The sequence below is a fragment of the Propithecus coquereli genome, unplaced genomic scaffold (assembly GCF_000956105.1).
Source record: "Propithecus coquereli isolate 6110/MARCELLA unplaced genomic scaffold, Pcoq_1.0 Scaffold43, whole genome shotgun sequence".
In the NCBI taxonomy this organism is placed as follows: Eukaryota; Metazoa; Chordata; class Mammalia; order Primates; family Indriidae; genus Propithecus; species Propithecus coquereli.
Genome location: NW_012150063.1, coordinates 6,883,713 through 6,947,552, shown reverse-complemented (window position 1 = coordinate 6,947,552; position 63,840 = coordinate 6,883,713). Strand labels below are relative to the sequence as shown.

General features: G+C 37.6%; 1 protein-coding gene across 1 annotated transcript; it reads right to left on the bottom strand.

Moving 5' to 3' along the window:
- Positions 1 to 7,167: 7,167 nt before the first annotated feature.
- On the bottom strand, positions 7,168 to 49,939 carry THUMPD2 (THUMP domain containing 2). Its single transcript, XM_012653814.1, has 10 exons — positions 49,777 to 49,939; positions 42,442 to 42,577; positions 40,467 to 40,876; positions 39,762 to 39,839; positions 37,324 to 37,376; positions 31,701 to 31,788; positions 25,235 to 25,306; positions 24,628 to 24,742; positions 14,380 to 14,488; positions 7,168 to 7,934 (listed from the first exon to the last, which is right to left on the bottom strand). The coding sequence occupies exons 1-10, from the start codon at positions 49,900 to 49,902 to the stop codon at positions 7,610 to 7,612; spliced, it is 1,512 nt and encodes a 503-aa protein (XP_012509268.1). The 5' UTR covers positions 49,903 to 49,939; the 3' UTR covers positions 7,168 to 7,609.
- Positions 49,940 to 63,840: the final 13,901 nt, after the last annotated feature.

Sequence of the window (63,840 nt, the reverse complement as noted above, 5' to 3'; positions counted from 1 at the left end):
CTACACAATCAGGAACAGCATCCAAACCATCCGACAGCCACCCACTCCCCAGCTTCGCCGTTGATGCTGAGCCCTGAATGCTGAACCTCTCTGCCTCCCCATTGCCCCTGAGGACAGATGCTTCTGCTGCCATTCTCCCAGAAAGTGGTTCCACGGTGCCTGATGCTCATGTCTGAATCGAATTGTCCTATGTCAGTGTCTGGCCTACATTCTACCTATAATAGAGATTGGGAAAGCTGGTGTTCTGGTTTCTTCCTTGGAGAGGTGGGACTTGAAAGGTAGAAAATTTCCCAAACATTGGAAAAGTGTTTTGGGATAACCCCAAATATGCTAATTTACCATTTTGATACACTCTTTGGATGCCCAACATCAATATCAGTTCTTATTTCGTATTTAAACTTCCTCCAAACAATAATATTCCCATGTAACATAATGCAATTATACTCATACAAACAAAAACTTGCTCGTCCTTCTCTTTTGGACAAGGGTAGCACATGTACTTCAAGAACACGGTTGCTGGGTGGTTTCTACTCCTCCTCGAGTTCTGTTTGACATTCTATAAATTATGAATTAAATTGTGGGGGTGAAATTCTAAAAGTGGGAAGAAATTGAAAGTCATCCTACTCTTGACCAATGGGGGACTTGAGCTGGTGGATACTCTTTTCTTTTGCCCCTTGGGTGGATAACGGTGGGTTGTATTTTACACAGCTCTTTAGAGGAGTCCTATAGAATCAGACCCCAGCTTCTCACAGTGGTGATCAGCTCCACAGTGCATCCTTGGATTACCTTTCCCTCTTTCCATGCTTCACACCTTCTAGTCCCCCCCTCCCAATATAAATTATCTGCAAGGAAACCTTTGTCTCAGCTCTGGCATTGGTGGGAACCTCTGGATGACAGAGTTCTAGACATACCTCTCCCTGAGTACTTGGACAAAACACTCCACCCCACACAGTTAGCCTCTTTGTGCCTTTCTGTCCAGTGGAATCAAGAATGCAAAATAATCAGGTGGCAGTCGTACCTCCTAATTCAGTGGCTTCATTGTTGTGTTTGTGGACAGAAGAAATCCTCTCTTGGGAACTATTTTGTAAGGAGAAGGGCTGTCCATGAATGACTCTGGGTGCTCACAGTGACTGGGAATTTGGGGGCACCTCTTCTTCCAGAAAGAGGAGCTGGCTACATTCAAGCTCAGATTCGCACAGAACTGCAGCCTTTCTCCCTTCCTCTATCCTCCCTCTGGCAGGGGGGACTGTGACGTGGGACCCAAGGTCCCTAGGTCTCCCAAGTATCCCATGTGCAGAGCAGCTGGCTTTGCAGACAATTCCGTAAAGAGCTGGTAGACCAAACTCAGGCTGCCTGGCACCAAGAAGCTTATGCATTTCCTCATTGAAAAGGCTCTTTTTTCATGGTTGCCCTATAAGCAAGGAGTCCCATGGGTGGGGGTGGTAGTGGTGACGGTTATAGTGGTGGTGGTGTGGTTATTTCTTGCAAAGTAACTGATCTTTCCGAGAGTTGATGAGGAGACTAAGGGATGGTGTGGAATATATCCTGACCCTTCATGCAATAGGTGACAGTACTAAAGTTTCTCACCTGGAACTAGAGGCATTGAGAACTGTAAACCAGGGAGCCCAGATGCTCCAGCGATAAGATGCAAACGTTTTAATAGGGTTATTAGGAGTGATACAGTAACCGGTACCACTCTCACTTCCAGCTCTCAATTTCATTATTCTGACTACGGGAGAAACAGCACCATCTATTGGCCACTGATTCACAGCACACACAGTGTCCTGTAGGAAGGCATCTCACTCTCTCAAGGAGTTATCGCCCTGCTGGCACAATAACTAGGCCATTCCATTGTGCCATAAGACCTTCTGTTTCAAGAAATGGGATACATGGTAAGACAAGAAATCCTATGAACCTCAGCCTCTTGTCTCAGATACCTGTACAATGAGCTCTTTGGTGAGAAGCATTGTTACATGGAAATAAATGATAGCGAATGAGGCAATTTGTTGAGTTCATGGAAGATGTTGTTGGCATAGAGAATCCAAATCTAGAATAGTTATTCTAATGAGGAAAAATTATTGCCATCTCCACAAGGAGAGGGTTTTCAATATACTTCTCCTGTTTGCAGTTGTCTTAGTCTATTTTGTGTTGCTCTAACAGAATACTTGAGACTGGGTAGCTTACAAAGAAAAGACATTGAGTGAGGTCATGATTCTGCAGGCTGGGAAGTTCAAGAGCACAGTGCTGCATCTGGCCAGCTTCTGGTGAGGGCCACATGCTGGGTCCAAATATGATGGAGAAGCAGAAAAGCGAGCAGGCATGTGCAAAGAGATCACATGGAGAGAGAGAGAGGAAGCAAGAGAGTCTGGGAAGCAGAATTCACTTTTATAACAACCCACTCTCTGGTAACTAATCCATTCGTACAACAGTGAGAACAAATTCACTCCCTCAGGAGGGCATTAATCCATTCATGAAGTATCTATCCCCATGACACAAACACCCTCCACTAGGCCCCACCTCCCAACACTGCCACATTGGGGATCAAATTTCAACATGAGTTTCAGAGGGGACAAAGTCAAACCATAGCAGTAGTGTTATAACAAGTCTCAGGATTGGTCACTGCTGCTGAAAATTCATCAGCAGTGGCAATAACTACATTAGGCTTGGTGAGAAGTCCTTGTTGGACCAGTGTATTGTGTCCACCCCTGCAACCATGGCCACTTTGTCCACAAGGCCATTGAGCAAGTGCAGAGTGCTGTGGAAGGGCAGGCTGACATCCGCAGGGCACAGGGCGGGGAAGCTTCCACCTACATACTTAGAACCTCTCCACAATGCGGTCTCTTGTGACCATTCCAATCAGACACAAATATTCTCCCATTTGGGGGCCTGTTATGAGATGTCCATACACATTCCTCTCCCCCAGACCTTCTTTCATGTCCCTTACCATCAACTAAATTGTTAGCCACTGCCCATGACACAGTGTGGATCTGTCTCTTGGGCCATCTCTCCTCCCAGGCAAAGTGTGCAATGTGGACCACTCAAAGTTCTGCTCCCTGGGAGGGTTTCCTTTCCCCACTGTCCCTCCCCCTGAGTGGGGCTATAGTTTAATTTCTCTGGGGCCAGCAAAACTTGCAGAGTCATCTGTAAGCCAGATTTGACTTTTTTCCTCCTTGGTGACCTGCTCCTTGGGAATTCCCCATGAGACCATGGCTGTGAGGGAGGGGTAGAGGCATGGCAGGGGGCACACTGAGGGGATAAGGCACCGATTGCCCCTGCAGCTTGTGAATTCAGTCAACCGAATTCTGGGTGGAGCACAGTGCAGATACCTACCACTTCCACCTGCTGAGGGTGTGCTGCTGGGCTGGGCTTGGTGGATCAAATCACTTCCAGTTTAAGATGGGCGGTTTAGGTCACATGGTCACCTATTGTCCCATGGTCAAGCTCTCAGTAGCAAGCCCCAGTGGCAAACCGAGAGTTATTTCTAAAAGGAAAATAATTACTTGCACAGGCAAGCTTGGCTTTGCTCCAAAAGCTAAGAGGCTGCAGCTGTGCTTCCCCTCCTGGGATTTGCCGCAGGCTCCACGCAGCATCCAGGTCTGCCACAGATGCTCTGAGCACCATTAGCTCTCCTGGGCCACACGGGCATTAATGTGGAGCTGCTGACAGTGGGGCCAGAGCAGCTGGAGGGCCTTCCCTTGCCCAGGCCTCTATTAAAAGTAAATGAGTCCGAGTAGCAAACCCAAAGGTGACGTAGGCTGCTTTCAGATGCCAACGAGTTCCATCAGCATCTGTGCCTTTCTTATTGATGGCACTAGTATCTGCAGGCCCTACAAAGATTATGGTATTGCTTTTGTCTATTTTGGGAGGCAGGGAGGGACTAAGGAGTTGATACTGGCTCTTCCAATAATGGACAGCCTTACTCCATGAGTCAAAAAGCCATTATGGGAATTCCGCAATTGCTAGGGGTAGCTATTCCAACTATAGACTCAGGAACTGGATAAATTATCACGTAGTTTTTCACTGAGAAAACTGAAGTAGTCAGAAGAGAACTTCCACAGTCTACCACCACCACATCCGCCCACTTTCCAGCATCTGCTCCCACTTCTAGTCTGTTTTCCTACAACGCATGTTTCTGTAACAATGGGCATTAAATCAAATATTGCCAAGTAGGGACATGATGTCACCACAATGTGGAAATTGGGTTGGTTCACAAGTGATTTGTTTCCCTTTAGCACATTGTTTTGTATCACCGGCTGAGCACAGCTGGATGCGAAGGACACCAGTGGAATGGGCTGAATGCGCAAGCTGCAGAATATGGCACTTAACATGACGCCACCGCCACATGCTCTTCTTGGTTCTGCTGGGCACAGATCGTGCCTTGGCCGGGCAGACAGTGCTGATTGTGCAACCCGGCAGCTTCTACCCTTCCTATGCCCCATTCTGTCAAGGTGCTTTGCCCTTTTCTTGAATAGGTGAAGTCCTTTATTTACTGATGTATTTATTTAGTAGGAATGTCTTTTTAACTGTGCTGATATTTTTATTAAGATTGGAGTTTTTGTTAGTGCTCGGGTTGCAAAGTTGGATAGGTTCGGAATGGTCTGCCCCAACCCCACTTTTTTTCCCTATAAATTCTGTTATTTTTAGTGCATAAATTTGAGAATGAAAAAATCTTCAGGAGCGTACTTATCATACTATAGCAGAAATGTCTGCATGCTGCCTTTTCAACCGTGGATACATTATTCATGCTCCTATCTACAGCTAATTCCTCCACTTGTGGGCTGCATTCCATCCTCTTACTCAAGGACATCAAGCCAGCACTTATCCCCTTTTTCCTACTGCATCAACTTTTTGTCTTTCCTGGAACTTTTCTTTCAATATAAAAAAAAAACATGCTGCTACTTCTCCCAACTTAAAAAAAAAAAAAAAATCATTCTCTTGATTCCACATGCCTTACAAACTTAATACCCCCATTTCTTTGCTCCCCTTTTCTGAAAAACTAGTTGAAAGAGCTACCTCTGCTCACTACCTCCAGCTCTGCTCCCATTTTCTTAAGCCCACTGCAGTCTGGTTTTGTTCCCCCCTCCACTCCAAAACCCCCACTGTCAAGGTCACTAATGACATCCTCATTGCTAAATCCAGTGGTCAACTTACAGTCCTACTCTTATCTGGTTGGTTAGCAGCATCTGTAGAGTTGAACACTCCTCTTCCATACCCTTTGCTCATATCCCTTTGAGCCAACCACACTCGGTTTTCCTTCTACCTCACTTGTTTGCTCCATCTCAGTCTTCTTGGAGATTCCTTCTCTTCTCCCAACTTCTTAGGATTGGAAAAATTCAGGGCTCAGCCCTGGTCCTCTTCTTTTTTCCCCTACAGTTGATCCTTTGGTGATCCCATCCAGTTTTATGCCACCTAAATACTGACAATTCCCTGACATACATCTCCAGAGTAGACCTTTTTCTTAAACTGCAGATTCACATATTCAATTGCCTACTCAACATCTCCACTTAATGTTTAATGCACATTTCAAAATTAGCAAGTCCAAAACTGTCTAGCAGCAAGTGTAAACAAGACTTGCTAGTTTAGACTGTCTAGACAAGTCTAAATTAGACTGTCTAGACTAGCGAGTCCAAAACTGAACTTCTGGTATCTCCCACCAACCCCCACAGCCTTTCCCTTCTCAGTTGACAACTCCACGTTCCAGGTTCTTAGCAGAAATCCTGTGGTCATTCTTGTCTCCTCTCCGTCTATCACCCTACACATCTAACACATCAGCAGATTCTGCTCGTTCTACTTTCAAAATATGTCCAGAATCCATCTGCCTTTTACCACCTTTCTATTGCTACAATCCTGAGGCAAGTTACCATTTTCTCTGGCTTGAATTATCGCAAAAAACTCCCAATGATTTACTTTCACCCTTTCCTCCTTACAATTTGAAATATGGCAGTGACGATGATCCTTTAATATATGTTAGATGTCACCTGTTAAAAACTCTTTCGGTGCTTTTCAGTAAAGGCCAAAGTCTTCAAGGCCCTATCTGATCTGACCCACCACCTCCATCTGTCACTCACTACCTCTTTAACCTAATCTCTCTATCCAGTTTATCCACTAGCTGCCAGTAGTATCTCTCTTCCCCACTAAATTGTAGCAACCAAAAACGTCTGCAGACATTGCCAAATGTCCTCTGGGGGACAAAATCATCCCTGGCTGAGACCACTGCTTCAACCCAAGGAGCAAGGACTATAGGAATCTTGCTCTTTTTCTTTGCGCTGTCAAATTCTAGCAAAAACAGACAGCTCACACATACTGCTCATATTCCTCAGGTCTTTGATGTTTCCTAAAGCATCAGGTAAGCACAGTAATGATAAACTCTTTCAGCATCACATGTCATAAACTTTCTATAATACCAGTTGTATCCTCACTGCCTTTAACCCGACCAGGCCGGATAAGATAACCAATACAAATTCACATTTCTGGGGGCTTGTTACTTGAAACCCCTCCGAGTATCAACCCCCATACCAGAGTCCTACCTGCTAACAACTGAATCTGGAGTTTTATCTAAAATGAAATGTATTAAAATTAGTAGGTAGCTTTCAGAATTTTCTTGGAAGGCCAGAGAGATAACCTTCGAGGCTACATAGCCAGAAGCACCGCAGAAACCTCAGGATAGAGATGTTCTGATGAAGACCACTTTGTTGCTGCCATTGGGAACAAATGCCACACTTTGCACAAGGTGAGTGTACCTTGATACCAGGGGCCTAGGTTATGTACAACACCCTGGCTAGCAAGCAAATTTTCTGGCTTCTGCTTTGGAGAGGTGAGATTGACAGGTACGAAATTTCCCAAGCATAGGAAGGTTGTTCAAATGGCAATAAAGTAGCCAACAAGTTGAACCACTGTATCAGGCTATCGAAAAAATTAGAGCATATATTTTCCTCAACTTACTGTTTCTTTTTCCCAGGTAATGAACACAAGAAACATACTGAATTTCTAGAAATAAGGGTGAGGTGACAATTTATTAATCCTTTTAAAAAAAAAAGCAAATGTCATTTTCCATTATGTTGAAAGATACTGGCTTAATTCATATTATTCTCATTGACGTTTTACATAATATGAGACATATAAAACATATTGGAAATACAAATTATTTTCTTTCCAATGGAGAAGAATAGACTCAAAAATTAAGTTAAATATCAAAAGAAGTTACATTATAAAAGTTTCTGTATTTCTAAAAATCTGATAATTAAAATATCAACATCTTTGTATTGATTGTGATACACTTACGTAACCCTTGAAAACTCATTTTGAAGATGAAACTTTTGCTCAGAAACAATGTACGACAGAGGAGATCTTTTCACATTCTGAAAGAATATAAAACTTAAGAGTCTTTTAAAAATATTCACTAACTGTTCTTTGTTAAAAACATTAAGCACTTTAGAGTATAAAGCAGCAACTCTTACTAAGAAGGTGGTTAATCAGCCACACCTCCTGCCTTAGGGGGAATTTGCTTACTTGGAACTCTGGGCACTATAACGAATCCTAGACCAGCAAACTTCTCCTGCTGTACAGATAACGTGTAAGGACTTGAACCTGGCTGATGGCAGCCAGCCTGCTACAGTGCAGAAGAGTGTGACTTCTTGTACTTATATATGAATGCGTCTGTCTTTCCAAGGCTAACTTTGTAGCATTCTACTGGTACCAAAGAGCCAAATGGTGACATTTTTTCTAGGCACTCCTGGTTACTGGCTTCAAATGAAGACAATTCTGTCTCTGATAAGCCAGTTGTTTCTTCCAGATTCAAGCACTTTTTAATTCCAGGTTCATCTGTGTAACTGTTCTTGGAATTTAAAGGGATGCTGCTTTCTTCGCAATCTTTAAGGCGCCTGTGGTGATCTTCGCTAAGCAACAATACAATGGTTCCACCAACACGAAGCACTCTGGGACAAAAAACGATAATTGGTATGAGTATTTCTTTCTTTTCACACAACAAACAATCCCACTTCATTTAAAATGTTTGGTGTTTTTAATTTGAAATTTAATTTTATCTATTTAAATACAAGAATTTTTGATAAATTAGGTACTATCTTCCATAATGCATATTCATTATAGTAATTATGAATTCCCTAGTACAAATCTGCTTTAATTATCTATTTTTACTCTACTTAAAAGGCAAGCCTCAAAGTAATTTGTAGTCACATTCTAATAAGTGATTGTACAAAGGAAAAGGCAGTGACAGAATCCTAAAGAATCAGCATATTTTAAAGGCAGTAAGTAGGCCGATGGCAGAGGAAAGTTATCAGGAAAGAGGAGGACATGAACAAAGAAATGAATGGCAAAGGAAAGATCAGGAAAAGGGCAGACCTTGAAATGTCAGCTTTTTGAGTAGAATTCACTTACTCAATCATTCAACCAAAGTCTGTATAGCACTTATGTAGAAAAAGTGATGAAGACACTTTTTCCGGGGTCCTGTGAGTTGTTAAGGAGGTGACTGGCCAGTAGGAGAGGGGCAAGCGAGGAGTGCGTTAACTTACAATCAAGGCAGGCGTGAAGTGCCTGGGAACGCAAACCCAGGCATGGGAGAGGGGAAAGTCTCCCAGAAGGTGAGATACCCGTGTTGGACAAGCAGGAGTGAGCCAGGCAAAGTGACAGCGAGGGGCTGGAGCAAGGGAGGGTGTTGGAGGCAGAAAAAGCAGCACACACAGGAGGAAGTGGAGAGGAGGCAGCACTAACAGTGGTTCAGTAGGTGGGTGAGTCAGAGGCAGGGTGCCGGGGTACAGTGAAGAGTTCCTCCTGGAACATGCTGATGTACCTAAGGAGCGCTTAAGTGTGGACTCCACCTGATAGCTGGATACCCAGCCTGCAGGTGATTAGAAAGACCGGGGCTTGAGGTGGAGATAAAAGAGTTTCAACAGGTGGATGGCATCGCCTGGGTGGCGGTACAGAGCAATAAGAGAAAAAGGGCCATGAAGCAGAGACTTCACATTTAAGGACAGATAGAGGAGGTAGCCCATGAAAAAGATATCATAAGAGAAAATCTGGACAGCAGTGACAATCACGGAAGCCAAAGGAATACAGTTTTGAGAAGAGAATGGTCTCAACAGTGTCAAATGCTGCAGGACTAACAAGTGGCGAGAATTATAGGAAGTCATTAGTGAGCCTAGGGACAGCAGTCCTAGTTGAGGTCAGGAGCAGATGCTGGTCTGCCAGAGTTGAGCATGGACTGGAAGGTAAGGAAGCAGAGATGTCAAGTGTAGACTATTCTTTCAAGAAGTTCAGCTGTATAGACAAGAAACAGGGTGATAGGCTGGGTACGGTGGCTCACGCCTGTAATCCTAGCACTCTGGGAGGCTGAGGTGGGAGGATGGCTTGAGCTCAGGAGTTCGAGACCAACCTAAGCAAGACTAAGACCCTGTCTCTACAAAAAACAGAAAAATTAGCTGGGCGTGGAAGCACACGCCTGTAGTCCCAACTACTTAGGAGGCTGAGGCAGGAGGATTGCTTGAGCCCAGGAGTGTGAAGTTGCAGTGAGCTATGATGACGCCACTGCACTCTACCCAGGGTGAAAGAGTGAGACTCTGTCTCAGAAAAGGGAAAAAGAAACAGGGTGACAGCTAGAGATATCAAGAGATAAAGGGAATCTGCCTCATACCTAGCAAAGACGTAAGCAGCTTAGGTAGCTTTCCCTCATCTAAGCCATCAACAAACCCAGACAATCCCATCTCCATCTACTTCATTCATGGTTTGCCTGGACCACAACAACAGTCTCCTAGCAGACAGCTCTTGTTTCCATTCTTGTCACCCCTCCCACTCTCCCTTCCTAGTTCCCACACAGAAGACAAATGCAAATCCCGGCTAACTCTCATTGCTTTCATCATACTTCAAATAAATTCTAACCTCCTTGCTATGGCACACAAGGTTCCTACACGACCTCACCCTCACCTGCCTTTCCAACTTCACGGCCTGCTTGCTTCCTTTGCACACTGATCTTCCTTCAGCTGCTCAAACTCAAGGTGCTTCTTGTCTTAGGACATCTGGCCTTGCTGTTCATGCTGCACTTACTACTCATTCCGTTGTGCGCCTTCTCATCATTCAGTCCCCAGAGTTCAAATATCACCCCCTTGGAGAGGCTGTTCCTGACTACCTATATCAAGTAACCCCTGCTTTCCTCTCATGCTCCAGCAAAATATCCTCTTTAATTTCCTTCATCGTACCAATCATGCTCTGAAATCATCCTGTTTGTTTACTTATTAACAACCTGTCTTCCCACACTGGATAGTCGGAGTCCTTGTCTGTCCCACTCACTTCTTTATCTCTAGGGCCTAATACAACACAAGGAGATGCAAAGACCTCCAAAAGTATCTGGGGAAGGGATGACGATATTCTTCAAAGAACAAGGAGATGAAGAGGCTGAAGATAACCATGAAAAGTAGGCAGACTACGATTGTTGAAGAGGAAGGAATTGAGAGGATAAATTTTGGCAGGAAGAAAGAAACCTCTTCTCTGAGAGAAGAGGAGGTGGGATGAGGACAGATGTGCTCATATACCATAAGGCAGAAACAAGAAAACATGTAAATATCTCTAAACACAAAAAGGCAAATACACTTAAAATAATAAATGAGATACTATATTTTAACCTGGCATATTAACAAAGATAAAAGCATTGCCATACTGAGAATGACAGGATTATGAGAAAATGAGTACTCCTGAAGACAGAAATTAGTATAATTTTTTGGGACAGTAGTGTAGCAATAACGCATCACAAATATGAAATGTGCATAACCTTTGACCAAGCAATCTCACTTCTAGGAAATTATATAACATACAATAGAAGTAGTAGAATAGTAGTGATAATAACGGTGATGATAGCTAATATTTATCGAGTACTTATTATGTGCCAGGCACTGTTTTAAATGCTTTGTATTATATATCATTTAATCCTCAGAATTATCTTTTCGAGTATGTTCTATTAGCATCGTCATTTTGCAGATGAAGAAACTGAGGCAGTATGGTTTTAAATAACTTCATCAGACAGTAAGTTTGAAAAACTGTGCAAGGATGTTCAGAGCACTGTTCTTTGTTAAATAAAAAATTGGGAATCACCTAAATGTTCATCCATAGTACAGCTGCATAATGGTACATATGTATAATGTAATACTGTGGCAACTATTGAAAATTATAATGTACATTATAACAACTGATCAGAAAGGAGATTCATGACACAGTGTTGAATGGAAAAGAAAAACCTGTTACAGTACAAATTAAGGATGATTCTATTTATGCACAATAAAAAACATGTATCTACTTGTGCATATATACATGGCAAGATATCTAGCAAGACATTTGCCAATTTATTTACTGTGAATTTTTTCAAATAATGGAGAAAATAATAAAGTAAAAATTGCCTGAAACCCTGCAACTAAGAGATTAACAGTTTTGATAAAAATCCTTCTAGGCATCTTTCCATGAATACACACATACAATTTCTTACTGAGAAAGCTATTCAGAAATTATAAAGCAACATTTACCAAATTGTGCTCCTCCAAACTAGTGTTGCAGTGTTTGATGGTGATAATATTAATAACACATTATTTCTTGAAAAAAAAAACTTGGTAGTAAGTTGGGGAAATTCTGTAGCAAACAACATAAGAGATTTCTCTTTTGCATGTGAACTTGCAAAATTAGAGGTAGATGACACAAATAATCCTAAAGTATTTGCCCATGGAACACATTAAGTCTAAACCACCTACTACAAAATCCTCTGCTCCAGGCAGTCTAGTGTACTCATTGTTTCTGGGACATGCTTGTTACTGCATATTCACTCAAGAAATACTGAACATCTGTATGTATAAAACACGATGCACTCTCCTTTTTAATTTTGTCTAAACTTCAGATTATACTGAAATCTTGCCTCTTTCCTGAAAGCATCTCAAGCCTCTTTGGCACACAGTGCCTTCTTTCGAGCTGAGCAAGCTGAATTTCGAATTTTCCTCATATGTTCTGCTTGGTTATATTTGAGAGGAAAATTCGAACATTATACTTTTCTGAATTCCTCACAATGCTCTCTGCACCCATAAAATGGTTACTCCTTAAATAAATTAAAGGAGGAAATAACTGAGCTGAGAGTGCAGAGCTCACGGCACCAGAGCAATCATTTTCTGACAATCTTCTATTCTGATTCCATGGAAGAATCCAGCTCTTATTACATACAGTGCCAACTATTTCCACCACCTATTATGAACAGGTTTACTGACTTCTTGCGTTTTTCTTACTTTCACTAACACAATTCTCCATGCCTTCCATTTTCTAGCTAGGGCCTTAAACTATCAGTAAAGCATCAAGAGAAAAGTGCACTTAGAGATATTTTTATATATCCCCATCTACTTCCCAAAAGGATCTGAAGTGGTTTCCGTGAAAAAATCAGGTGAGAAATAACAGATACTGAGCACTTTCTAGGAGCCTGACACTTCTAAGAGTTGTAAATCCACTGAATCCAAGAACAATGCTATGAGGCATTACCTAAAGATACACAAAACAGTTAAACGACATGCCTATGACTGAAGAACTATATAAATAATGGGGCCAAGAGTGGACCCAGGTAGTCTGGCTCCAAAGCCTGCACTCTTAACCACTGTACTACGCTACACTGCCTGCACAAAACCTCAAACCATAAAAAATCAAAAGTCAGACGTAAAGGTTGGGGGCAGGTCACAGGAGAAGGAAAAGTCCCTTATATATCCAAATACATACACTTTGGTCCTACTGAAGTATTCTAATTACATAGGAAGTCTTGAATATTCACCTTCCTGATTCTCAGGTAAATATCTGAACTGACTGCTACAATGTGAGGGCAGTTATATCCATTACTGTCTCATTTTCACTTACCTGGAATAAAAACCAAACCCAGCCTAGAGAAAGTTAGACTAGTAAAATTTACTAGTGCCAAAAAGGATTGTCTACTCAAAATACTGCCCTCTACTGAATCGTGGAGATATCCACAATATGCAGCATTGGATTTTTAGTTAGGGTACGCCATTATCTCTCTGGAAACTTCCAAGTTAAACGCAAGTCACTAGTCACACATATTACTAGTAGGTTAGTGTTACAGAGGGAGAATAATCTATTAATAGTTAGGGTCAAAGGCTGTAGTTATCAAGCCTGGCTGCACAACAGACTCACCTTGGGAACTTTTAAGAAATATCGATGCCGAGATCCTACCCCAGATCAATTAAATCAGAGCCTCAGTGGGGAGGAGTGGAGAATGAGCATCAGTATTTTTTAAAAGCTCCTAAAATGATTTTACCATTAGGTTGCAAAATCTGCTCGAGGGGGGCATGATACTGGGCAGAAGAAAGTATAGGTGCTCAGAAAATGTCTGAATTATAGGTGCTACTCAGAGGGTAATATATCAAGAATTAGGTAACTGGGTTGCAGGGAAAGTTCCTTAGAAATAAGATAATCAAAAAAAAAAAAAAAGGAAAAATAAAAAAAGAAAAAGTTAGGTGCACCCAGCTCACAAAATATGTGAGATGGCTCTTAGCTGCGCTTAGACATCATGTCAAGCTTTAATTTTCCTTACAGAATGTTAACTTTGACACTGAATTTTCTCCATCCAAAACACATGCTCATTTTTCAAGTGGGGACACACCAGTTACATAGCAGGCTCTTGAACATTTATGTTGTCCACCTCCATCAAATGCCCAGCTAGACAATTTAATATCAATTGACCTCTTATATTCACGTCCATTCATTCCTGTATGCATTCTAAGTTCTCTCCTTTACCAACTTAAATGGATCAAAAAACTATATATCCATGCCTCACTGTTTGAACCTCTCAAAGAAACACTTCCATTGAATTATATTCCCTTAGGTCAACATTAGGAACCATAAGACGAATATTTCTGCATTTTCATTTCACAGCCAATAATGAAGGTGTTGTGATTCCGTGTTACCGAGTGTTTCTTATATAACAATTCTGTTCTGTTGTTTAGTTGCTGTGTGATTATGAGAAAGTTAATGTTTCCAGACTCCAGTTTCTCATCTGTTAAATATGGGAGGTTAACACATAGGAGGCGGGGTTTTTGTGAAGGTTAGAAGCAAATTAAATTTTTGCTTTAGCCCCATGACTGAAATATAGGTCACTATTTCATATATTCAAATTTCAGGCAATAAAAAATTAATATTTTTCAGAATAAAATTTATAGTGTAAGATGATATGGAATAACATTTCAATTATAAACTTTTGACTTGAAACCTTAGAAAATTAAGCTACAAAAACCATGGGAAATTACTACAATGCAATCAGACCTTAACTGAAGAGCTATGATATATTTTGGTTAAATGCCCAGCAGCTAAAAAATTATGGAAATAACTTCTACAACTTACCTTTCCATTTCTTGTAGAATGCTTTTGATGTCCTTTCCTAACTTAAACTTTTTCCCAAATGGAATGTCAGAAATAATAATATCAACACTTTCTGAAGGCAATGGCAATCCTGAAATACAGAAATCAGAGAATCCTATTACAGTAAGGTCAAATATTTACAACTTCAATAATGAGAAAATTGAAGTACACAGGATTAAATAAAAATTCGGTCTGCTACTATTTCTAAGTAATTACAAGATACCCAAATGCTTTCAGAATCACTAATGATAAATGGTAGTTATTGTATTCTGTTCTTTGAAAACTGTTGTTTAAAGTATGATAAAACATGATGTAAGTTAAGCAGAATTTTAAATTAACCAGAAAAACCAGAAAACTCAATTCTCTAAACGTATTGCATTTGTAGAAAGTTGCCAGATCCAGGAAAAAATATATTAAGTTGTCTAGAAAAACCTTTGACAAAATCATATTCTACAACTTTCATTTCCCTTTTTAAAGTTGTATGTATGTATGTACTTATTAACTATTTAGAGACAGCATTTCACTCAGTCACCCAGGCTAGAGTGCAGTGGCTGATGATAGCTCACTGCAATCTCGAAATCTTGGGCTCAAGTCATCCTCCCACCTCAGCTTCCTGAGCAGCTGGAACTAATTTTTTGGTAGAGAACAGGGTCTCACTATGTTGCCCAGCCTGGGATCAAACTCCTGGCCTCAAGCAAGCCTCTTGCCTCAGCCTCCCAAAGTGCTAGGATTATAGGTGTGAGCCACTGCATCTGACCCAAAAGTTATTAATATATGTTTAGATCTATTTATTTTTGAAGGACAGGATTCATAGCTATCATTGCATTTTTAAAGGGAACTCAAAAGGTTAAGAACACCTACTTAAGTCCTAAGACTAGAGAAAAGGCTACACAATCAATAATCAACACAATGAATATTATCATTAAAAATTATAGTATCTGATTATTGAATCTAAACTGCTTTATCATCTTAATATTTTCTTCTTAGAAGTTAAATTATCATAAGGCAATACAGTATACCCTATCTTAACATCTGTATCTTCTAAGTATACTTTCTACTTATTTATTTCCCACTCATCATCTAAATTAAGTTAGATATTCATGAGGAAGGAGATGCCTTAATTTTCATTTTCAATAGCATTAAATTCTATAGAAATGTAATGAAATTTAAATAATCTTTATGAAATAGCACATAATTTTTTGTTGGCAAGAAATTAAAAAACAAAACATCCTTTGTAATCTGGCAAAGTCTAATGACTACTTCTAGATCTCTCCTAGTTCTAACTCTAATGTGAGCTTAGTAGAAGAGTAGATTGTTAGAAAAAAGTAACAGGATAATATTATTTTAAACCTAGAAGTTTTTTTCCGAAGTTATGTTTTAACTTCATGCACTTAGTTTTAAGGTGCTGATACAGGACACATCCATTTGAATACTATTTCTAAACACTTTTTGCTAAATGATTAAAAACAATAAATAGGCATAGTTCTTAAATGTTTTATGTTCGAGGAACCATGCAGTAATTTACTCTTGAATTTAATCCTAAATCTTTCTTTCACCTTATTACTGTCCCGCCCATGCACTCTCTCACACAACCCACACATGAATTAGCTGTTTAATTTTTCCAAATTTGGTAACATTTTTTTTCTTTGGGTTGTTCTTCATTTTTATCTATAACTTTCCTATTCTATACGATTTGCTAAACTGCTTGAAATAATTTTAGAAGTAATAAACTGCACTTAGGGAGAATAGAATAGTTTTTTAAAAATTTCCAGAACTAAGCAGTGTCACCTAAGCTTTTGCTGATGTGGTTGTGCAGGCTCTGGCGTCGGCCAGCTTGTATTTGGCTCTGGTACTTACTAGCTATGGGACAAATTTATTCCTTCAGTTTCCTCATCTACGAAATGGAGTACCTGCCTCAGAACAAATGAATGAGGTACTGTATGGAAAACATTTAGGACAGTGCCTCAGTAACTTGGTTATTGAGCACTCAGTAACTATTAGCTCTACTGTGGTTACTATTTACAATATCCTCTCTGACGTCTACAGGTGACAGCCAGGTGGAAACCGGGGGCCAGCATCCTCCAAAACAGCTCTGCAGAACACAGCATTCCCTTCTCGCTCCTTCTAGTGTATCAAAGGCCTAGGCAGGGCAACCACTTCTAGGTGAGTCTCTTTCCTACTCTCCTTTCTTCCAGCAGTGGTTCTCAAATATGAAAAAGTTCAGGAAACATTTCACTAATGAGCCCTTTTGGGGGAAAAAGCATTTAATACAATCCAGACATTGAAGAGATGAATCAGCTGAGAAATGGAGAAAGCCATGGTAAAATGACGGGTGATAAGGATTGATTTAAATATAGAACCAATTTAAACAACTATGAGAATTACTGTTAGGGGACAGAATATGAATGTTGTAAACCTGGATAATAGAAAAAATAGCAGAAAGCACAAGGAAAGAAAATAGGAAAAAGGATGTGCCTAATTTTATAAAAGTCCTCAATCAACCTAGTCTTTTGTTTAAATATATACATAACACATATGATGGTCACCACATCACAAGCATCAGTATCACCTGGAAACTACAATTTGGTGTGTATGAGAATTAACTGAAGGGCTTTCATAAAACACAGATTCTTGGCCCTACCTCCAGAGATTTTGATACAGAAACTCATAAACCATGAGTAGCTGACCCACAAGATTCAATGCACAGTAAAATCTTTTAAATTATTAAATGCTTTGAACTGCCTGTGAACTAGAAGTTAGCTTGTAATGAGCTAAGATTCTGAAATGGAAACATAATTCAAAACAAACAAGTAAAAAAATCATCTTTTTTACATCTCTGCAGGAAGATTCAAGAACACGAAAAAAATTTTTAGTTTTAAAAATTGGTTGTTTTGCACAAAACAACTGCCCTATTTTTCCTCCTTCCAGGAGAAAAATGGGTAAAAATTGCTTAAACTTGGGATTATGGCCCCAAGATATTGTCTTCCAATGGTTTTTAGTGGCCTTCAAGGTATCTTTTTATGCATATATTTAAACAAAAGACTCAATTTCTCAGCTGATTCATCTCTTAAATGTCTGGATTTTATTAAATGTTTTTTCTCCAAAAGGGCTTATTAGTAAAATGTTTCCTGAATTTTTTCACATTTGAAAACATTTGTACTGCTTTGGTTTGTACTAAGATAATATTTTGGGGGCGCATTTTGCTTCAGTAATTTTGTAGACAAGATCTCAGAACCTTGTAAATAACCACTATTCTACTGTCAATCGCTCTATTTTACTTTCTGCTTATTTCCATTGTGGCCAAAACAAATTTTGAAGTCTACTGCATTTGATTATCATCTTCCCTTGCTTGGCTGCTGTTGGATATTTTTTTCTTGTATGTTATTATTCTTTTTCTCATTTCGATATATACAAGGGGATATAAATCCTTCAATCAAATTTCAACCTGCCATCTTAATCCAGAAGTCTCTAATAATTAGTCTTAAACATGCAAAATGTAGTTTGACATCTGGATTGGATCATATAATTTACAGTCCAAACAAACACTTCTGAGAATGAGAATGCTAGAAATAACTAAACCTATGTACTTTTGAAATATTATCCAATAAATTGGTTTCTTATGGTGGACCTAAAAACATATTTGTGCACACTGAAGCTTTTTAAAAAACCAAACTTTTAAAATAGTATTTTAACACTAAAACAAGTAAAATAATTATTTGTGGTATATATTCTGGTATATATACTGATCAGTTTCTTACATGTATCTAATCCCATGTTATCATTGGTATTTCTCTGAAGAATATAGTATTTTAATATGGACTTTTAATTTTTTCATAAAATTGCCCGCATTCTTCTTTAAAGTTTCATTTTCATGTTTAATAAACATCCCTTAAACTATATTTTTATTTGAGAAACACTCTGTCCACAAGTGCTTAATATCTATAGAGCTCAGAACAAATTCTGGTAAATGGAGGATACACTCAATTCTATTTCTTTCATATGGAAAGTGTAAATATTTCAGCCTTCCAGTTCGCAGTCCCTCCACTCAGAATGTCTTTGACAAATAGGCTCACAGCCTAAAACTCAGGTAAGTTGTTTCTACTATTCTGTTTTACCAAATTTAGATGCTGCAAAATTAAGGCTTTCTCAATTTCATTTTATTCCATTCTAGACTACACATTTACCTAATTAAAATTAAGAAAGTCATCAGAAGATTTTTTTCCATAAGGATATCCAAAGTATATTTACAGAATTTCAGAATTAAATCTTGCATATTATCGAGCTTTCAATAATTTGTTCATTTTCCTTCACGTTTTTAGGGAAAGATGATAATGTCTTCCTGTTACCGGCTTTTTTTACTAACTGCAATTCACCAACAAATTCAAAGGCTAAAGTTTTTTGGCACACCGTTTGTTGAATTCTTTGATTACAGATTTCAAGCATATTTTGAATAAAATGCAAGCAAAATTAGGCAACTTGTTTTTTCTTAAAAAAAATTTATAGCACCCTTGTATTAAAAAGACACTTTGGCTGATTTATAAAGTAGTTCTTTGAAGGCTTAAACTCTTAAACCAAACTAATGATGGGCAGAGAGAAAGTGTACTGCCATGCCGGAGTATTTTTTTTGCAGTCAACCATTTATCACAATAGTTTGCCGTTCAGTTACTCTGCGTATATTTAAAAAATAAAAGTGTTGATTATTTTAACAACTTAAGTTTCTATTTCAATTGACAGAACACTGCAGCCTGTTTGGAGGTAATTATGACTTATATGGGTACCACATTAAATTCTAAGTACTCTTCTGTGCTTTTAGCAAGAATATTAACTTTTATTGTGATGTTGTGGTCTACCAAATTAATGCATAAGCAGACAGAAATGTAATGCTCAAATGAATTTACAGTAGCATTCACAAAGAAGTTTCACCTTTGACAGAAAAAAAAAACCTCCTAAATTTCCAAGAACTGGGGATAATCCCCCCCCCCAAATCTGAACCACTATTGGAATTGACTTAACTGATTTTCTTTCTGAATCATCTGATCATATTGATACAAAACTGTCAACATTTAACTATTTGCAAAAGTTTTCTGCTAATGGAACTAGCATATTAAAGGCAACAGCTTTGTTTTACTTATGTGCATAACAAAACTTGAAACTGAATATAAGCAATATAAATTTAGAAGAACAGCCATTTGATCTAAAAGGAAAGTCATGCTTCAGAGAGTGTTATTTAAAAAGCACTTTCTTCAGCTGCATGTAATAAATAGTTGGCTTTGTATTCTTAAAATATCTACTAAGTGTTGAAGTAAATGCTAGATGCTTCTACAGGCAGATTTGTTTCATTTGGTCTGTGGTATCACCATGGCCCTCACAGTAGATAGTAAATATCAACAAATATTTCACTCAAGTTATGTGTTCATCATCAGCTATTTTGAGAAATGGAAACTCCGTACTTTGTTAAAAATGCATTTTTAAAAACTTATTGGTGCTGAGTTTATTACAAAATAGAAGTGCTGCAAAACAATAAAAAAGGCCACACAATAAAGTCTTTGTAGTAAGAGCATGCAAACAACTCAATGGTGAGCTTCTTATCTCCAATTTCCCACACATATTTCATGTATACCTAATCCATCATTTTCCACATTTCCCTTGATGCCCCAAATGGGCAGCCTGGCATCTTCATGAATCACGCAGAATATGGCATGGGCCATAAGACACCTGCCTGGAACACCAGGGGTCCAGCCAGCAAGTGTAGGACAGCTATGAGAGGAGAACACACTAATGTACTGAGCACACTAGTGTATGAAAGAAAACACAACCACCACATCATGGAATTTTTATGGGTGTCTTGAAAAAAGTATGTCATACTAGAAAGGTGGAAACACCTGAGAATGAAGCATAGGTGTTGCCCATAATCTTGTTACACACTATCACTTAAGTGACTATGAGAAGCTGTAGAATGTTTAATGGAAAGAGTGAAAACGTTCCCTTTATCTAGCTCTGATTTTGGCATTTTAAATCATAAATGTGTTTCTTTTACTCAAATCTGTATATGTTACAGCTTCTGTCTTATACTGAGAATGTAAATATATCTGTAGATTTTTTAAAAGCCTCATCACAGTTGCGATTTTCTAAGATAATCTGTAACATAATTATTTGTTTCATTCCAAATTTTCATAATTAAAATTTAGTGATAAATGATTTCTCCATGTTAAATGATCATCTCTTTTTATACTAGTAAAGGGTTATAAAACAATGTGAATGTTGCTAAAAAGGTAGAAGAAAATAGTCATTAGAGCACACAAAGAATGAAAACTGTGATTCTGCAGAAACATAAATCATGATTGGACTATTACTAACGTCCTAGAAATATCGATGCTTATAGATGCCTTTAATTCATGCTGTGTGTTAGGTAATGTTCTCTATGTGTTTATGTAATAAATCCTCACCATAGCCTTATAAAGTAGGTATTATTATTTTCATATTATAGGTAAGAAAATACAGAAAGGTCCAGTTTTTTTGCTGAAGTCCATACAGTCAAAAAAACCATGGTGGAGCCAGGATTTATACTCAGTCTGACTCTGAAGTCCATGCATGCTCTTAATTACTATAGTATAAAGGAGTGAGATCCTCAAATCTGTCAATGTTAAACAAGGGATTCATGGGTCTCAACATTCTAAATTGTATTTATAATTGGAGCACTTAAAGGTAAAACTAAATTAATAAAGAAAATAAATGCTTTTATCTAGCTAGAATGTCCACCTCTAAAGTAGGTGCAACAAGGGCTAATTGTTAAATAGTTAATATTTGCCCTTATGTTAGCAAGACATAGTTCCCTTAGACTGAAATTTAAAATTAAAAGGTTGTGATGATGAAACAGCCTAAAACTTTCCTCCAGAAAGTTATCCTAAAAACAAATAATTTACAAAAAAATAATCTACAAATGACATGAAAAACATTTTATCTCAGTAGTAAGCAAAGAAGGTAAATTTAAACAAACCTATCAGATTTGTAAGGTTTTAGATACTGTAATAAAAATGACAATACCAGTATCAATAGAGCCTTAGAGGAATGTGCACTCATGTCCGCTGCTGGTTTGACGTGAACTGTTACAACTTCTATTCTCCCTCTGCCTTCCCCTGTTCCTAGGAGTGTGTGCCTACGCTTGGGCACAGTCCCATCCTTTGCCAGGGGCCTTGAAGATAGCAGATCGCGATTCTCTTCACTCTCCTGCATCATGTCAAGTGCCTCCTTTTTATTTGATCATTCCCTTTAGCATGCAACCGTACTGTACTTAGAATTCCAATTTCTATTTTCAAAAAATTCCTGCCTGATTTTCAATACCCTTCCTTTCAGTTACTGCCCCATTTCTCTGCTTCCCTTACTAGCCAAATTGCCCAAGACAATGCTCTAAACTAGCCGTCTTTAAGTTACTTCCTCCCGTTCTCCCCAGAGCCCACTCCAAGGAAACAGCTTTTGACTTCTGCAATCACCAGGCTCATTTTACTTCACCAATGGGCAGCAGTTGACACAGTTGATCATTCTCTTTCTTGGATTCTCTTAGTTATTCTCTTGCATCGCTGGCTGTTCCTTTACCAGATGATCACCTTCCAGAACTCTAGGCATCTGAGTGCTCCAGGGCTCAATCCTCTTCTCTACTTATACTCATTCCCTGGGTGATCTCAGGAATTTAAATGTTATCTATACTGGTGATGCCCAACCTCTCCCCTAAACTCCAGACTTGTATACTGAGCTACTACCTTGACATCTCTTGGTGTGTAACGATCATGTGAAATTTATTAATAACAGGTCCAAAACTCTAACTTGTTCCCCCTTCACAGACTTCCCCATCTTAGCACATCTTAGTAAATAACAACTCCATCCTCTAGCTGCTCAAGCCAGAAAGCCTCTTCTTTTTCTTTCTCTCATACTCTGCATCCAGTCCAACAATAAATCCTGTTGGCTCTACCTTTAAAGATCTACATCTGGTCTCCTCTTAACACCTTCATGAATACTACTGTGGGTCCCGCCACCATCATTTCTCACCTAGATTATTATAACTATATTTGCAATAGTCTTCTAACTAGTCTGTTTCCATCCTTCCCCCACTGTAGTCTAAGAGTGATCCTTTCAAAAACTAGGATTTATTTGGCTACCTAGTGCCACAGAGAAACTCCTCTACCGACCTTTTTTTTTCTTAAAAAAAAAAAAGTGGAGGCTGGGTGTGGTGGCTCATACCTGTAATCCTAGCACTCTGGGAGGTGGAGGCAGAGGTGCGAGGATTGTTGGAGGTCAGCGTTCGAGACCAACCTGAGCAAAGGAAAGACCTCATCTCTACCAAAAATAGAAAAAAATTATCTGGGCAACTAAAATAGAAAAAATTAGCTGAGCATGGTGGCGCGTGCCTGTAGTCCTAGCTACTCCTCGGGAGGCTGAGGCAGCAGGATCGCTTGAGCCCAGGAGTTTGAGGTTGCTGTGAGCTAGGATGACGCCACGGCACTCTAGCCTGGGCAACAGAGTCAGACCCTGTCTTAAAAAAAAAAAAAAAAAAAAAAAGAAAGAAAAGAAAAGAAAAGAAAGAGTAGAGCACTTTTGCTTGTTTTTTAAAGTGAAACCTTATGGAAAATTTCCCCAAAGTGAAAACAGATAAAAGTGCAGCTGGGAGAACAGCAGAGGGCCGATGGCCAACTCAGTACTCTCTCCCCCAGTACTCTCACCTCCAAGTGCTTTGAAAAATGTAAAGGGATTGAAAACCTACTACTCCAGAATCACTTGTGAAATGATTTCAGTATTCCTAAAAGTTCAAAGAAATAGCATTCTTAAAGAAATCTGGGTTCATGAAAGCTTGATTTCAGTCTAGTTACACCTCACTTTGCTCTAGAAACTTGTGTTTTATGCACAGAGTCCTATTAAAAACTGTAGCAGAAAGGCTAAAAATCCAGGCATTGGCAGCAAACAACTATTAGGTCTCAATCAACAACAATTCTTTTTTTTTTTTTTTTTTTTTTTTTGAGACAGAGTCTCACTCTGTTGCCTTGGCTAGAGTGAATGCCGTGGCGTTAGCCTAGCTCACAGCAACCTCAAACTCCTGGGCTCAAGCGATCCTTCTGCCTCAGCCTCCCGAGTAGCCGGGACTACAGGCACATGCCACCATGCCCAGCTAATTTTTTCTATATAGTTTTAGTTGTCCGATTAATTTCTTTCTATTTTTAGTAGAGACGGGGTCTCACTCTTGCTCAGGCTGGTCTCGAACTCCTGAGCTCAAACAATCTGCCTGCCTCGGCCTCCCAGAGTGCTAGGATTACAGGCGTGAGCAACAACAATTCTTTGGGGCTGCTTTGTTACGGTTTTACACAAAAGTTATCCTAGCATTTTCCTCTGTTGATACTCATCTTTACTACTTTTCCATTATAATACAAAAATTTTAAACAATATTTTGTCCCTCCTGATTACAGCTTTGATACTGGGGCCTATCTACTACCTATTCTATTCACTGCCAAGAGAATACAGTTTTCTTACCTGGGGATTAAATGTGCTAATTTTTAAAGGAGAGCAGTGTAATCTGGGAACAGGAATAAAACAAGGAATGCGAGGCTTCTCTACAATAGTCTACGTATCATGGATCTTAGGGAAATATTACTGTGATTGGACTCAGACTTGATTCCTAGTCATGTCTGTCACTGCTGACTCCCTTGCAATTAAACAGGGGGTAATATTTTCCTTCTGCCTCCCAGGGGACCAGCTGTCCCATTTGCTGCAGACTTTCCTGGTTTTAGCACTGAAAGTAGTGGCTTAGCACACTGAGACGGGCTGTCACCTTACTCCTGTACATCTCAGGTAGAAAGAACGTAAGATAATTCAGGACATTTCACATGGTTTATCTGAAATTCAAAGAGTTTTTTTTTATAATACTGCTGTCTTTATTTTATTCCTATATTAACTGAGCACTGGTTATGATATGAGAAATGAATCAGATGCAACAAACACATCTTAAAAAGGCATGCTTTTGTTTACGTGCTTATGGAAACTATGTAGTTGTTATTTCCCAATCATGAAACTTTTGAAAATAAAGAAGTTACAATATTGGAAGTAAATTGAGTATTAGCCTCACAGATACATTACAGGGTAAAACAAATCTTTTCAATATGGAAAATGAGTCCTGTTTTATACTATGATTTTAAATATATTTACGTACATTCATTTTCTCCAATTTTTGCATTTTTAGTATCTTACCTATGACAGAGACTTTAAGTAACTCAATTTTATCCTTAAGGCCTGCAGCTTGCAGATTATCACATGCACCTAATAACTGTGAGTCGCTGACATCAGCACCCACATAATACACATCCTATGGGGAAAGAAATTCATATTTTAAGTATAAATAAAACTACTACATACTTTTTATGTAGTTAATAAAATCTATTTGCATTTTCTCAAATGATGAAAATGAAATCAATAGACTTTAAAATTCAGGTTAAAACAAATTTATTCTTTTAAAATGATATTTAATAGCAAAAAATGGAAAGTTTTTTGTTAAAATTTAAAAATCTGTTAATATTTTACAATTACAAATGCCTAAAGAATTTAGACATTAGCATAATCTGGGCCATGGCTAATTACTGGAATTCTGTCCTATTTTCCTGAAGTTATTACAGTATTTTAAAAAAATAACACAGCGATTTAATCCCTCATAATCTATTTTGACTATAGTGGATAACTCATAATTATTAATTAAAAATAATAATCCCCACATAGACAATCTACTTGTAAATAACTGGTGACTACATGTATACTGATTAAAGGAAATATATTGCTTGGTTTACCAAACTTGAGAACTTACTGGCCATTCCTTAGCAGCTTCCAAAAGTATTGTTCCAAGTCCACACATTGGATCTAAAACAAATGCACCAGCCTATAGACAGAAATATTAATTTGGTATTAATATTAATAAATTATCATTATAAAATAAATTAATAAATATTAATTTTACCACAGTAGCTGTTATCAAAGAAACTTGAAACTTGAGGAATCAATCTTTTAAGAGTAAAGATTCCTTTTTATACTTTATTAGGAATCTCAGGTACTTTAAGCCTTACAGCAAGAGTGTGCTCAGCATGTTTAAAGATTAGGAAGGAGGCCATTGTGGCAGAAGCACAGTGAGCTTTGGGAAAAGGTGGTGACAGCACCAGAGACATAGCCAGGGGATTCCAACAAGATCGGCTGGAGTGTGCTGCATCTCGTAATGACCCCCAGACCTTAGAGGTTTAAAACAACATGTAGCTTATGCTACATGCCCACAGGAGGGCACTTGGGGCCTCTGCTCCTTGCTCTGGAACCCAAACTGATGAAGCAATCACCATTTGGGGTGCTGCCCTCACCATGGCAGAGGGGAAGAAAGCACGACAAATTGTGCACTGACTCAGAAAAGGGCCACCTGGAAGTAACACACATCTCTTCCACCAACATTTAACTGGCTAAAGCACGCTCGTCACATGGCACACAGTCTCAAGGGTCAAGGAAAGGATAATCCTACCTGTACCTGGGTGGAAAATAGGAAATTTGGAAGAAAAACTACTTAGTCCCACTCTGGGAATCACATCATGTCAGATCTTGCAGGTACTGTGAAGATCCTGGTTCTATTCTGACTGATGGGATATTATTGGAGGGTTTGAGTAGAGGAGTCACGTGACATTACATTTCAAAGGGATCATTCTGGCTGCTCTGTGGACAGCAGAACACAGAAGGGTAAGAGTGTTAGGGAGGCAAGAGCTGATGGTGGTTTGAATTAAGACTGGTATTGGTGGAAGTGGTGAGAAATAGTAGGATTCTTGATATATTTTAAAAAGAAGAGCCAAAAGGATGGATTGGACATGGAATGTTAAAGACAACAGTCTGGAATGACTGAAGTTTTTGACCTGAGAAACTGGAAGACCGGAGTTGCCTGTTTCTGAGATGGGAAGGGTTTGGGAGAAGCTTTAAGGGAGACAAGACCTGACATGTTAATCTCAAGATACCTCTTACAGCTCCAAGTTCAGATGTCAAGTGAGTTATTGGACATATGAGTCTAGAAGTCAAGGGAGAGGTCCAGGATACAGATATGAATTAGGGAACAGTGAGCATCAGCCAGTTTATGAATGGTACTTAAAGCATCAGAAGTGGAAGTGATCATCTAGGAAACAACATAAGTTAAAAAAGAGAAGTCTATGGATTGGGCCCTGCTGATCCCCTACACATAGACACTTGGAAGATGAAGATCCAGCCGTGCATGCTGAGAAGCAGCACACACTGACGCAGGAGCAGGACCTAGAGTGGTGAGGAAGCTGTTTCAACAAGGAGAGCGACCACAGTGTCAAAGTGCTAAGAGGGTGTCAGAATGCTAAGATGAGCAGTTCCGGTGGAGTATTGATGATAAAGCCTTGTGGCAGTAGGTACAAGAGAGAATGGGAAGAAAGGAGGTAGAGACAGCAAATACAGACAATTATTTTTAAGAGTTTTTCTGTGAAGTAAAACAGAGAAAGGGGTGGCGGCTGAAGGAACATGTGGGTTCAGGAGAGGTTTTTATTTAAGTTGAAAGATTTTATCAGGTGTCCAAGCTAATGGGAGTGACCCAGTAGAGAGAAAAGTCCCTAAGTACGCAAGAAAAATGGAATCCAGTAGACAAGTATTGGGGTGGAATAGGGACAGTTCACTTACTGTAATGACAATAAGGCAGAACATGTGGACACAGATTCTTATATATTCATAGAGTTGGTGAGAAAAACACGTTGAGGCTCTCTTCTGATTCTAATATTTAAGTCAAGTAAGAAGCAAGAGAGTTAAAAGTATGGGCAAGAAAATGACTATAATGCTAGAACATAAAAGCCAAGCTGTCAAGGAGGGATGAGGACAGGTGCTAGGTAAAGGACAGTGGTCAGGTCAAATGACTGGAGGTCCCTGTGGGGCTGAGGGTTTTGTGACAGGGGACTAGAGGAAGCCAGCAGGAAAGAGAAAGAGGTTAAGAACAGGATTCCCAAAACTGCGATTTTTGGAATGAATACCTTTCTGGGTATGACAAGGTCTAGGATGTGACTGAGGCAGATCATTATAGGTAGCGAAGCCAAGAAACTAAAGGCAGGTTATTGGGTGGTTATGGAGATCATAAGGAATTAAGACAGGAATAATGGCCCACACTCTTACAGGAATGATGGAGAGAGATCTGTATATGACTAGGACAATCTGATGGAATGTGCTTCAAAGGCACTGAGAGGTTCTGGACGGAAGGAAAGAAACAATCATCTATTATACAACGGGCAATGGTGGCAAGCAGGACACCTACCCACCTTCAGGCCCAGTGTACTCAGGCTGTGGGAGAAAAGCCATCTACCACTTGGTATGTCTACAGAGGAGGCGGAGTCCTCAGTGGACAGCCAGGTTTCAGTCAGAGCCCATAGGGTACCTAAGAGAAAGAAAAAAATGTTCTTCAGAAGAGAGAAACTTTCCCCTGGCACTAAATTCTGAAGAGAATATCTTATGGATCCCCCATGAAGGGGCAGTGAGTAACAAAAGGAATAATAATTTAAATGGCAGTCCTGTTTAAAATTAATAATGGTATGGGAACTAACTTTTATTAAGACCTCAAAATGTACCAGAGACTGTGCTCTTTCCCATACCCCCACCCCATGGTCTGTGTTCAATGATATAATAATATGACCTGAGCTATCTTTAAATGTCTTTATTTTACCTTAGGACCTTTTCTAGCCATGACATTTGTGGATATAGGCTGAAGCAGAAAAGTATTTCTTTATTCTTATAAAAATAACTAAGATTTATTGAACCTGACTTTCCTTACTTGTTATGATATGTAGGAAGGAAAATAATTTATAGTGAACATGAAAAACATCTAACATCCCCATTTTCAAATTCCATTTTTAGAGGCGCTGGCCTACCCAAGGTTGAGCTGTCTGTGCATGCTCTGGAAACTGAGCTCTGAAGAGGGCACTGGATGAGGCTGGATACTGGGATAGCTTCCTCTGTGGGTCATCACTACCTTCCCTCCAAAGGAACTCTGCTGTGCTGTTGCTACGTGCTTTAACAGACCTCCTTTGCCAGTGGTCACGTTTAGAGACATTTCTTACTCTTGGTATTAGCAGGGCAAATACACAGTAAGGAAAAATTTTATAGAGTATTATTTTTGGATATTTTTATGTTTATATCAAGACAACGGTAACATTTCAAATTTGTAGGTGGTCGTGTCAATTTATATTTGAATATAAACTGTGGTGAAACCACTGGCACTTTGGAAAAAAATTAACCGTACCTCTCTCCTTTTACTAAAAGAAATTTGGACCGAAGATTTAAACCAAACAAAAAAGCAAATCATAGTTACATGGTAATCTCAAAGTAGCTCTCTCCTCTATTCCCAACTCAAAGCTATTTCCTTTCACTGAGCGAGATCTAGAGGCAACTGGTGCTAAGAGAAACCCTGGGCTCTGCTGGGGTCCCAGGAAAAGGAACTAGTATGGGTCCTCCTTGCCGTGGGGTGGGTGAGTGATTAGAGAACAGCACTGGAGCCCGGGAGGGAGAAACCGTGGAACCAGACGAGAGCCTGGTCTTCAGAAATCTATGGACCCCAAGGGACACTAGTGAATTTAGATGTTTCCTCCAGGTGTCTCAGCAGGGCTGACAGATTCTCCATATACTGCTGAGCCCAGGGGTGCTACAGATCCATTTGCCTTTTACCACTTACAGGATTCTGTCCATTTAAAATACTTAAACAACCACATTTTAGCTCCAGTGAGCCAACAAAGAAAAAATAATGGCACATTTAAGGGGCGAGGGTTCCTCGGTAGCTAGAGAGTAAACAGGCAGAATAATCAGAACACATACCTAGTAAACTACTAACTACTGAAACAGAACTACTAACTATTGGAGGAGACAATTAAATAACTGAATAAAAAGTAAAAGATTTAGAAATACTCAAATTTAACACACACACCTTCCGGAGGCTAAAAAAATCCATGGTTTTTAAACTAGAAATATAAACTAGTTAAAACAGACCATATCTCTGTGACTCTTGTTAAAAACTGGATTACAATGTTCAAGAATAACTCAAAATGCAAAGCCAACATATAAAGAGATGGAAACCATGTGAGAAAGAATAAGAAATTTGAAAGACAGAGCCAGGAAGCTTAACATGTTTACAACAGGAATTTCAGAAGTAGAAAAAAGAAAACAGTTTAAAGTTAAATTTACTAAAAAGTTGAGGCAATAATAATTAAATAAATAATGGAAGAAAGAGTGCCTGGGCTGGAGACATAGTAATTTTTATAATTACTATAAATTCCAAATAATAAATATTATAATTTTAATTATTATTACCATAATTGAAGCTAATACTTAGACACTATCTAGATGCAAGGCACTGTTACAATCACTTTATTAATGCTACTTCATTTAATCCTGTCATGATCCTATGATATATTATTTTCATTTTACAAACAAGGAACTGAGGCACAGAGATGCTAAGTATCTTGCTTAAAGCTTCCCAGCCAGTAAGTGGTGGAGCCAGAATTAGAATCCAGGCAGTCACACTCACCAAGGCTGGGCTGAAAAGAAAAGACACATACACAAGCATATTGTGCTAATATTCCTGAACTCTAAGATTAAAGAGAAAAATCTTACAAGCTTCGAAGCAGAAAGAATAAAGTAGCTATAAAGGAAAAGAAGAAGCCCACCGTCATGGCCTGCTCATTTATAACACTGGAAGCTCACAGACAATGGGAGAAAAAAACTGCCAACTCAGGAATCACATACCCAGTTAAGATGGGTATACCCAGGATGAAAAGAAATTTGATGATATAAGGGAATTCAGATAATATATTGTTCAAATATTAATCTGAGGAAAATATCTAAGCAAAGGCTTTTAACCAAACAACAAGTAAACCAGAACAGAGGACTCAAATGGGGAAAGATGAAGAGAACAAAACATGGTCATGAGCCATACACCCTGCAATGTATCTTTGTGTGTGTATAAAGTAATGCACGTTACACACAGTTCTACCTTAATGATTAAGGATAAGCTGTGTAATATCAGTGGTAACTAAGAATTTTTAAAACAGAAGGGGCACACTTTAAAGGAAGTTCCAACACATAATAAATAATTTGATTCAATCTAATAGTTGGGGGTTCGGAGAGGAAAGGGTAAAAATATTTCAAAAGTCTCATTGTAGGGAGGAATAAAGGTGAGAAGAGGAAAAAAAAATAAAGGTCTCATCTTATGACAGGGAAGAGGGGGGAAGTTGAGGGAAATCAGAGTGCCTGGGTGCTAAGAACAGTGTATCCTGGCAGAGGAGACAGTTGATGTTCTGTTTTGAAGTTAGAGCAGAGTCGTATGTGTTTAATTAAGACACCTAGGAAAAGGAACTTAATGGAATAGAACAATAAAGTAGAATCTCCAACCTCAGGGAGAACAATGGAATGATTAACAAGTAACTTGATCAAACTAGCAAAAATAACAGAAGTAAACAATGTAAGAAGTTATGGATAGAGTAAAAATAGGAGGAATACAATCAAGTGTATCTGTCATAACACTTCCTGAATTCTCTCACTGAAAGGCAGATCATCCGAGTGGGGATAAGAATAGCTGTGGGTTTTTAAGAAAATACTTAAAACTGGGGGGGGGGGAAAAAAAAAGCAGTGGCAATGAAATACTAGGCTAATGCAAACAAAATGGAGTGAAAATATTAGTAAGATGGTGCAATTTAAGTTTAGACTCGTTAATCAAGATAAAAAGGACTTTATGAAACACTACGTAGTTAACAGTCATAAACGTGTATATACTAAACTACACAGCAGCTGAATAATTCAACAATAAAAATGCAAAACTTTAAAAAAATATAGTAAGATTTCAAAATACCTTTAAGAATGGAGCAGATAGTAACATAGTAAGTAAAAATAATAGAGAACATGTCTTTACTAGAAAATAAAATTTCTTATGTTCATAGAACAGTAAAAAAATCGATCAAGATCTTGGTTACAGAGAAAAACTTTAATTTTAAGAAGTAGAGGTTTTAAGGCCACATTTTCTCATTGTGACACAACAAATTAGAAATAATAAAATGTAGCTAACTTTTTGACTCAGTTTTTTTCATAGCCAAAATACTCTGACAAGTTCAATATATAAAAACATTGCTGCAGCAGTTAATGCCAACAAGAACAGCAAAAGAAAGATAAGAAAAAGCAAGTAAACAAAATGTCCATCAATGAGAGACTGTATAAGTTAACTATGGAAAGACTTGCTATGAACATGAATGAAACACGGTTCTTACCTTAATTTCAGCGAGAGATGCCATTGCCCATGCTATGGTAGATCTCAGCCCAGCCGTCTTGATGTAAGCTCTGCTGGCTAAAGGAACTCTACAAAGAAAAGAACCTGATTACATATCAGATATTACTATATGTTAAAGAACAGGATATAAATAAAAATGATTAACCTGTCCATATCTGACAATCATTTTAACATATTCATCCAACATACACTAAGGTATTCCCTAAGTTAGAGACTATTTCAACCTTATTACAAAAATACTTTATCTAATGGGCACTTTGTCTAACCAGCCAGTGTGGTATTTTAGAAAAGTAAATTTTTTAGACAAATGAAATTTAATGTGTTTAATTTATAAAATTTAATCACACATGAAGAAAATCTTTTATACTTTCCTGTCTTCCTATATGGAATAGACCTTTTCTTGCCATCTGGAGCCATGAAGAGGAACATACTGTTCTGTGATACAGATGTAGGATGGGAAGCAGGGCTGAATGGATGCTAACCCTTAAAATCTGTTTTCTATAAAAAGTCCCTTTTGTAAGTTTGCTTTCCGCTCATTTGCATCTTTCTTATAAGATGAAATGAAGCATGACATTGCATTGTCTAAAATAATTTGCTGAACGAAGGGCTGAAGCAGACATCTCCCAAATGAGTTCACTGGTCTCCATCATGTGCAATTTCATACTTAATCCTCCATCTCAACACTGCTACTACGAGTGCTTCCAGATTTGACAGAAACTTTTAAAATATCATGCATTACTTCTACCTTTCTCATGCAATGAACAAACAGCATCTCCTTGGAAATTTCAGTGTGCTTTTTTAGTTCACTTCTAACAATTTGTTGGTAAGATATGAAAATATGATTTCAAGAATTTGTGGTTTGATTTAGGGTAGGCATGCTCCAAAACCACTAAGAGGGCTCTTCTATGAACGTTACACAAAGCCACAATGTTCTTCAAACCCTTTTTAAAGACTTACGACAGAACATTTGTTTCTTTCATCATTTTGTTTCCCATCTTTCTTTGACTTTAAGTTATCCCATTTTTATATTTATTGCAAGCCTCTTAAAATCTTAAAATTAGATGATACGTCCTTCTCAAATAAACAGTACAGTTGTATACACACTGTCATAATGAGGAAGTTTTGCATGGTAAACACATGGGAGTTTGGTGTTTTAATAAAGTTTTTTTTCAGGAAATAACAATTTGCATTGTCAACAGTACTATATCCATACATTTAGAATCAAGGATGTAAACTGGCACGTATTAACAGAAAGACTAAAATATTTTGGTCAATGAATTTTACTTCTACAGTGTAAACTTGGCAATTATCTTGCTGCAAAACACATTAGTTTGTACTCTAGATACCAAAAAAAGTAGATGCAATACAGAAAACTATCTTTGTCCACATATATTACAAAGTGCTCCTCTATGCAACAGGGATTTATGTGGAACCTTTGAAAGTTTTCAAAATTACATATATATTTTTACTAATGCAAATTTTATTTATGGGAGCCATTTCTATTAATATGTGACAAAAGTGAATGTGTTCTTACTAGGCTTACACCTGGCCAAAATTGATCTGCTATTACTGCAACAAAAAGGCCTCATGATATCAGCATAATAAAATTATTTGGGGGAAGGCAGTGTTGAGAAATAAACACCTTGAAAATAAAAATAATGTTCTACTTTCATAGAATCTGGCTAATCTTTTTAATCAGATTTTAGCTGGCTTTTACATAGTACAAAAATAAATGTGGTTTTTAATCATCTCCACATATATGCATTTCCACTCTATTCTCCTACACACCATGTATCACCAACACAAAGACATGCTAATCTATATCTCTAGCCTAGACTTATCACCTGACGCCTAAATCTTTATCTTCAAATAGGCGCGTAGGCATTTTTATCTGGAGTTTAAGTAGTGCAAAGTCAAAAGGTATAAAATGAACATGCTCTCCTTTCCCAGAATTTCATATCTTGATACACTTCTTCATTTTCTTATGTCACTTACTATCCATATATTGGGTACCATAATCTACATCTTCAGTGTAGACTTCTCACCTGAACTCCAGATCTATAACTTTAAATATCTACTTGGACATTGTTCACTGAATACACTCTTGCCTTTCCCTACATTTTTTATCTCAGTGACTAACACCAGTATCTAGTAGTCGCCCAAATCAGATACCAGGTATTCTAGACTCCTTAACTTTTTCTTGAATTCAAGGTCTTTTTGTTACCCACCATTCTGCCTTAGTTCAGTTCCTCACCATTCACTGCCTTGACTTTTTTTTTTTTTTTTTTTTTTGAGACAGAGTCTCACTGTGTTGCCTGGGGAAGAGTGCCGTGGCGTCAGCCTAGCTCACAGCAACCTCAAACTCCTGGGCTCAAGCAATCCTTCTGCCTCAGCCTCCCGGGTAGCTGGGACTACAGGCATACGCCACCATGCCTGGCTAATTTTTTCTATATATTTTTAGTTGTCCGATTAATTTCTATTTTTTTAGTAGAGATGGGGTCTCGCTCTTGCTCAGGCTGGTTTCGAACTCCTGAGCTCAAACAATCCGCCCGCCTTGGCCTCCCAGAGTGCTAGGATTACAGGCGTGAGCCACCGCGCCCGGCCTGCCTTGACTATTTAACAAGAGTTTAAACCATCTCCTTCTTTATATTTCTTTCATTTTTAAATATAATTTCTTTTGTAATTTTTTGAAATCACAAATCTGATCATATAACTCCTTTGCTTCAAATTCTTACTGTGTCTAGAATAAAACCCAAGCTGATTATCAGGATTACAAGACACCTCATGACCTTTCTGATTGTTCAGCCTAATTTTTTACCATTCTCCCTAAGCATTCTTTGTCCCATCAGAAACTACTTGCCATCCCCCCACATAAATCAAACTTCCTCACACCCCGCTGCCTTTGCATAAGCTACTCCCTGCCTGCAACATCCTCTGCTTCTCTTGTCCACTTGGCAAACCCTTACTTATTATTACTGTTAAGTATCCCCTTAAGTATCACTCCTTTAAATTCCTTTGCTCACTTGTTCTCCAAAAGAGTTAACTCTAGTTAACTCTTTCTTAACTTTAGTCAAGCATTTATCATGTTTGTTCTACCACCATGCTGAACTTCTTGAACTTAATAACCATCTTACTCATCTTTGAACACTGGGTATCTAGCACAATATTAGCATATAGTACATATACAATGGATGTTTCAAATGAAATTAATTGAATTTCTTAGTTGATTAACTGTTTCAAAAATAAAACAGCTGAAATTTATTCAACACTTACTGTATCTTAGAAACAGTACTAAGTATTTTCACATGGGCTATCTAATTTAATCCCAACCATAAAGCTATAAAGTAGGTACTATTATTTTCCTGACATTATAGCAGAGAAATATGATAATTTGCCCAAACTTGCATAGCTAATTTGTGGAAAAGGTAGAATTCAAGTCCAAGTTCTTATCCCCTATGCTATACTGTACTAGGTGATGTGTGCAGTGTTGCATAGCTATATTCAATTAATGCCCTATGGGACTATTGATATCCAGATGGTTCTTTTCTTTAAAGAAAGCAGACCTCTAATATGAACACTGTCTTTAAAAACTACTAAGATACAAATTTTTACATGACCCTCAAACTTCATGACTGCTCTAAACTTTATTTCATCATTTCTGACTGTCTTCTGTTGGTAGGGTCACCAGGTTGCAGTTTCTGATATCCATTGCCATTTTTCTTGCCCAATGCTATCTGCTGTTCAAGTCTTCATGATTCCCTTTTCCTCAAATCCCAGCAAATTACTCTTTTTCGCTGACACACACGGAGACTGCTTCCTTCCTACACTGACGTAGTCAAACTGACTTATCACAGAGCATCTATTGTAACGTTATTTTCAACCACTGTACATTCAAGATCTGAGTCTTGGTTTTCAGATACGTATTTGTAAACTTTTAGGTACATTGCCAATTACTACTTGAGATGCCATTAGCATGACTTGAGTGTTTCTAGCAAGCATTCAAATGATTTTAAATAATAAAGTTTAACATCTTTAAAAAAACATTAATATAAGGTATACATATTTGTTAAATAAAAGAACACAAAATCTAGCATTTTTATACATAATTAAAAATTTAAAAATCAGTTCTTTTTTTGGTGCTAAGAATCCAAATATATTAGCGCTATACTCAGCACTGCTAGGGATGAGATGTTCCACATAAGTCAATTTTCTAGACACTTAGGCTCACCTTTTGGGGGGTTAAAGTATTAAAAACATTTAAGTACTTTATAAATTTTTTAAAAATATATTTCATATTTTGCTTGTTTTGCTAGTCTTTCCTACCCTTGTCTTGGTGACCATCAATAATTATACTTCTTGTAATTGTTGAAATATAGCCATCTTTCAGTTTCCCACCCTTTCCGTTAGCTATTATGGAATTTTAAAAAGCGAAATAGGCAAAATGGTTCAAATTTAAGTCAATCAGTTTTACGAACATTTTTACAGGGATTAGGCACTGGAGTGGGGCAGCCTGGAAAGCTTTTAGCTATAGGTGTAAGAGAGCAGGTTAGGTTTGGTCTGGAAGAACTTGTAAAGTATTGGGGTCATTGAGATGTGATGACCTCACAATGTCATGGCAACAAGAAATTTTAGCTCGTGATCTTTGCAATCTAGATGCTAGTGGAGCCTACCATATGACTAGCATACAGCAATAACTCAATTGTTCAACATTGCTTGGACATCTACAATGCTCTTAGCATTGTGCTCATCAACTGTTGTAGCTCACCATTAGATAAAAGCTACTATAATACTCGTAAGCATTTTTTTAAACATCCTGATTTGGCCTTACATACACATAAATGTGAGCTTAAGCAAATGCAGTATTCCCATAGGACCTTTATGATCTTAAAACATTCCATGCCTAGAATCACCTAGAAAAAGGGTATCTAAATGACTTTATATTATGTAAGCAGGGTTATGCATATAAAATATTTTGAAGATGCCCATAATATATGCATGCTCCCGAGAAACTGAAAATCACTCCTTTCATCCAACCAGCTCTTTCTCCCCAAAGCATCTAGAAAAAGTACTCGTTGCACAATAAGAGTTCAATAAATATTTCTGAATAAAGAAACAAATTATTTGCATTTATTATTTAGTACTCTGCATGTCTGAATATTTTAAAAACTAGTAATAACCTCTCCACAATAAAAGAATAATGGCAATGAAATGTGGAGAATGCTCAAGGTGAACTTAAAGAATTGTGCCACATTTTCTATGTTAATTAAAATTGCAAGATGCCAACGGACTAAAAATCCTCGCTTAAATATGGGCCTGTGAATATCATTTAATAGAAATAATTAGATATAATTTTCAGTACTAATCATGTAACTAATGGATTACTGTGATCAAATATTTCACAGCTCTAACTGCTTAGTTCAAGTCATATCTACTAAGCTTCATGAAAATACTTTACTGGCTTAAGAAAAGAACTCCACTCAAATGCTTTGCTGTGAACTTCCTCTGCTATATCAATGTTTCATACTATAAATAAAAAGCATAAAGTTCTTAATTTTACAAACTCTCCTAAGGGACAAACCTGAAGCTTAGAATACAATCTCTACCTGAACACAGGAATCCCCACCACAGAGTAAATGTCATTTAGATGTACAAAGATCTGAAAGAACAAACACAGAAGTTAGAACAGAACAAGAAAATGCGTTACTAAAGTATTGACAATTTGAAAATTTCCATTTTGAACTTTTATGACCTATATTTTAATAAGAAATTCCAAGGTCTTATTTGTCATATCTGGAAAAATGTTCCATAATCTTTTTTTCACAAGTAGAGGTGAGCTAAATTTTAATTACATTTCATAGAACAATTCTGAGGTAAATTTGGTATAGAAGTTACATGGAGAATCGTGTTACAAACAACTCAAGATCAACTTTCTCCCCAGAGATTCTTTAAATTGTCATAACTGGATCAGGCTTTTCAGCATTTTGGGTTAGAGAAGATTTCCTAAATCTACCCTGATTCTAACCTCAAACAAGACTCAGGCCACACGGGGCTATCATAGGCTACTTTCAGGGTAACAGAAAACCAACCTTCTTTAGGCCAAATACATGGGAGCAAGAGTATCCTTTTCTCTCTCTACTGTCTGTAGGTGAGCTTTTGCCTCTCTTCATTTCCTTTCTTCTGTTAGGACATGAAGAGGATTTAAATGTCTTGAGTTATAATTAGTAGCTCACAAAATTTTAAAAGTTAGAATCTTTCTTATTTTTGTAGTCTAATAAGGTTTACAAAATATTCAAAATATTGTTTTAAACCTCAAGACCATTTAATCCCTAGTACTTTCACCCCAAAATTATTTTTAATATAATTATTCCCATATTAATACATTTTCATCAAGAAAAGAATTATCTGAAGTGACTCCATTTGGCCAATTTAATTCCACAATCAAAAATGATACATCATAGCTAAACTTTCTAATTTTATATATATTTTAGCAAATTTATTAGAATTATATTTATAATTTATAGTAAAGATACACTTATAATCAAATGTTATCAAAAATAGCTTCTCACTATAAATTTTTTTCCTATCAATTTGCAGAACAAAATTTGTTAAGATTTGATTCTTCTGTCAATTTTTGGTCACAAATTTTACCATATGTGATTTTAGTGTTGTCAATTTTGTGTTGATTTCTACCAATAATAGCTATTATTAATTGCATTAAATGGCTGATAGGAATTGAATTTGCTATATTTATTTGTGAGCTAATCTATGGGAAAACTAATTCTGAGACAGACGGACTCAGGGGAGATGGGAGAAAGATATTCTCACATTGAAACATTCTTAGGGTCAAGATATTTAGCAGGACAAGCAATTAAAAATATACACTGGGTATTACTTTTTAAAAGTGAAAATCAGATAAAAGGAAATTTAAAAACTAAGCAACGCAAAATATTCTGATTTGGCTAGCTATTACTCCATCTAAAACTACTTAACAAGTAAATTTAAAAATAGTGTAACCTGGGTTATGCTACTGAATTTGGAGGACTTAGCCCTCTGAATGATAGTAATGAATGGGTTTACCCTAAATCACTATTTCTTGCTTTATATCCAGGAACATTTGAAGGTTGAAGTATGAAGTTCGAGCCTGGTCGATGATCTTGAAGAAAGTGTAGAGTAAGGAGGGTATAGAGTTGAGGCTCCTAAGCCTGCTTCTTTCTTTGAGTAGGATTGGGTTTTAGACAAAATAACAACTTAATTTTCTGTTTCCATTATTTTTCTTTGCACATTAACAGGTTTTAGGCATTGATGCTGATGAACTCTATATGCTAATATAGATTATCATGGACTCTAGGTTTGCTAGCTAAAGCAGATGTTGATAGCTTTTAACCAGGGTTCTCATTATTTTGAAAGTAATATAGACCTTGAGATTCATAACTCTCCATATCTGAAATTCATCCCGTGAGTTATATAGTCAAATTATGACTCCTTTTTCCATTAATAATTCCAATTAATGTGCCTTTAGGCATATATATTGTATAATCTATGCTAGGGTTTCTCCAACCACAGGAAAAAAAAAGAAAAGGAATAGTATAGCCTTATTAATTTTGAAAATATAGAAAAAAAGCCTATAATCTCATAACCTTAACACAGCCACTATTAACATACTATTGGATTTTGTGCAGGCCTTATTTTTAACATCAGCTAGATGTTAAAAGAGACTTATTAAACAGACTTGTATGATTTATAGAGATTGTAGAGAGCATCTCTGTAACCTCATAACAAATGTTTTTTTTCTTCAACTGTGACCAAATAACTCCATTCAAAAAGTCTTTTTTTTGGAGTTTGGATGTTTTCACAGTGAAAACTACTAGCAAAATTATCTGCACCATTCTGCTGGAGACAATAAACTGCTGGATCCATGTAGACATGCTGTGTAAAACTCTAAAACTATAAAGTAAAACTGAAAAGTACAATAATAATAATAGATGACACTGTCTTTAAAGATTAGGTTACAAGTATATAAAATAAAACAAATATTCATTACCTCTAAATTTGGATTCCTCAAATCTGCTTTCCATCCAAACTGTTTCATAAGAGCAATTCCAATTACTTTTCCTACCTCCTGGAAAAGTAGCAAGTTAAAAGATAAGAACACCAAAAATAAAAAATTTTAAGTTTTAATGTAAGCAAAAACAGAGTAGCCTACAGGAAAATCAAGTCAGACTATCTGATGGTAATTTAGGGTTCTGACATTAAAACATTATGCAAAAGCATCTTCTATCAAGGCAATAAGGCTGCATTTTACCTGCCCCACCCCCAACTGTTTGTGGCATTCACTCCTCCCTAGATTGTTGAGACCTCACGTGTACTTGTGTATTTGTAGTCTAGGTTCCAGTGACAATCCCATATAAAGGGCCTGGTGCAGAGTAGCCACCTAATTGAGCACAGAACTGAAGAGAAGCCGTAAAAGTTCAGGTTTGTGAAATCAGGATTTACAAATGCAAATGACATCTATGAGTTTAAGGAAACTTTCAGGCAGAAAGTAAAACAACGTTATTACATGGAATAGCATACCATTTCTCTTAAAATTAAACAGGAAAATGCATTTTTAAAGTAGCTAATAATATGAAAATAGGCCTAATTCTCTACCTGGTCTAAGTTATCTGTTCCGTTACAGGTTTGCATCTCATTTTAAATCCAAAGAATAATTCTTTTAAAAAACAGAACCCCACTTTTAATGTAAGCATACCTGTGCAGAAAACGCCTTTCCAACAGTTCCACTGCAGCGACAAGAAACTCTGAAAGTCAAGTTGCTCTGGTTATGAGTAATAGCTGCTTTCTCTGTATCATTCTGAAATTCCTCTTCTTGAAATTTTTCTCTTTTGGTGATAAAATCTCTTTGCTCCAGAGTTTCTTCTTCTATTTGTTTTTCCATCTGGTATTCCCTATTGTCCTCTATCTTTTGCAGCTGTTCTATTTTTAATTTCTTAGCAATGATGATTTCATTTTCTCCCACTTTTCTTTTTAGTGGGTTAGCATCTTTTTGAGAAAGTTTTTCCTTTTTTGCATCAAGTTCAAGAAGCTTTTTCCAAACTGAAATGGCATTCAACCAACTTCCTGGATCATTTATAAGTCTTTGCATTTCATTAAATATTTTTCCTAAATAAATAAAATCTCAGTTTATCCTATGTTGAAGCTTTAAAGATCATCTATTACATTCATCACTCCCAAATTCCATCACCTTTATTTCTTTAAAATCACTTTTATTAAGTTGTTATATGAATAATTTCACTTTCATTTGGAATTTACATTCCATTTGTCATAAGAATATTGTACAGAAAAAAGTTCATTCTTATACTGCAAATACAGTATCAAAATTGTGTTGAAATTTTTACAGAATTACCATATAATACTTAAACAAGGACATTTGTCCTATGATAATATATGAATCTCTTCAAAATATGCATAGACCTAAAGTGTATATCAATCTTTGAAATAATGATGATCTTACCTATAAAAATTAACTCTAAAAAAAAAAGAATAGGAGCCAGGTGTGGTGGCTCATGCCTATAATCTCAGCATTTTGGGAGGCCGAGGTGGGAAGATATTTGAGGCCAGAAGTTTCAGACCAACCTGGGCAACACAGTGCAATGCTGTCTCTAACAAAATAAAAATAAAAAATTAGCCATATGTGGTGATGCATGCCTGTGGTCCCAGCTACTCAGGAGGCTAAAGCAGGAGGATCACTTGAGCCCAGGAGTTTAAGGCTGCAGTGAGCTATGATGATGCCACCGTACTCCAGCCTGGGTGACAGAGCTAGATTGTGTCTCAAAAAAAAAAAAAAGAATTGTAAAACTCAGATACACACTCATTCATAACTTAGAGACTGCCAGCATGCTCAGCAAAATTTAGTATTTTCTTGATTAACAAGGGTCATCAAGATGATCCAAAAATTATTATTCTAGTTTCCTAAAGATATGTGTAGAATACCGGGAGAAATTATATTGACCCCAGAGTATAAGAGCTTGGGCTTTGCTTCAAAACAATTTTTTCTGCTTGGTCTTGATTTCATGCCAGTTGCATCTTTATTGAAATAGGTTATTACAGACTATATAATTACATGATCTCTTGTGCACAATGAGCAATCAAACCAAAGTTTAAGGCTGCTTTTATCAAGATCCTTAATTCATTTTAGCAGTATATTTATAAAATTAGGGAATGGACAAGAAATCTCTTATGCCCACTTTAGCTCTAATGTTTGATAAATGGATATAAGTTTATTGAAAACACTTAAGTTCCCAGAAATAGAAAATTTTACAATGTACTATTTTTCCAATTCCATCACTCAGCTAAAATTTAAAAGGTAACAGTTTGCACCAATTTACTATTAAAATAATGTATTTTGGGTTATTACATGTTTCTAAACTGAAATAAATGCAACTGACCATATATATCCCTAGAGAAGATGGCTGATCATATTCTCAAAGAAGAAATGTGATTTAGGACACTAAAATCTCTCAAGAAAGGCAGCAGGTTGCAAAGAGAAGAGACAGATTCTACTTCAATCAGGTGATGATATTCAGGAAATACAGAAAAATACATAATTAATCATCCCGCACATGTGACTGAATCTTAAAAATGTGAAATGGCTATATATTATTTATCAAGCAGAAAACTTGAGTACAATATATCATGTGGGTAAAAGGGACAGGCAAACATCATACCTTTTCTTACAGAAGAAATAGCAAGTGGAAACTCCTTTTTAATAAGTAAAAATAACCTTTCTGCAGATTTTAATTTCTTCAGCATATTCACATCAGAACAGGTGGTAAAAAAAACCTTTCCTGAAGTATATTCAACCTAGAGATAGAAAAACAGATTTTAATGTAGCCCAGTGTCAGTAAACACCATTTTCTTTTTCCCCCTGTATCAATTTAGTCACAGCATTTAGATTAACAATAAAAGGGACCATTCCTGAAGCATCTCTCGTTTGTCAGGCATTGTACCAGGCACTCTGAATACATATTTTTCCCCTTATCCTTATAACAATGCTCTAAGGTAAATTTTATCATCCTCATTTTACATAGTTGGAAACTGAGGATTAGACAGGTTAAATAATTTGTGTAAGTTTACACAGTGAACAGTTCTTTTGTTACGCTACATCTTGTAAAGTACACACATGTAAACATACAACACATTACTAGAAAAATAGAACACAAAATGCTCAATAATTATATAACCAAACCTCACGCATTATTTAAAAGTGGGCAAAAGAAAGGTATAATACATAGGACAACTTAGGTATCTAGACCAAGGTGGATATTTATTAAACATCTGCCTGTGGTCTACCAGGAAGCATAAATAATACATCCTGAATAACATAATATACACTGACATATGAATTAAAATATAAAATTTATAAGGCAATAACTTGAATTAAACCCAGAAGAAAACTAAAGTTTTAATATTATAATGCACTGACAAGCTGTAGATACAATCAATAGCACTGAATATGAAAACCAGCATTACTAAAAGACTTGGGGAAGAATCCTGTAAGATTTGGAAAGAGAGATTCCATAATGAATAACAAAAGGGGCAGATACAGAAGTGGGGATGAAAACCTGGCTGAAGTAAACTGTAAGTTAGCTTGGCAACATTTTCTGTATAATGCTGATCGATAGTGTCAGGCGGATGGATGATGTAGTTTAGGCTAGCTTGATAAATGGTCATAAAATTTTGAATACTGCAGGGGTAATGGCCAACCATTATAGACATTTGATGAAAACTATGAAAGCACTGAATTAGCGGGCAGAAAAAGTCACTTTGGAAGAGGCATAAAAGACTGAGTGTAGAATGTGATGCTAGAGGGAGAAATAGGTTACTGAGGTAGAAATGAGACATGTGGCTGTAGGAATTGGATGATGGGTAGAAGATAAATGTATCAAACAGAAACAGGCTTTGGAGACAGGATGGATATGTGATAAAAATCAGGGAAGAAAGGAAAATGAAAAAAAACTCATAAGGAGCCTAAAGTGGTGTGACAAATGGTACCCAATACCAATGGGATCTGAAATCTTCCAGGGTCAACCCAACCCTCTTAAGTTCACAATGGATGTGGATTGTTTTGGGTTTCTTTTTTTAGCAGTGTCATGGGATGACTGACATGGTTCTAAGTTATCTCCTAATACTAAGGCACCAGGGAATTTGGGGTATCCTATGTGTTTAGGCAGCTACCATTCATGGGAACCTGAACTCCAAGGGATTTTTGGTTTGTTTTGGATCTGACATGGTCTAATTAAACTCTTGAGATGGTAATTTCTGGAGTTATCACTCCAGGTTGATGAAGGAGAATCTCTGCCGAGGAAGCCCCAGGCTGGCACCAATGAAAATCCAAATAGTATTAATAATAGCTTAGGTACCAACAATATAGTTGACCAAGACAGATGGAGGAACTGATGATGACATCATGGGAGGAAGTGGGAAAGGAGAAGAGTGATTTGGAATCAATATTTAAGGGGTTAGTGAGGTAACCAAAACAAGAACTTCTGGTTTCTAGAATTTATTTCTTTTTATATAGGTAGTATTTTTCCCAATTCAAGTATATACCTCAGAATGCTCAGAAATTGAAAACAAAGTTGTAAAAAGTAAATTCTTAAAAATTCAGATTCTGTTACCTGATATACAGAACATATCTGATATTAAAGCCATCACAAAACAATTGAACAGACATGAAATACCTTGCCAAGATCCTTGGGGGACTGAACAAAATATTTTACTGAAAATGTATGGTTTTAAGTTTCAAGTCCTATAAACAAGTAAACTGATACAAACATCTAGACCAGTGATTTTAATCTAAGAAGTTAATGATCTAGATATTAATTTATAGTTACTTAATTGTACAATGATCTTTTCTTACTTATTCGAACATCAAGGCAAGCATTTATACAATAAGCTTTCTTTAAAACTCTGTTTTGCTAGGGAGGCAGATTTAAAGAAAAAATGACTATCACATTAATTAAGAGGACCTGAAAAGTTTAATTTATTTAGGGCTTCAAATCATAAGAACAGGGTGTGTTATTGCACTAAAATGCCAAATACATTCTCAAGACCAAAAGCAGTAACATTATTCCCTTTTAAGAATTGACATAAGATCTACATTCTTTTTAGAAGTAATAAGAATGTAATCAGAAGTACAGCAGGTCCTGGAATTAAGTTGTTTTGTTCAACGTTGTTATGCCCAATGATGAGAAAAAAAGTTGATTCCCGTCAAGGCCACTATCTGGGTAGAGTTTACAACTTCTCCCCATGTCTGCACGGGTTTTCTCTGGGTCCTCCGGTTTCCTTCCACATCCTAAAGATGTCCATGTTCGGTGAATCGTTGTGTCTAAACGATGCTGGTCTGAGTGTGAGTGTGCTCCGCTATGGGATGGCATCCTGTCCAGGGCTGGTCCCCACCGTGTACCCTGAGCTGTAGGACAGGCTCCGGTTACCTACAACCCTGCACTGGAATAAGTGGGTAAATAATTAACTTGTTATAAAGTCAGTTTTCAAGAATCTATTGATGACATTAAGTGAGGACTTAACTGTAGTTTACTAAATTGTAAAATATAGTTGTCACTGTGAGAATCAAATAATCATATATGTGAATGCACTTAAATGGTTTTACCCTTTGTGTAGATAGGTATTATATATCTTAAAGCAGTACGGAGTACAATTTTTCGTGCTTATGATTTCAAAAACTGAAGATAGTATTTCCTTTTTTTCTTCAGTTTATTGTTTATAATTGATCATATTCAATTATAATACTTAGGGAGAAATGTGGCATTTTAGAATTTTTATCCTAATGTTACTTGAAAATTTATTTGTATATACAATCTGTTTTTTCCATTCAGAATTAAATTATAACCAAGTATCTAAAACCAGCTGGTTTTATGTCTAACACTCCCAAAGATGAAATAACAGCCTTTATTAAAGTAAAAAAAGCTCTATTATCTGCTAGCATATCTAAGCAGTTAGCATTTTTTCTTTTCTTTTGAAATTCATAGATTCAAGTTTAACACAAAGATTAAAAGTTTAAATCTATGCAACAATGTATGGCAATATAGGGAGGTATCAAAGTTCTACTAATTCTACAGGTACCACTTAGTTTCAGAAGTAATTTGAAAGAGCAAATTGATGAGTTAAGGTGGTGTTTGAGTTTGTTTTGCTTCATTTTAGAAGAGGGAATTCAAAAATATGTCTTATTTAATTTTTTAAAAGGGCATTCAATCTAAAGGGAATGCAGAGAATCCTGAAAAAGGCAACCTTACGTAATCATCCCATTAAATGAAAATAACTATGAAATAACTGATCATCTGTTTAGCTCAACCTCACTATCCCCTACCATCCTGACACCATTGAAAAAGAATTAGGTGGTCTACTCAGGACTTGGCTTCATAATAGCCTTTGAAGTGTGGGTTTATAAAGACCCATGAATCAATTGACAGGACCTTTCTGGTAAGGTGGCATTAGAGACACCTCCACTAATTCAATTTTATCTTAAAAATAACTGTTTTCACTGTAAGTCTTACAATAAATAACAGTATTTAATTAAAAGCTTAAAAGCTGTTATAAAGTAAAGCTTAATTTTTCCCAATATATTTATTTCTTCAAAGTAGTCTAAGTAAATATGTGTGCATATATGTAAATTAAAAATTCAAATATATCCGGGAACCTATAAAGAAGTTTGCACCCCCACTGGGGGTGGGGTTGGGGGAATCAAACTTGAATCTGAACAAGCTGTAGACATAACTTACAGGATTCCAATTTGCAGGAAATACAGAGGATAGAGGAACATGTAAAACTACATCATGGAGATGCAACTGGCAACATCTACACCAAGGAGAACTCAATGAGTGCTGTCCAGCAACTTCCTGTGCTGATGGAAATGTTCTATAACTTGTGCTGTACCAGCATGTGTGGCTTCTGAGCCCTTGAAACATGACTAATGTGTCTGAGCAAGTGAATTCTTACTTTAATTAATTTTAATTTAAATAGCCACTGTGGCCAGCAGTTACACCCTATTGGACAGTACAGTCATAGACCAGAGGTCAGAAAACTAGTAAAACTAGGCCTAGTAAGCTAAGACCGGCTTTTATATTTTTAAAGGTATGTAAAAACAACAACAAAGAATATGTAACAGAAACCATATGTGACTCATAAAGCCTAAACTATTTACTATCTGGTGACCCCTGCTCTAGACTATGGGATCATTAACATACAAATTGCAAGGAGAAAACAAGAGAGAAAGATGGAGTGGAAATCTATAGATTAAGTGACTTAAAAGAATATCAGCCAATCACAATGTGTGGGCCTTACTTGAATTCTGATTGAAATACATAAACTTAAAAATAAAAGTGACATTGTGAGACACGCTGAAATTTGAACACTGACTAGACACTTGATAAGGAATTATTTTTAGATGTGAAAATGATATTGTGGCTTACATTTTTGGGAGCCCTTATATGTATTATCTCTTTTATATCATACTACATACACGATGCTATAAAAAAGAGTCCTCATATTTTAGAGAGATGTAGGAAAATATTTACAGATGAAATGATTTATGTGATTTGCTTCAAAATAACATGGGATGGGGAGTGGAAGGAAGTATAAATGGTACAGATTTTACCATGAGTTGATCCTTGCTGCAGCTAGTTGGTAAGTATATAGGATTCATCACATCATTCTGCTTACTTTTGTGTATGTGAGAAATTCTCTATGATAAAAAGCTAAAAAGAATACACAGGAAATTTTGCAAGCTGTATGTTGGAAGTACCACCCATATCAGAGTCAACTGGGAGGAGAGAGTGTTCATGTTAAAATGGAAACACCTGGGCTTAGCACCAGCCCTACCAAAAGGAAGCCTTTTGGGGCTGGCACCCAGAAATACACATTTCCAACAGGCTCCCCGGTGATTCTTATGTTTATTAAAATTGGAAAAACACTGATTAAGACAGAGTGATTACTTTCTAAAAGTAAACAATCATTTCTGAATTAATTTGTTTTGTAAATTCAGATTTCAGAATACTAATGTCCTTGAAATGAACCAAAGTTTCTAACAGACTCTTGCGTCATTGCAAGAATGTTTTAAGTAGTCCTGTGCAACTCACTCAAACATTGAGTACTGACTATTTGCCAGGCACCATGCTACCTGTGCTATTTATCTTTATTTCAAGGATTGCATTAATCCTTTAAAGTATTTATATTATCATCTCTATTTTACATCCAAGGAAAGTGAAGCTCAGAAATTTGAGTAATTTGCCATAAGTTACAAATCTATTAAAGGAAGATAAAATATTTGAACACAGGTCTTTTGATTATAAAACCCACACACACTCTTTATCATCGTGTTACAGAGTTAACCTACATCTATCGTTGCAGGGCAGTTTCCCATGGTAATTTGGCCTAATGGTTAAGCACATGGGCTTTGAAGCTAGACAGACTGAGATACAAGTCCCAGTTCTACCACTTATCACCAGCTTTCTATTTCTTTGTAAAATGGAGGTAAAGTCTTTTGAGGATTAAATCATAACATGTACATAAAGTGTCTTACGTTTTAAGTGCTTAGTAAATGTTAGTTGCTATCATTATTATTTCGGGATTGCCTTAACTTTGAGAGTTCACTTTATATTAGAGCAACTGGGATGGAATTTCAGAGGTTATTTATTCAGATTCCATTCCCAGGCACATCTATCATTAAAACATACAAAAACAGAATATGGAAATTCCTAAATTTCTTGGCATTTAATTAATCTCATTGTCAAGAAGTTTTTCCCTATACTTAATTAACTTTCCTGTTGGTAATTAAAGTTTCCCATCTCATTTTGTCTTTAGAAACGATGGAGAACAAGCAGAAAGGGTCAGTCTTCTTTTCTAATAGTTCTACATACACAGATTGGGTCAAGCGTTCTTTTTTCATGCCAAGCACTCTAAGTTAACATCAAGAAAAAACAAACAACACCCATCCCCACCCCCACAAAAAAAAAAAAAAAAAACCAATTGCAGCATCACCGGTGGTTTGAACATGATTACATACTAATGCTTGTTACAAAGACAGCCTGGGTTAGAATCCTAGCTTTGCCATTTCCTAGTTGCATGGCTTGAATAAACTATTGGACTTACCTGTGCTTCATTTTCCTCATCTGTTGAATGAGGAACACCCATCTCATAGGGTTGTTGTGAAGATTACAACAGCAAGTAAAAACCAGGGTTAGGACCTAAGAACATGTGCCTGACGCCTATTAAATACTTAATAAACGTCAGCAGTTATTGTTATATATTGTTGCTTTTTTAGATTAGCTACACTCAATACACTATTAAACTCTGTGACCCAAAACACAAACGGCAGGTAGTCTAATAAGACTGACATTGTTCATGACTCCCACCTGTCACTGCAGAAACTCACATACACCCCATCAAGGTACTTTTTCTATTACATCTTTCTCCTCTGCTTTCAAGAAACCAGCTCGCAAGTACTAAAACCTACACTGATGTTTAAAATCTTGTTTATTTCATGGAAATTAAAAACAGATAACTATGAGGCCTGCAAGAGTATATTACTTTGGCTACTATTTGCTGCGTGTTTCAAGTGTACTTTACATACCCTATGTCATTTGATCCTTACAACAATCCTATGAGGTAAATACAATCATTGTCAAGAAACTCTTAAGAGTCAAGTAACCGAACTTCAAGATGATGTCTGCATTCAAAGGAGGAAGGAAGGATTCTAACTCCAACAGTTCGAAATGCAGGCACTATAATTGTAAGTACTTTATTTTAAAGAATCCAGGAAACAACCTGCCTCAACACTTCTCTTTTTAAAACTTTAGCCGTGACAGCCGTGCGGTAACCGCATTTGATACGTAGGCAAAGACACGGCCTGCGGTTCCTCGCGGCGGTCACTGCAGGACTCGCCGGTCCGAGCCAGAGGGCGGCGCCGTCGCTGGGTCATCCCGGGCCGGGAGCGGCGCTCGCTCGCTCTGCCGGGTCCGCCCGTCCTCCCCGGGAGGCCGACTCACCTGCGTGGCCGCCAGCCGCGCCCGCACCTCGCGCATCAGGAACGGCTCCAGGCCGCGGCCCGCGGTGCAGAAGTACCGGGCGCCCGCGCCAGGTCCCGGCCCAGGTTCTCCTGGCGGCGCCGACATGGCGGCTCAGGCGCGGCCCCGCGGCTCCGGGTCACGTGGCCTCGGGCGCGCGCGGCGCGCTCCCGCGTTCCCAGGGGCGGTGCGCAGGGGCGGGCGGTGCCAAAGGCGAGCGTGGGAGGGAGAGTCTGGGGTCGGGTCAGCCGGGAGCGGACCCCGTGGGTCTCCTTGGTTAACTGCCTGGAACCTCCTTGATTAGGCATCTGGAGTTGTTTAGAATCACAGGTGGAAGGGCTATAATTGGTCGTTTCGTCCACCTGCCTTATTTTTTTCAGATTGAGGAAATTGATGCCCAGAGAGGCCAAGAGACAGACAGTGAGTTAGCACAGCTGAGGCTGCAGCCTAGGATTCTCGAAGTATTAATATAATGAACTTTCCTCCATCCCTCCTAACTTTCTCTTCACCTCGCCTTCATCCCTCCCCACTCCTGTGCTTATAGAAGGAGTCCTGCTCTGTCTTCAGCAAGAATTGGGCCAAACCTGTGAATTCCCAGGACCAAGAGCAGAATTTCTTGTTTTCCAACAGAATGTCTTTGTGTTCACAAAACAGTTCACATTTCTTGCACTGCTTAACCATCAAGGAAATGAATGGACATACCATCTAGTTTTGTCCACCTGATTTGAGTGGCTCCCCTAACAGTATTACTTGGGAAGAATGGAATCTGTATTACAAAATGAACAGCATTAAATTAGGTCTATTATATATATATATATATATATATATATATAAAATCAGACATAAAAATTATTACATGAATGTGTCTCTTTGGCAAGTGCCTCCCATGTGCTTTACAGTGAGATACCAAGGTGAATAACTGACACTCCCTCACCTCCTCCCAATGACCCTATACCACCACCCCATGGCATGATCTACTGGAATGGTATTGTAAAAATTCTTCATGGAGTCATGTAACACAAACTTTTCAAAGGTCCGATTTTAATATTTCTCAGACTCTTCCATTTCGGTGAATTCTTTTCTTCACCTCCAGTCTTATGTCTTTTTCTTGGGTATGGCCATAGTTCATCCCAACTTCTCTATACTTTGGGATTATGACTTTCAAGTCTGTCTGGGGAGGACCATGAAACCTCCTTAGTACCCAAGGTGGTAAATACGCAGATACAGCACATCCCATTCAGTTCAACAACCTACTGAACACCTTCTCTCTGCCAGTCACCACACCGAGTCAGTCTTGAGGATTCAACGATGAATAAGCAAGGATCTGGACTTGAAGGACTTAGAGGATGGTGAAGGTGACTTCCTGAGAACATACCAGGGAATCTGCGACAGCACCGACAAAAAGGGCAGGGAGAACTTCCTGGAGAAAATCACTTCCGAGCCAAGCGTTGAAGGATGTGGAAAAGGGAGCAGCAGCAGGTGCAGACGTCTGAGATGATGTTATGGAGGTGAGGGACAGGAAGGCCATGATGGCAGTTAGGTGTTATTCCAGCATAAATTAAATGAGTTGATGAGTAGATAGAGATACAGGTAGAGAGGGGGGTAGGCACCGGGTTATGTGAGTGCTGCCCAAGGCAAATGAAAAACTGACCTAAATGACCTCTCTAGCCTAGCGCTGGACAGCAGTGTGCTCTCCTGGACAAACCACAGCTGAGCTCTCTGCAGTTTGCAGAGCCAGTCTTCCTCTTGCATTCCCCCCTGCCCTCCTTCTGAGGTCTTCCCCCCTCCAGGAGCCTTTGGCCAGCAATATCAAGGTGTACTCTTGTTCCAGCTGAGGGGGGTGTCATGTGCATTTGTTCGCTTTTGGATCCTGCTGCAGCATGTCACCTCCACCAACACCCTTCAAAACATGTGTGATGAGATGGAAGAGGTGGAGTTCTGACTCTTTAGGGAGAAAATAGTTTTCTGGGAGGAGAGTTGCCTGGAGTTCTCTCCCCTATTATTCAAATACTCTTTCTTCTATCATTTCTTCTCATTAAAAAAAAGTCTCTACTGAAAAACAACCATGGATCCCTATAGATGAATTTAGCCTATCCAGCTGCAATTTGCTGTTTGAATATGATGTATTCAATGTGTAGGAAACTGGAAGTTTGCAGGAACAATTTTGGAACAGACAGACTTTTAAGTGGGGGTGTTTTAAGAATTGAGGACAAGATCATTTGCTTCAAGATATTTCCCTGTTTTGGTGCCATTGGCAATTCATTTTTAGTTCTTAAAAGCATCTCATGTATATACTTAGATGTTAAAATGCAAATGCTTTAGATTATGAGATCCTCGTGGATGGGATGACGTCCTTCATCTGGGGATCTGTAGGGCGCACACTGGCTTGCACATGCTGCCCTGTTGGTCAATGTGTGCTGATAGAATATAACTAAACAAATGAGGCCTGACACACTAGGTCCCTCCCAGTCAGGAGGATTGCTACAACCCATCTACCAGCAGGGGCCTTGGTGAGCAGGATATCGAATAAGGATAAAGTAGTGAGGCCAATTACGTAGGGAAGTGAGGGCATTAGGGAGTAGGAGGACCCAAAGATAAACTTCTTCACAACCTTGCTTGCTACTTCTCTTCCTCACCATCTCCTCTATCCTCCCTACACACTTTATAAACAATGTTTCTTACCCAGGTTTGTTCCTCAGAATCGTGTGGGAAGTTTTTCAATGTCATGCTTGCCACCCCTCTTTCCTGTGTTCTGGTACAGTTGAGTGGGGTTGGTGACAAGCCTGGGTCTCTTCTCTGCAGAAGATGAAGAACCGTTGCTATTAATATATACCAACCAATTCAACTGCAGACTTTTCCAAAATGCCCACTTTTCCCTCCTCCCAGGCCTTTGCTTACTGTTCCCTTTGCCTGGCATGTTCTTCTCTTCCTTTCCTTTTTTTCCTTTGAGGCTAAGCTAGAATGCCACATCTTCTATGGTGCCCTTTCCTGCCTTTCTTGTACTCTTTTACTTGCATAATATTTTATACATTTATTATTTATCCATTAATAAATATTTACTGAGGACATGGCAATGTGTCAGTTAATATGACAAGGTCCTGGCCTTTGAAAAACCTCCTCTTTAATAATGGTGACAGGACTGGCTTGCTGAGAGAGACAAGTAAAGAATGACAGTACAATGTGATATATGGGAAAGAAAGGAAAGCACCTGGGCCTGGCATATATTATAGTAACCACTTAATGAATAAGTTTGAATAAATGAGCTTATTCGGAAGTTGAATGAGCCTTTGTCTTGTTTTTGGTTTCTCATTTCCTTTGGAGCATCTTTGCCTTATGAGGCCCACCTCCGCCAGGTAGAGCCTCTTTTGTAGCCAGGGTATAGTCTTGTGATCTGGACTTTACCAGTGAGACTCGCCTGGCACAGAAATGAGCAACTTGGGGGAACATGAATTCCCGAATTCCCAGAATTCACTTTACTTCCTGGGGTACCAGGAAGAGTGTCTGTCAGGGAAAGCCTCACTGGCAGGATAGAGCTCCTGAAGCAGAAGTAGCGCTGGGGTAGTATGGGCAGCCGTTAGTTTCTGGTCAGGCCAGTTTCTGAAAGCTTTGCCTCCAGGTTAGTTTTCCAGCCTGCCCAGCAATTGTTACACATTTTTATTTTTTTAAACAAACTCTCCTTTGCTTAATCAGTTGAAGTCAGCATCTATGTCTTACAACAAAGAACTTTGATTGTACATGTGCCCACTCTTTCTGGGTAGGAGCAGCTAACTTGGTTTGCTTCTCTCCTTGTGATTGTATCGGCCTGCATCTCTTCCCTCATTAGTTCGTAAGCACTGTGGAGGTATGATAAACTGCCCACACAACCCCACAGAGGAACCAGTGAAGAGTAGGATTTGATAAATTTTTTGGAGTTCAATCATGTTGTGGCATTGTGGTAAAACCACAGATACGTATGCACAAATCTGTCAGACACACATTCCAACCAAGTCAGCGCAGATTGTGAAAAAGACAATCGCCATATTTTTATGGCTACTACTGCAAGCATTTTGGGAAAAAGCTATTGATCACATAGTGATCATTTCCACCACTTACATACACACAATAATCACCTCGAGTGGTGCTCCTTTGAACATATAGTCAAAAAGGAAAAAATTCAGCAGAAAATTTGTTGCATGGTATATGCAAATACTATCTTTACATTATTTTCTAATTAGTGTTTCTATAGCTTTAATGTAGCATCAAAATTCAAAAGATACAATCTTTATGCTCTGTTCTAGAGAGACAATTCTTTTTTATATGTTATCTTGGCTTTAGTTATGCAGTGCATGAAATTATTTTGATGTATAAATACAGTCGACTATTTTCAGCACCTTTTCTTAAAAGTGTGCCATACATTTAATGTGTATTTTAAAACACTAGGCTATTTGATGTGATTTTATCTGTTTAAATATATTTTGAGCCCATAAAAGTATGTCTATATCTGATAGACCCTTACGATGCCCCAGTTGAAAGAGAATATAAAAGATATTTCTTTGAAACGTTTGTTGAATGAACAACTAAATCTGCAATTTTCATCAATTTACTTGAATGAACTATATTGCCTAAATAAAATAAAGCCATTTTCTTCTTGCAGTTATGTTCACCTCACTCAGACTGTTGTGTTAATATTCCTTTTCTCTTGCTGCATTTATGATTTTATTTACTATGAATTATTTTCCTTTACAGGTTTGCTATTATCTCTCTTTTTCTATTCCTTAGTCCAAAGGAAGCCCCAGAAATGTCCAAAACTAGCTAGGATACTCAAATTTTGTTATTTTGCCTTTTCATTTTTCTGTAAATCTTTTCCTTTTTAGTAGATGGTCATTTATTTTGTGTGTTTTCTTAGTGGTAATTGAAAAAAATAATTATCTTGAAACTCAAGCAGATGTGATCTGCAAATAAACAAAGCAACCAAGGAATAACTTGTATTTTCTCAAAAACACAGGTAGAGGTCCATTTTATTATAAATGGTATTTGGCAGAAGAGAATCTGAAGAGTTTGTTAGAATGTTGGCTTAATTCAGTCAACCTTTCTCCCATTGTTGGCATGAAGAGTTGAGAGTAGACTGTGGAATAAACAGACTTACTCAATATATATCCATCTTTTCCTATTTTTCTTTTTGTTGAACGGTTATAATTACTTGCTGCCCACAGACATTTTGCACTGTTTTGAAAAATAGATTTTAGTGCCATTGAAAAAATTCTCTCTGATACATGTCCACACACAAACAGGCTTATCTTCTAATACTTTCCTTTTAAAAAGTTTGAAATTTAATAATTATAATAAAAATATACTATTTATGTTTATACTTAGTGCTATAATTTTTTATAATGAGTATGAGTTCCTTGGCTAAACAGAAAAACAATACAGATGCAAAATAAAGGCATACAACCCGCGGAACCAGCTTAGGCAATCATTTTGTTCTTTCATAAAATACCTTCGGAATAGGACACAAAGCCTGAAATTATTTGATACCACTTGAGCTTCCAGATGGCAGACAGATAATGTTTGTATATTCAATCACTATATGTGTCTTTATTGCTGTGTCACTCTGATCAACTTAGATGATATAGATCTTCCACCTCATAAACTTCAAAATCTAAATGTAGCCAGGTTCAGAAAACTAATCTTTTTTTAAAAATTTTATTTATTTTTATTTCAGCATCTTATGGGAGTACAGATGTTTAGGTTACACATATTGCCTTTGCCCCACCAGAGTCAGAGCTTCAAGCGTGTCCATCCCCCAGACAGTGTGTACTGTACCCATTAGGTGTGTATATACCCATCCCTTCCTCCCCCCTTCATCTGCCCGACACCTGATGAATGTTACTACTATAGGTGCACATAAATGCTGATCAGTTAATACCAATTTGATGGTGAGTACATGTGGTGCTTGTTTTTCCATTCTTGGGATACTTCACTTAGTAGAATGGGCTCCAGCTCTACACCATTGTTTTTTGTGGCTGAGTAGAACTCCATGATATACATATACCACATTTTATTAATCCACTCATGTATTGATGGGCACTTGGGTGGTTTTCCACATCTGCACATTCTAGTGCAGATGTCTTTTTTATAGAATGTCTTTTTTTCCCTTGGGTGGATGCCCAGTAATGGGATTGCTGGATCAGATGGTAGTTCTACTTGTAGCTCTTTGAGGTATCTCCATATTACTTTCCACAGAGGTTGCACTAGTTTGCAGTCCCACCAGCAGTGTATAAGTGTTCCTATCTCTCCACATCCACAGCAACGTTTATTGTTTTGGGACTTTTTGATAAAAGCCATTCTAACTGGAGTTAAGTGATATCTCATTGTGGTTTTGATTTGCATTTCCCTGATGATTAGAGATGTTGAGCATTTTTTCATATGTTTATTGGCCATTTGTCTTCTTTTGAAAAGTTTCTGTTCATGTCCTTTGCCCACTTTTTAATGGGGTTGTTTGAATTTTTTTCTTTCTGATTTTCCTGAGTTCTATATAGATTCTAGTTATCAGTCCTTTATCGGATGTGTAACATGCGAATATTTTCTCCCATTCTGTAGGTTGTCTGTGTGCTCTCATGATAATTTCCTTGGCTGTGCAGAAGCTTTTTAATTTGATCACGTCCCATTTATTTAGTTTTGTTCTTGCTGTGATTGCCTTTGGGGTCTTCTTTGTAAATTCTTTCCCTAGGCCAATGTCTATAAGAGTTTGGGAAAAGTAATCTTAAAAGCTAGCCCTGAAATTCATGTTGGGTACAAAATAGTCTTTGTTTAAGAAAATTCCCTGATGGAATTCAGTGAGTCTCTGAAGTCACAGACCAGAGACATAGAGAGATAATTACGCTGTTGTGCATAAGAAGTCAAAAGGAGGGAGGGAACACCAAGAGGGGGAAGATCAGCTGAGGAAGGGAATGTGTGGGACAGCACTGTGCAGAGCTGAGATCAGCAAGGATGCACTACTGTCCTCTAGAGATTCCCCATGGGGTGGTAGCTAAAGAACTTCTAATAAGAAGGATGTTCAATACTCAAATTTGTTTCTGATACTGATGAGTTAAACTCACTTCAGTGGCCCAAACTTTCAGTAAAATAAACAAAACACAGCCATTTGCCTCAGATAGTAGGAGTGGAAGTACCAGGGCAGTGCCACTCAGAGTAAGGTATTGTGATGTGGGAAAGGAGGAGTGCCTTCTACATGGGCTGTGGAGGTCTTTAAATTGAGTAAATTCAGCAGAAGCAGGAAGTCAGAGCAGAGGAGGGCAGGCGGCACCTAACTGTGTGGATCTGTCACCTGGGAATGCAGACAGGGGTGCTGGGTCGTCATTGCCAAAGGATGGGACTGCAAACCACTTTCAAATGAAGATAATCCAGTTGATATCTGAGTTCAGCTGAATTTATTCCTTAGTGGGAACAATAGATTTTATGTAAATCAAGTGTCTAATGTTTAAGTGCTTATTACTTATTATTGATAGATATGGATAATGCGATCTTGGGCCAACTCAGGGCAGGTTAATTAACGGGGATATTAATCAGGGGTTGGGCCTAACATTCTCAATTTTATGTTTTTAGGTGATCATTCTTCTAGTGTTTTTTTTTTTAATTTGAAATAATACTAACTTTACACTAGCACATGTATTAATCATGTTTATCAGAATGGCCTGAATCTGTTATTTGGACATCGTATATAAATAGCGTTGGATATTATATTGACTGTCTACATTAGATGCAGTTTATCGTGAGATTTTCCAGAGTTTTTAGGCTGGGCACTCTTTAAGTTGGCAGCATTCTTTTTAACGGTGGTGGTGAGCTTGGCTTCTTTAAATAACGACCTCCTAAAGTTGTGAACTAGTGTGTGTAGCGGGAGGAAGGGAAATGCTGTTACAAAACCCTCAGGCTCCTTATCTGTGGGCTGGGAATAGCAGCTGTAGTTTTGGAGGGGTGGATTTCCTGGAAGACAACTTTGGTATTGAGCATTTGCTGAAGAGAGTCCTAGGACACTGAGGGCTATATCACATACCGGAAATCATTGTGAAGCCAAACAATTGCATGTACATGTGACACTGATATGTTTTAAATGCATGGCCCAGTTATGGCAAGTAGAGTCACGTGCCGCATAACGACGTTTCGGTCAATGATGAACTGCATTCACAATGGTGGTCCCGCGAGATTATAATAGAGCAGACACATTCCTATAGCTTCATGACGTTGTAGCTGCTGTAACATCATAGCATAATGCATTACTCACATGTTTGTGGTGATGCTGGTGAAAACAAACCTACACCTACTGTGCTGCCAGTCATATAAAAGTATAACACGTAAAATTGTGTGTTGCGTATAATAGTTGATAATGATAATAAGTGACTGTTACTGGTTTATGTATTTATCATACTGTCTTTGTTATTATTGTTTTAGACTGTACTGATTCTACTTATATGTTTTAAAAAGTTAACTGTAAAACAGCCTCAGGCAGGTCCTTCAGGAAGTATTCCAGAAGAAGGCATTTTTATCATAGGAGATGACAGTTCCATGCGTGTTATTGCCCCAGATGACTTTCCAGTTGGACAAAGTGAGAAGGTGGAAGACAGTGATACTGATGATCCTGACCCTGTGTAGGTCTAGGCCACTGTGTGTGCTTGTGTCTTAATTTTTAACAAAAAGTTGAAAAAGTAAAAAAAAAAAAAAGTAAATAAAAAATTTTAAAAATAAAAAATCTTATAGATTATAGGGATATAAAGAAAGAAAATCTTTTTGTACAGCTATATAATTTGTGTTTAAGCTAAGTGCTATTAAAAAGCATCAAAAAGTTGATAAAGTAAAAAAGTTCAGTAAGTTAAGATTAATTTATTGTTGAAGAAAGAACATTAAAAAAAATAAATCTAGTGTAGCTGAACTGTGCAGTGTTTATAAAGTCTACGGTAGTATATGGTAATGTCCTAGGCCTTCACATTCACTCACTCACACACTCACCCAGAGCAACTTCCAGTCCTGCAAGCTCCATTCATGGTAAGTGCCCTATACAAGTATATAATTTTTTATCTTTTATATCATATTTTTACTGTACCTTTCTATGATTAGATATGTTTAGATACACAAATACTTATGCTTGTGTTACAATTGCCTCCAGTATTCAATAAAGCAACACGTTATACAGGTTTGTAGTCTCGGAGCAATAGGCTATACCATACAGCCAAGGTGTGTAGTAGGCTCTATCTGGATATGTGTAAGTGCACTCTATGATGTTTGCACAATGATGACATTGCCTAATGATGCATTTCTCAGACTGTATCCCTGTCAAGTGATGCATGACTGTATTTGATATTTAAAACTGGGCATACCTATAATTAAAAAATGTATATACATTACTTTATTGAAAACTGTGCTAGGTGATAACTTGATTTGGAAATTTCTTGCTCTTCAAGTTCCAGTTGGCTTTCTACGCAGACACTCAGGGTGATATTCAAACACTTGAGAAACTATAAGATCTGATAAGGGTGAATGCAATGGAAAAAATGAGGAAAGACTGGCTAGACACAAGATTAATCCCAATTTAGCTGGTATAAGCCTAAACACTGAAAGTGGACCACAAACTGCCTATTCATTAACTATTATTTTACATAGTATTTTTTTGACATTTATTATAACAACTTAATTTTTGACATGAGTATGAAAGTAGAGAAGTTCATGGAAAAAATAAAAAATAACTAAGGAAAATAAATCTTACATGAAAGGTTAAAGGATGTGAGACTGTCTAGCTTGCTGAAATGAAGGCTAAGAAAAGCCTTAATCATATTGAAATATATTGATAGGATCATTAGTGGGATACTGGTCTGTTTATAAAGAGGTTGGAAAAAAGGCTCAACCCTTCAATGTCTTTTAAGACTTCTAAGTCCCAAGATCTGATGTTCTGGCTGTCTGGCCTGCTGATTCCTCTCCCCTTAAGGTGTCTTCTGGGTGTCCCAGAGTACAGCCAGTGCTTATTTATCACGTTTATCACGTTCTAAGTAAGGTAAGTGTCCTCGGATTAGGTCATAAATGCTTAAATTAAAGAGCAAAGACAGATGGTTACTGAACAAGATAGCTGGGCATTGATTATCTGCTTCCAAAAATTTTGATAAATGAAAGTATTTTCTGTTCTTTCATAGACTCTTTAGTCTTACTCCTTGATTAAGATTTAGCATATTGATTTTTTGTTTAAACCCATAACATAAAATTTACTCTCAACTATCTTTAAGTATCTAGTTCAGTGGTGTTAACTACATTCACATTGAACGGATCTCTGGAACCTTTTCATCTTGCAAAACTGAAACTCTATACTCACCGAACAACTCCTCATTTCCCCCTCTCCCCAGCCCCTGGCATATTGGGTTTTGATGTATTCTCTTTACATGTTTGTTTCCCCCACTAGACTCTAAGTTATGGAATTTAGTCATTTTCTGTCTGCAGTGAGTATCACTTCATAGGTGCTTAATAAATGTTGAATGTGAGAATGAACAACAGAATGAGTCTTTTGAAATAGAGTTGTGGTAATGATAGCAAGTTGAGGGTGTGCTTGGCACTGTTATTTGCTTCCTTAACCCATCTGCTTTACTTCTCTTTTTAACAAAATACAGATTTCATTTGTGACTGTCATGTGCCTATCCATCTCAATGACTCTTGGGTGGTCCAGTCTGTGGCAGTCTATTGTCCCTGTCTGCACAATTATCACCTGAGTAGCTTTTAAAAATACAGATTCCTGTTCCCCCTCCATGATTCTGATTTAACTGGTCTGTGGTGGAGCCTAAGCATTAAAATTTTAAAAATCTCCCACAAGGGTAGAAAACCATTGTCGGGTAATTTTGTTCTTCTTTGCCAGATATTTGCTTCCCAGGCTTTTTAATCCCTGTGGATGGCCCAGTAACCTAGTTCTGGCCAGTGAAACTGTGCTTGATCTTCTGGAAAACTTCTTGCTTTTCTGCTAAAGGGGACAGATAATCAGAGAACTCAGTGGTGCTGCGCCTTCTTCTTTTTTTCTGTCTCGAGTGTAGGTGTGATGCCTTTTGCTATGGTAGGCATCTTGCAACCATGAGGCACTAAGCAAAAAAACCAAAAACCCAGCAAGTTAAGAATGGCAAAGCAGAAAGTTGGAAAGAGTCTGGATCCTTAATAACATTATTGAACCTTGGAACTGCCTACCTTTTCTTGTTAAGTAAACAATAAATGTCATTATGGTTTAATCCACCTAAACCTTTTGTTATTATTTGCTTACAAAAGCATTCTGTGCTGAAACAAAGAGTACCCTGGTCCAAGCTCATAAAACTGAATGCCAATAAATCCCCAGGATGAAATGATTTTGAGAAAACTTGGCTAACATTCTATAATTATTTGCCTAAATGTATAACTGTTGTTACAAAAGTCCATGCTATTTCCCATAAAATATTTCCTGATGCCACTATCAAAAACAGACCAAGGTTGGATAGATTATAATTCTTACACAGTTTTGCATTTATGTTTTTATATTTATAGTTATTAATGTGAGCATGACAGAATGGCATACTAATTTTTTGAAAAAGTAACATTCATGAAATTGAACAATTACTTATTGAGCATTCATTCTGTGCCAGGCACTGTTTTAGCTGAGCATATGGGAAAACATCAGTGAACAAAACAAATATCCCTGTCCTTAAAAATACCCTTGTGGCATTTATATTATAGTTGGTGAGGAGAGGAAGAAAGGCAAGAAAATCATCATCATAATAAATAAGATACATGGTGTATTAGAAGGTGAAAAATGCAAAAAAATTAAGAAACCCCCAAAAGTCCCAAACAAAACAAAAAGAAAACTGAAGAGGATAAGGGATGCCAAAAAGCAGGAGAGAGCATGGTTTACAGATTTAAGCCAGGGGGAGAAGGCAGCCCTCACTCACAAGATTTTACTTTTGATACATGATGTATCTTTAAATACTCAGATAAAAATACAATTATAGAGAATGAAATGATAGAATCTTCAATACTAGATTCATTTTCTGAATATGTAATCTTAGTATGTTCTACAAAAGGCTCATGAAGATTAAATTGGTTAACTACAGATAGAGGAGAGAAGGTGAATCTTTGATTATGTTGAGATTATAAATCCTCCTGTCTATCTCATATTCTCATTTGACATTTTATGGTGTATGATCTTTGGAAACCAAATGTTGACATTATTTCCTGCAATTTGAATTTGCAGAATTAAGAACAATGGCTTTTAATAATCATAATTATGCCTGCTCTAGGTGCTGGTGACAGGGCAGTGAACAAGCCTAAGTGGCCCATGTGCATGGAGCTAACTTTCTAAATAAGAAAGGAAGTTCTTAAGGAAGTTCTGTAGGTTCATAAGCATGTGATTTTTTTGGTAAGTAGTAAATAATGAATCACTGAGGTGGTTGAATGTGTTAGACAAGACGGTTGTAATCATTCTTGTCTTTACAAATGAGGACAATGAAGATTAAAGAGGTTAAATGACTACCCATCTTAGCACATTTAATTAGTGGTCTTTTTCTTTTTCTTCCCTTTTTTTTTATTATGATAAAAACCCTTAACATGAGATGTACCCTCTTAACAAATTTTTAAGTGCATAGTACATTATTGTTAATTATAGGCATAATGTACAGAAAAACTCTTGAACTCATTCCTCTTGCATAATTAAGACTATGCTCGTTGATTAGCAACCCCCCATTCCCCTTCCCCAAATCCCTGGCAATCACTATTCTACCATTTATTTCTGAGTATGACCATTTTAGATATCTCATAGAAGTGGGATCATGCAGTATTTGTCCTTCTGCAACTGGCTTATTTCACTTAACGTAATGTCCTCCAGGTTTATCCAAGGTTGTTGCATATGGCAGAATTTTTAGTAAGATTTCACGTAACAGGATATCTCATGGCAACATGTTGCTCTATTTGGGGACAGGGAAAGGACGCAACCAGTAGTGGGCATTTCTCTGACTTACGGCAGGTGCCACTCTTGTTATTGATACTATTGGCTTCTGGCTTGCTTTGGTAGATTTAAAAGCAGTTTTGTGAATTCCCAAGAAAATCCCACCAACCATGAATGCAAAGAGTTAAGAAACAGACTGATACAGGAATTAGTCTCTCCGTAGAGTCTTTCTCAGATTTTACCTCAATTAATTCCTTGAGATATTTATAAAATCATGTATATAAGTTATTTATTTTTATGGAAAGCATTTTTAAAGGTTTTTAAAAAGTACTTTTGGGACAATGGTAGAAAGCTAGTTATTTAAAGAAATACCAAGATCTCCATAGTCTTGGACTTGAATATTATTGATATTTTATTATTGTCATCTAAACCTAAAAGTTCTTGTAGGGGGCCCAGTGGGGCAAATTCTTCACTAGCAACTCCTTGGCTTCTTTTTCTAAAGAAAAGTCTTTTAAAAATGTACTGGGGGGTGGGGAATAAAACGAACACTGAAAACGAAGGAGAAAGCTATTTTTTTGTAAAAACAGCTACAAAGGGGGACACAGATTCATCCTGAGGCACAACACCGCAATGTGTGGGGAGCCTCAGGTCTTCTTTAGGGCAACTTACAAGATTTTCCTTGTAAAAAACTATGCAGAGCAAACAGAAGTCTCTCAAGGTCAGGGCCTTCAAGGGACATGGTCTAAGGCATGGCTGTGTGTTTTCTGGCTGGTTTGGGCTTATGAAGTGAGAGGAAAATAAAAAATGTTCTGTTTGGACTGCTCTGTGTTCTGTTTCCATCCCTGAGTTATTATGACGGCCTTCTAGTCTGAAGTTTTATGGCACAAAATGGAAACTCTTTATTTTACCTGGAGTTTCTCATCTGACAGAGGCAAATAATCCAATCTTACATCCTAGATAAAATGTAAACAGAAGTGTGATAAGATACAACCTGAGGAACAAGTTTAAAAAATAGTAATCACCCCCGGAAACAATTTTTTATAAGCTTTATCCTGTTTATTCCATTTGCTTGCATTAACATTAGCATTGCCTATGGGAATTCGATTTTATGATGCAACTTTTTTTTTTTTTTTCTG

Coding starts and splice junctions, on each gene's coding strand:
- THUMPD2 (XM_012653814.1), bottom strand. CDS start 49,902: ATGTCGGCGCCGCCAGGAGAACCTGGGCCGGGACCTGGCGCGGGCGCC. Junction 24,743..25,234: donor AAGCTGCTAAGGAATGGCCA/GTAAGTTCTCAA, acceptor CTTTCCCCATAG/GATGTGTATTATGTGGGTGC. Junction 7,935..14,379: donor ATTCTACAAGAAATGGAAAG/GTAAGTTGTAGA, acceptor TTTTTGTCCCAG/AGTGCTTCGTGTTGGTGGAA.